Source organism: Ranitomeya imitator, chromosome 3 (genome assembly GCF_032444005.1).
Source record: "Ranitomeya imitator isolate aRanImi1 chromosome 3, aRanImi1.pri, whole genome shotgun sequence".
Taxonomy (NCBI): domain Eukaryota; kingdom Metazoa; phylum Chordata; class Amphibia; order Anura; family Dendrobatidae; genus Ranitomeya; species Ranitomeya imitator.
Window position 1 is genome coordinate 674,081,812 of NC_091284.1, and position 72,089 is coordinate 674,153,900.

Below are 72,089 nucleotides of genomic sequence, written 5' to 3' on the forward strand. Positions count from 1 at the left end.
TTGATGCGTTTTTTGATGCGTTTTTTTGATGCAGTTTTCTAGCCAGAGTCTGTGTGTTTTCTAGGAATTTTTTTAGGGTTAAAATGGCTGAAAATACCCTAACCCTACCCCTAACCCTACCCCTAACCCTAACCCTACCCCTAACCCTACCCCTAACCCTAACCCTACCCCTAACCCTACCCCTAACCCTACCCCTAACCCTACCCCTAACCCTACCCCTAACCCTAACCCTACCCCTACCCCTAACCCTACCCCTAACCCTAACCCTACCCCTAACCCTACCCCTACCCCTACCCCTATTCTAACCTTAGTGAAAAAAAAAAAAAAAATTCTTTATTTTTTTTATTGTCCCTACATATGGGGGTGACAAAGGGGGGGGGGGTGTCATTTACTATTTTTTTATTTTGATCACTGAGATAGGTTATATCTCAGTGATCAAAATGCACTTTGGAACGAATCTGCCGGCCGGCAGATTCGGCGGGCGCACTGCGCATGCGCCCGCCATTTTGCAAGATGGCGGCGCCCAGGGAGAAGACGGCCGGACGGATACCGGGACGCCGGGTGAGTATAAGGGGGGGAGATTAGGGCACGGGGGGGGCATCAGAGCACTGGGGGGGGGCATCGGAGCACTGGGGGGGGCATCGGAGCACGGGGGGGCGGGATCGGAACACGGGGGGAACAGCCACACTCCGCCCACGCACTTCCGCCCGCTCCCCCGCACTTCCTGCTGCAGCGGTTCTGCACATCAAACCGCAGTAAAACCCGCAGATATATTTTTGATCTGCGGGTTTTACTGCGGTTTGGACCTCACAATGGAGGTCTATGGGTGCAGAACCGCTGCGGCTCCGGAAAAAGAATTGACATGCTCCTTCTTTTTTCCGGGAGCTATTCAGCGCGTCTTTTTTTTTACAATTTCCGGACCATGTGCACAGTGTGTCCTGTTTTCCATAGGGTACAGTGTACTGTACCCTGCATGGAAAACAGCTGCGGAACCGCAGCGGCAAAACCGCCGCGGTTCCGCGGTAAAAAACGCACTGTGTGAACATGGCCTAAATGTTGTGGAAGCACCAAAAGCATGTAGATCATGGGAGAAAACCCCAAATCATAATATAATGAGGGAGGATGTTTTATGAGGAGAAATCAGCTAAAATTCTTGCAAGCAGATGTGCAGGACTTATTTAACATTGGAAAAAGTTCAGAATCAGTTATTGCTGCACAAGGGGATCACACCATATACTGAAAGCAAAGGTTCAACTACTTTTGCCACTCACAGACATACTGTATGTTATATTGGATTATTTTCCACAATAAAAAATTACAAAAGTCTAAAAATGTTTATGCTTTTCTTTGATTTGGTTCTCTTCATCCACTTTAAAGAGTTGAAATTGTGTAGGTTTCACAAACTTTCAAGCAACACTTTAATACATACCAGACCATTCTTGTATACCTGCTCATAGGTAGTCAATAGTTTTATTTAGGGGAATATACACTCCTGTTGTCTACATATACCATTGTCTTTGGTGACTTCTTATCTAATATATAATTGCCTAGAATACTACTTCCTGCAATTTGTGCCAACTTCCGTGGCTTTGTCCGGAGCTAATGTCCGGAGCTAATGTCCGGAGCTAATGTCCAGAGATTAATTGCCTAGAATACTACTTCCTGCAATTTGTGCCAACTTCCGTGGCTTTGTCCGGAGCTAATGTCCGGAGCTAATGTGCGGAGCTAATGTCCGGAGCTAATGTCCGGAGCTAATGTCCGGAGCTAATGTCCAGAGATAATGTCCGGAGCTAATGTCCGGAGCTAATGTCCGGAGCTAATGTCTGGAGATAAGTGACGTCAACAGTGTCCAGTGTCTGATTGGTTGCCGCCTGCTGCGAGCGACCAATCAGAAACGTGCCGTACTGTGACACACTCCGCCCGCCATTTTGGTGTGATTTTTGAATTTTTACCTCACAGCAAGTTTCTACTGCGTGGAGGCGGGCCCAGTGACATTGCTCTTCAAGCTCCTGCCGAATTTCGTCAAAAAAATGATAATACCATTTACCAAAACTACGGTATATATATTTAGTTGTGAAGTGGTTCAGTGACATTTTCACACCAATTTTGAACTTTTGTTTGGTGTTTTCTCCATATACTGCCTATTATTCACTGACTGTTATACTGAGAGACTGCCGTTTATTAACCTCTTCTTTGCCACATTGGGTATATTGATCAATTATTTGCCACATAAGGACATTGTCCATTATTGCCCAGCAATTTCTCTGCAATATAAACTGCCTATTTATTAATATCTGCATTCAAACACGCAAAGTTGTCGTCTGATGTCTTTCATCCCTCCCCTCATAAGCATGTTCATGGATCCTGTGTAACTGTACCTTAACCCCTTTACCCCCAAGGGTGGTTTGCACGTTAATGACCAGGCCAATTTTTACAATTCTGACCACTGTCCCTTTATGAGGTTATAACTCCGAAACGCTTCAACGGATCTTAGCGATTCTGAGATTGTTTTCTTGTAACATATTGTACTTCATGATAGTGCTAAAATTTCTTCGATATAACTTGCGTTTATTTGTGAAAAAAACGGAAATTTGGCGAAAATTTTGAAAATTTCACAATTTTCCAACTTTGAATTTTTATTCTGTTAAACCAGAGAGTTATGTGACACAATATAGTTAATAAATAACATTTCCCACATGTCTACTTTACATCAGCACAATTTTTGAAAGAAACTTTTTTTTTCAAGGAAGTTATAAGGGTTAAAATTTGACCAGCATTTTCTCATTTTTACAACCAAATTTACAAAACCATTTTTTTTAGGGACCACCTCACATTTGAAGTCATTTTGAAGGGTCTATATGGCAGAAAATACCCAAAAGCGACACCATTCTAAAAACTGCACCCCTCAAGGTGCTCAAAACCACATTCAAGAAGTTTATTAACCCTTCAGGTGATTCACAGCAGCAGAAGCAACATGGAAGGAAAAAATTAACATTTTACTTTTTAGTCACAAAAATGATCTTTCAGCAATAATCTTTTTAATTTCCCAAGGGTAAAAAGAGAAAATGGACCTCAAAAGTTGTTGTCCAATTTATCCTGAGTACGCTGATACCCCACATGTGAGGGGGAACCACTTTTTGGGCGCATGGCAGGGCTCAGAAGGAAAGGAGCACCGTTTGACTTTTTCAAGCTAAATTTGGCTGGAATTGAGATCGGACGCCATGTCGCGTTTGGCGACCCCCTGATGTGCCTAAACAGTGGAAACCCCCCACAAGTGACCCTATTTTGGAAACTAGACCCCCTAAGGAACTTATCTAGATGTGTCATGAGCACTTTTATCCCCCAAGTGCTTCACGAAAGTTTATAACGCCCGGGCGTGAAAAAAAAAATCCTATTTTTTCCACAAACATGATCGTTTAGTCCCCAATTTTTTATTTTCTCAAGGGTAAAAGGAGAAATTGGACCCCAAAAGTTGTTGTCCAATTTGTCCTGAGTACGCTGATACCCCATATGTGGGGGGGACCACTGTTTGGGCGCATGGCAGGGCTCAGAAGGAAAGGAGCGCCGTTTGACTTTTTCAAGCTAAATTTGGCTGGAATTGAGATCGGACGCCATGTCGCGTTTGGCGACCCCCTGATGTGCCTAAGCAGTGGAAACCTCCCACAAATGACCCCATTTTGGAAACTAGACCCCCTAAGGAACTTATCTAGATGTGTCATGAGCACTTTTATCCCCCAAGTGCTTCACGAAAGTTTATAACGCCCGGGCGTGAAAAAAAAAAATCCTATTTTTTCCACAAACATGATCGTTTAGTCCCCAATTTTTTATTTTCTCAAGGGTAAAAGGAGAAATTGGACCCCAAAAGTTGTTGTCCAATTTGTCCTGAGTACGCTGATACCCCATATGTGGGGGGGACCACTGTTTGTGCGCATGGCAGGGCTCAGAAGGAAAGGAGCGCCGTTTGACTTTTTCAAGCTAAATTTGGCTGGAATTGAGATCGGACGCCATGTCGCGTTTGGCGACCCCCTGATGTGCCTAAACAGTGGAAACCCCCCACAAATGACCCCATTTTGGAATCTAGACCCCCTAAGGAACTTATCTAGATGTGTCATGAGCACTTTTATCCCCCAAGTTATTCACGAAAGTTTATAACGCCCGGGCGTGAAAAAAAAAATTCCTATTTTTTCCACAAACATGATCGTTTAGTCCCCAATTTTTTATTTTCTCAAGGGTAAAAGGAGAAATTGGACCCCAAAAGTTGTTGTCCAATTTGTCCTGAGTACGCTGATACACCATATGTGGGGGGGGACCACTGTTTGGGCGCATGGCAGGGCTCAGAAGGAAAGGAGCGCCGTTTGACTTTTTCAAGCTAAATTTGGCTGGAATTGAGATCGGACGCCATGTCGCGTTTGGCGACCCCCTGATGTGCCTAAACAGTGGAAACCCCCCACAAATGACCCCATTTTGGAAACTAGACCCCCTAAGGAACTTATCTAGATGTGTCATGAGCACTTTTATCCCCCAAGTGCTTCACGAAAGTTTATAACGCCCGGGCGTGAAAAAAAAATTCCTATTTTTTCCACAAACATGATCGCTTAGTCCCCAATTTTTTATTTTCTCAAGGGTAAAAGGAGAAATTGGACCCCAAAAGTTGTTGTCCAATTTGTCCTGAGTACGCTGATACCCCATATTTGGGGGGAACCACTGTTTGGGCGCATGGCAGGGCTCAGAAGGAAAGGAGCGCCGTTTGACTTTTTCAAGCTAACTTTGGCTGGAATTGAGATCGGACGCCATGTCGCGTTTGGAGAGCCCATGATGTGCCTAAACAGTGGAAACCCCCCACAAGTGACCCCATTTTGGAAACTAGACCCTCTAAGGAACTTATCTAGTTGTGTGGTGAGAATTTTGAACCCCCACGTGCTTCACTAAAGTATATAATGCCCAGGCGTGAAAATAAAAAATCCTATTTTTTCCTACAAAAATGATATTTTAGTCCCCAATTTTTAATTTTCCCAAGGGTACCAGGAGAAATTGGACCCCAAAAGTTGTTGTCCAATTTGTCCTGAGTACGCTGATACCCCATATGTGGGGAGGAACTACTGTTTGGGCACACGTTGGGGCTCGAAAGGGAAGTAGTGACGTTTTGGAATGCAGACTTTGATGGAATGTTCTGCTGGCATCATGTTCCATTTGCAGAGCCCCTGATGTGACTAAACAGTAGAAACCCCCCACAAGTGACCCCATTTTGGAAACTGTACCCCCTAAGGAACTTATCTAGTTGTGTGGTGAGAATTTTGAACCCCCACGTGCTTCACTAAAGTTTATAATGCCCAGGCGTGAAAATAAAAAATCCTATTTTTTCCCACAAAAATGATATTTTAGTCCCCAATTTTTAATTTTCCCAAGGGTACCAGGAGAAATTGGACCCCAAAAGTTGTTGTCCAATTTGTCCTGAGTACGCTGATACCCCATATGTGGGGAGGAACTACTGTTTGGGCACACGTTGGGGCTCGAAAGGGAAGTAGTGACGTTTTGGAATGCAGACTTTGATGGAATGTTCTGCTGGCATCATGTTCCATTTGCAGAGCCCCTGATGTGACTAAACAGTAGAAACCCCCCACAAGTGACCCCATTTTGGAAACTGTACCCCCTAAGGAACTTATCTAGTTGTGTGGTGAGAATTTTGAACCCCCACGTGCTTCACTAAAGTTTATAATGCCCAGGCGTGAAAATAAAAAATCCTATTTTTTCCCACAAAAATGATATTTTAGTCCCCAATTTTTAATTTTCCCAAGGGTACCAGGAGAAATTGGACCCCAAAAGTTGTTGTCCAATTTGTCCTGAGTACGCTGATACCCCATATGTGGGGAGGAACTACTGTTTGGGCACACGTTGGGGCTCGAAAGGGAAGTAGTGACGTTTTGGAATGCAGACTTTGATGGAATGTTCTGCTGGCATCATGTTCCATTTGCAGAGCCCCTGATGTGACTAAACAGTAGAAACCCCCCACAAGTGACCCCATTTTGGAAACTGTACCCCCTAAGGAACTTATCTAGGTGTTTGGTGAGAAATTTGAACCCCCACGTGCTTCACTAAAGTTTATAATGCCCAGGCGTGAAAATAAAAAATCCTATTTTTTCCCACAAAAATGATATTTTAGTCCCCAATTTTTAATTTTCCCAAAGGTAACAGGAGAAATTGGACATCAAAAGTTGTTGTCCAAATTGTCCTGATTACGCTGGTACGCCATATGTGGGAAAAAACTGTTTAGGCACACGTTGGGGCTCGAAAGGGAAGTTGTGACGTTTTGGAATGCAGAAATTGTCTGCGGTCGTCATGTTCCGTTTGCAGAGCCCCTGATGTGCCTAAACAGTAAAAAAAAAACACAAGTGACATCATTTTGGAACCTAGACCCCCCCCAAGGAACTTATCTAGATGTGCCCCCTTTTTGGAACTAATGTACGCTTTCTTGTAAAGTAAATTAGTAGTGCATGGAGGTGTGGTACAATCTGAAGCAATCCTTCATACACAGGCCAGGTTTTTCGGGGCAGGTGTCGCATTGATAAATGGTGTCCTTGCGTATTCCCCTTTTGTAACACACTCGGCACCTTTTTTGCGGCTTACCTTTTCTGCCGGTTGGCGGGACCACCCCCGGAAAATGCTGGCCTGGTACGATACGAGCACCTTCAGTTCCGGAAGTACTGGGGCCCTCTCCTTCCGGAGTACCAAATATCAGGGCCTTAACCACTACCTCCTGGAACTGAAGGTACGACGTATCGGTGTGGCGTGCACATCGTAACAGCAGGAAAGCGTTGAGCATTGCCATTTGTACGATGTGGACGGCCAACTTTTTGTACCACACCTTGGCCTTTCTCAAAGCACTGTATGGTTGGAGGAGTTGATCAGAGAGATCAACCCCCCCCATGCTTTTGTTGTAGCCCAGTACACAGTCCGGTTTGCAGACCTGTGTAGAGGTACCCCGTACAGTGCTGAGGGCTCTGCCATCACCATGTATGGTGGTCAAGAGAAGGACATCCCTCTTGTCCTTGTACTTGACCACCAGCAGGTGGTCGCTACATTGGGCCTTGCTCTCACCTTTTCTGAGCATCTGCCGAAGTAGCGTCTTTGGGAGGCCTCTCTGATTTTTGCGCACAGTACCGCAGGCTGCGGTACCTCGCGCAGAGAGGGATTTGTAGAGTGGGATGCTGGTATAAAAGTTATCAGTATAGAGGTGATAAACTTTATCCAGCAGTGGGTGCACCAAATCCCACACGATCTTCCCACTCACTCCCAGGACAGGAGGACACTCAGGGGGTTCAATCCTGCTGTCCTTCCCTTCATACACTCTAAACCTGTGGATGTACCCTGAGGCACTCTCACACAGCTTGTAGAGTTTGATTCCGTACCTGGCCCTTTTGTTGGGCAGGTATTGACGGAATCCGAGCCGCCCCTTAAAATGGACCAAGGACTCATCCACGCAGATGTCCCTTTTGGGCACGTACACTTCAGAAAACTTTTTGTTGAAGTGTTCGATGACCGGCCGAACTTTGAACAGACGGTCAAAGTTGGGGTCATCTCGTGCGGGACACTGTGCATTATCGGAATAATGCAGGAATTTATGGATGGCCTCAAAACGTCTCCGAACCATGGCCATTCGGAATACTGGAGTGTTATATAAAACATCTACACTCCAATATTGCCGCATTTCTGGCTTCTTCACGATCCCCATGTGGAGGACCAGGCCCCAAAACTGCATCATTTCAACTGCGTCTACAGGAGACCAGTTGGAAAATGATGTACCGGGGTTTTGCTCCAAAAATTGACGAGCATACAAATTAGTTTGCTCCACCATGAGGTTAATAAAATCCTCAGAGAAAAAGACTTTGAAAAAGTCTGTTTCTGTGAGGCCCGTGGTGTCAAACTTGATTCCTGATTCTGCCACAAAATCAGGAATCAGTGGCTCGTAATTTTCGGGGGGCGAGGTCCATGTGGGTTCCGCAGTGGGGAGCGCTGGTTCAGGAGTGGTGGGGGCTGCCTCATCTTCTGTCCTGGGGCGTCTGCGTGGTGGTTCCGCAGGACCCGAGGAGGAAGAGGAGGAGGAGGAGGAAGAGGATGAAGAATCAGAAAAGTGAAGAAAAGTGGGATCCTCTCCCTCGCTATCAGTGTCGGAGGCAAGGAAAGCATATGCCTCCTCCAATGAATAGCGCTGTTGGGACGAACGGGACAAGCGGGACATTTTTGAGTGAATATGGTGACTGGGTGCACTTTATTGATAACTGTATGTGTATGTGTGGGGGGATAGTGATTTGTGCAAACTTATCTGAAAAGAAAATGCTAAAAGGAGAAGAAAAACCTGTAAAAAAAAAAAAAAAGGCAGGCACAAACTCTGATAAGAGAACTGCGTCACTTATCAAAGTTTGGCGGCTGCGGGATGTGTGTACGGAGGTTGCGCAAAAAGGCTGAAGGGAAAAAAGCGAGCGCGAGAGTTGATCGGTGAACTGCATCACCAATCAACGCTCGGCGGCTGTTAAATGGGCGCACGGAAGGAGGTGCAAAGGGGGGTAAAAAGAGGGGGAAGGGAGATGGGGGTGGAAGTGGGGATTGGGCAGGGATCAGTGATCAAAACGTACGGTTGTAGTCAGGTGGCGCAAAAGGGGGGTGAAAAAAAAAAAAAGGAAAACGGCAGGCACAAACTCTGATAAGTGAACTGCGTCACTTATCAAACTTTGGCGGCTGCGGAATGTGTGTACGGAGTTGGCGCAACGGGGGTGAGGGAAAAAAAGCGAGCGCGAGCGTTGATCGGTGAACTGCGTCACCAATCAACGTTCGGCGGCTGTTAAATGGGCGCACGGAAGGAGGTGCAAAGGGGGGTAAAAAGAGGGGGAAGGGAGATGGGGGTGGAAGTGGGGATTGGGCAGGGATCAGTGATCAAAACGTACGGTTGTAGTCAGGTGGCGCAAAAGGGGGGTGAAAAAAAAAAAAAGGAAAACGGCAGGCACAAACTCTGATAAGTGAACTGCGTCACTTATCAAACTTTGGCGGCTGCGGAATGTGTGTACGGAGTTGGCGCAACGGGGGTGAGGGAAAAAAAGCGAGCGCGAGCGTTGATCGGTGAACTGCGTCACCAATCAACGTTCGGCGGCTGTTAAATGGGCGCACGGAAGGAGGTGCAAAGGGGGGTAAAAAGAGGGGGAAGGGAGATGGGGGTGGAAGTGGGGATTGGGCAGGGATCAGTGATCAAAACGTACGGTTGTAGTCAGGTGGCGCAAAAGGGGGGTGAAAAAAAAAAAAAGGAAAACGGCAGGCACAAACTCTGATAAGTGAACTGCGTCACTTATCAAACTTTGGCGGCTGCGGAATGTGTGTACGGAGTTGGCGCAACGGGGGTGAGGGAAAAAAAGCGAGCGCGAGCGTTGATCGGTGAACTACGTCACCAATCAACGTTCGGCGGCTGTTAAATGGGCGCACGGAAGGAGGTGCAAAGGGGGGTAAAAAGAGGGGGAAGGGAGATGGGGGTGGAAGTGGGGATTGGGCAGGGATCAGTGATCAAAACGTACGGTTGTAGTCAGGTGGCGCAAAAGGGGGGTGAAAAAAAAAAAAAGGAAAACGGCAGGCACAAACTCTGATAAGTGAACTGCGTCACTTATCAAACTTTGGCAGCTGCGGAATGTGTGTACGGAGTTGGCGCAACGGGGGCGAGGGAAAAAAAGCGAGCGCGAGCGTTGATCGGTGAACTGCGTCACCAATCAACGCTCGGCGGCTACTAAATGTGCGCACGGAGGCGGCACAAATGGGGGTGGAGGGGGTAAAAAGAGGGGGAAGGGGGGATTGGGGTGGATGAACGGGGATTGGGGTGGATGAACGGGGATTGGGGTGGATGAACGGGGATTGGGCAGGGATCAGGGATAAAACTTACGTTTAGTTGTCTTCTTTCTTTAGCAGGGATTGTGGTGCTACAGGCTGCTGTGGCACCACAATACCCAGCACGGCAGGGAGATCCAGGCACAAAATCCAGCAGGGAGATCCAGCAGTATGACCGCTCTGTAGGAATCCTCAGCTAGAATGAGGACCCTGCAGAGCGGTCATACACAGGTCAGGCAGGTGACACAGACAGGTCACAGAGCGGTCATGCTGCTGCTGTGACCTGTCATTGGTGGGATCGACCATAACATCGATCCCACCAATCAGAGCTTTCCTGGTGACCTGGCTGTGACCTGCCTAGGATCGGATCTGTTCGCGCCATCCTAGGCAGGTCACAGCCAGGTCACCTGCAGGGCACAGAGCGGTCACAGCGTGATCGCCGCTGCGCCCTGTGATTGGCGCGATCGACGATGACATCGATCGTGCCAATCGGCTCCTGCAGGCCCTGCTGGGCCTGCACTGTGTCCTATCCTAGGATCGGTGCTATTAGAGCACCGATCCACGCAGGTTCCGGCAGGGCACAGCGCGGTAATACCGCGCGGTGCCCTGCGATTGCCGCGATCGATGCGATCGGCGATCGCGCCAATCCGGGGTGTTCTTGCCGGTGCCTGGCGTTGCCAGGCACCGGACCTAGGATCGAGTACATCGGTACTCGATCCTAGCCTGTGACCTCATTGTTTCAGCCGCTCCGATTGGCTGAAACAATGAGAATGGCTGTGATTGGCTGTTCAGAATTGAACAGCCAATCACAGCGATCGAGAGGGCGGGTGGGCGGCGACAATGCCCTGGATGCCGAGGCCATCTCCCCCCAGGTGAGATGGCATCGGAATTTTAATGCGATCACCGCGACTTAAGTCGCGGTATCGCATTAAAGGGCAGGACGTACAGTGGGGCAAAAAAGTATTTAGTCAGTCAGCAATAGTGCAAGTTCCACCACTTAAAAAGATGAGAGGCGTCTGTAATTTACATCATAGGTAGACCTCAACTATGGGAGACAAACTGAGAAAAAAAAATCCAGAAAATCACATTGTCTGTTTTTTTAACATTTTATTTGCATAATATGGTGGAAAATAAGTATTTGGTCAGAAACAAAATTTCATCTCAATACTTTGTAATATATCCTTTGTTGGCAATGACAGAGGTCAAACGTTTTCTGTAAGTCTTCACAAGGTTGCCACACACTGTTGTTGGTATGTTGGCCCATTCCTCCATGCAGATCTCCTCTAGAGCAGTGATGTTTTTGGCTTTTCACTTGGCAACACGGACTTTCAACTCCCTCCAAAGGTTTTCTATAGGGTTGAGATCTGGAGACTGGCTAGGCCACTCCAGGACCTTGAAATGCTTCTTACAAAGCCACTCCTTCGTTGCCCTGGCAGTGTGCTTTGGATCATTGTCATGTTGAAAGACCCAGCCACGTTTCATCTTCAATGCCCTTGCTGATGGAAGGAGGTTTGCACTCAAAATCTCACGATACATGGCCCCATTCATTCTTTCATGTACCCGGATCAGTCGTCCTGGCCCCTTTGCAGAGAAACAGCCCCAAAGCATGATGTTTCCACCACCATGCTTTACAGTAGGTATGGTGTTTGATGGATGCAACTCAGTATTCTTTTTCCTCCAAACACGACAAGTTGTGTTTCTACCAAACAGTTCCAGTTTGGTTTCATCAGACCATAGGACATTCTCCCAAAACTCCTCTGGATCATCCAAATGCTCTCTAGCAAACTTCAGACGGGCCCGGACATGTACTGGCTTAAGCAATGGGACACATCTGGCACTGCAGGATCTGAGTCCATGGTGGCGTAGTGTGTTACTTATGGTAGGCCTTGTTACATTGGTCCCAGCTCTCTGCAGTTCATTCACTAGGTCCCCCCGCGTGGTTCTGGGATTTTTGCTCACCGTTCTTGTGATCATTCTGACCCCACGGGGTGGGATTTTGCGTGGAGCCCCAGATCGAGGGAGATTATCAGTGGTCTTGTATGTCTTCCATTTTCTAATTATTGCTCCCACTGTTGATTTCTTCACTCCAAGCTGGTTGGCTATTGCAGATTCAGTCTTCCCAGCCTGGTGCAGGGCTACAATTTTGTTTCTGGTGTCCTTTGACAGCTCTTTGGTCTTCACCATAGTGGAGTTTGGAGTCAGACTGTTTGAGGGTGTGCACAGGTGTCTTTTTATACTGATAACAAGTTTAAACAGGTGCCATTACTACAGGTAATGAGTGAAGGAAAGAGGAGACTCTTAAAGAAGAAGTTACAGGTCTGTGAGAGCCAGAAATCTTGATTGTTTGTTTCTGACCAAATACTTATTTTCCACCATAATATGCAAATAAAATGATAAAAAAACAGACAATGTGATTTTCTGGATTTTTTTTTCTCAGTTTGTCTCCCATAGTTGAGGTCTACCTATGATGTAAATTACAGACGCCTCTCATCTTTTTAAGTGGTGGAACTTGCACTATTGCTGACTGAATAAATACTTTTTTGCCCCACTGTACTATCCCGTCAAGGGTCAGATAGGCCCAGGGCACCTCGACGGGATAGTACGTCCAAGGTCACAGAGGGGTTAAATAACAAGAACTGTCAAGAGCTGGTGAGTGCAGCCAGTTTTTGTTCTTTCTTACTATTATTTATTAATTGTATTATTCTTACATTTGAATAAATAAAGTATATATGGATTCTAGACTCCCGATTCTTTAGAATCGGGCTGCCATCTAGTGCTTAATCATAATCACCACAACATTCTCTCCTTCACACTCACATATCCTCACTCACCCCAGCACCCTCCTACATACCATTCTGTCAGAAATCTACAAGCCATTAACCCTCTTACACTTTCAGACTCCCTACGCTCATCATTGTCCCCAATCTCTTCCTTTTCCTGTCCTGATCTGGCTGTACATCACTTCAATGACACTCTTAGAAGCACCCTTGACCAAGTAGCTCCCCTCACCCTCAGAACCTCCAAACACAGAATAAAACAGCCCTGGCTCACATCGCAAACCCGATTTCTCCAGCGATGCTCTAGGTGTGCTGAACGCTTATGGAGGAAAACACGCACACCAGAAGACTTCATACACTTCAAATTTATGTTAAGGACCTATAACTTTGCCCTTCACTTCGCTAAACAGACCTACTTTACCACTCTGATCTCCTCACTATCCAACAACCCCAAGTAACTTTTGACACCTTTCACTCCCTCCTCAGGCCAAAAGCACAAGCCCCTATCACAGATATTTGTGCTGGTGACCTGGCCTCCCACTTTATAGAGAAAATAGACAATATCCGTCAGGAAATCTGCTCCCAACAACTAAGTTCAGTGACTCCCATCCCTCCCCTCATTGCCCCTGGCTCACTCTCCACATTCGATCCCATCACAGAAGAAGAAGTCTCCAAGCTCTTCTCCTCTTCTCGTCCGACTACATGCACTACCGACCCCATTCCCTCACATCTCCTCCAGTCTCTCTCTCCAGTTGTCACAAGTCACCTAACTACAAACTTTAATCTCTCCCTCTCCTCTGGCATTTTCCCCTCCTCCTTCAAACACTCTATCATTACTCCATTACTAAAGAAACCCACCCTCGACCCATCCTGAACAAATAACTACAGACCGGTCTCCAATCTCCCCTTCATCTCTAAACTCTTGGAGCGCCTGATATACTCCCACCTTACCCGTTACCTCTCCACTCACTCCCTCCTAGACCCTTCACAGTCCGGTTTCCGCCCCTACATTCGACAGAAACTGCACTCATCAAAGTGACCAATGACCTTCTGACAGCAAAACGTAATGGTGACCACTCTCTGCTCATTCTTCTCGACCTTTCTGCAGCTTTTGACACTGTTGACCACGTCTCCTTCTCTCTAGGCTCCAGTCACTAGGCATTAAGGACACTGCTCTCTCCTGGTTCTCCTCCTACCTTTCTGACCGCTCCTTCAGTGTTCTGTTCTCTGGCTCCACTTCATCTGCTCTTCCTCTTGCTGTCGGGGTACCTCAGGGCTCAGTCCTTGGCCCCCTTCTGTTCTCTCTCTACACGGTCCCAATTGGACAGACCATCAGCAGATTTGGCTTTCAGTACCATCTTTATGCCGACGACACACAACTATATACGTCATCCCCTGACCTTACCCCCGCTCTACTACAGAACGCCACTGACTGTCTGTCCGCAGTCTCCAACATCATGTCCGCTCTCTATCTTAAACTCAACCTCTCCAAAACTGAACTTTTTCTGCTCCCACCATCTACTAACCTCCCTAAATCTGACATTTCCCTCTCCGTGGGTGGCACCATAATAACACCCCGGCAGCAGGCGCGCTGTCTGGGAGTTATGTTTGACTCCGATCTCTCCTTCACCTCCCATATACAATCTCTTGCCCGCTCGTGCCGCTTACACCTAAAGAATATCTCTAGAATCCGCCCTTTTCTCACCATGGAGACAGCTAAAACCCTCACTGTCGCCCTGATCCACTCCTGCCTGGACTACTGTAACGCTCTATTAATTGGCCTCCCCCTCACTCGACTTTCCCCTCTCCAGTCCATCCTTAATGCAGCAGCCAGGGTCGTCCATCTGGCTAATCATTACTCGGACGTGTCCGCTCTTCGCCAGTCGTTACACTGGCTACCCATTCATTACAGGATACAATTCAAAGTACTTGTTCTCACCCACAAAGCTCTCCACAGTGCGGCACCCCCTTACATCTCCTCCCTCATTTCTGTCTATCAGCCTAACAGACCACTGCGCTCTGCAAATGACTTTCGATTAACCTCTGCACTAATCTGTACCTCCCACTCCCGACTCCAAGACTTGTCCCGTGCTGCACCAATCCTCTGGAATGCTCTACCCCAAGATATTAGGACCATCCATAATTTGCATAGTTTTAGGCGCTCGCTCAAAACACATTTGTTCAGAGCGGCCTATCACGTTCACTAATCAGTCATTTTATGTTTGTGTGTGTGTGTAGCCCATTCACTATCCCCATCTATTCCCCAACCCCTGAAGATGGCTGGACCATGATTGTAACTACATCATTGTAAATACACACCTGTACTTTGCATCTCCCCCACCTCATTGTAGATTGTAAGCTCTCACGAGCAGGGTCGTCTTATTTTGCTTTAATTATTGTATTGTTAACATTGTTACTTATGACTTTTGTGTTTGAAACTGTTAAACTGTAAAGCGCTGCGGAATATGTTGGCGCTATATAAATAAAGATTATTATTATTATTATTATAATCGTAGTGGTGTAACTACTTTTTTTTGTAGGGGTTAGTGTGAGAGATGAGTGTTTCTGTTGAAATTAGAATTCTCTGACTTTCCCCAAAAAGTTGATTAGCGTTGAAAATGTTTTCGCTAATTTCTTGTAGTTGCTTGCAAGATACACTTGTGGGAGAGAGAACCTCTCGACCATAAGAGCTTACACTTTACAGGTAACAGAGAGAGAGTGTCACGCCACCGCCACCAACGCTATCCCTGGTGCCTGCTCATACTTACTTTTCCATGGCGTCCCGGCGCTCCTGTTGTTGCTCCAGCGCCTGCTCCTCTGCTCGCACCCCCGACATCTGCTTCCTGTCGGGTGCGCGAGCGCACTAGGTTCCACTGCGCATGCGCACACAGTACTCTCTGATTCCAGCCGCTCCTTCCGCCTCACTCTATGCCTCTGGAGGACCTTGACCCGGAAGGTACGCTGCCGCTCTGCATATCAGGCTGCCTCTTCTTCCTGGCTGTGCCTGATTATCATTTGTTCTCCGCAAGTGACTCTGGCCTCCACATTTCTCTGCGTGCCCTCTGCGGCTTGTCTTCCGTTCCTTAGCTAGGTTTCTAGTGCCTGACCATTGTTCGTTTCTTTGTTTCTTTCCAGCTCCGGTCTGCCTGTGTCTCCGTCTCCTCGGTGCTCCAGTGCCTCTGCGTAGTCCTCCTGCTGAAGAGAGAGAAGAAACCACTGACCATAAGAGCTTACACCCTACAGGAGAGAGAGAGGAAACTGCCAACCATAAGAGCTTACACTCTACAGGAGAGAGAGAGGAAACCGCTAACCAAAAGAGCTTACACCCTACAAGAGAGAGAGGAAACCGCCGGCTGACCATAAGAGCTTACACTATACAGGAGAGAGAGAAGAAACCACTGACCATAAGAGCTTACACCCTACAGGAGAGAGAGAGGAAACCGCCGACCATAAGAGTTTACACTCTACAGGAGAGAGAGAGGAAACCGCCGACCATAAGAGCTTACACCCTACAGGAGAGAGAGGAAACCGCTGACCATAAGAGCTTACACTCTACAGGAGAGAGAGAGGAAACCGCCGACCATAAGAGCTTACACCCTACAGGATAGAGAGAGGAAACCGCTGACCATAAGAGCTTACACCCTACAGGAGAGAGAGAGAGGAAACCGCCGACCATAAGAGCTTACACTCTACAGGAGTGAGAGAAGAAACCGCTAACCATAAGATCTTATACTCTATAGGAGAGAGAGAAGAAACCGCCAACCATAAGAGCTTACACCCTACAGGAGAGAGGAAACCGCCAACCATAAGAGCTTACACTCTACAGGAGAGAGAGAGGAAACTGCTAACCATAAGAGCTTACACCCAACAGGAGAGAGAGAGGAAACTGCCGACTATAAGAGCTTACACCCTAAAGGAGAGAGAGAGGAAACCGCTGACCATAAGAGATTACACTCTACAGGAGAGAGAGAGGAAACCGCCGACCATAAGAGCTTACACCCAACAGGAGAGAGAGAGGAAACCGCTGACCATAAGAGATTACACTCTACAGGAGAGAGAGAGGAAACCGCTGACCATAAGAGATTACACTCTACAGGAGAGAGAGAGGAAACCGCTGACCATAAGAGATTACACTCTACAGGAGAGAGAGAGGAAACCGCCGACCATAAGAGCTTACACTCTACATGAGAGAGAGAGGAAACTGCTAACCATAAGAGCTTACACCCTACAGGAGAGAGAGGAAATCACTGACCATAAGAGATTACTCTCTACAGTAGAGAGAGACTTACCCACTGACAAACCGCGCTCCACTGTAATCTGCTGACTTCTGATGACCACCACTGTACAAGGTATGACAATCTTTAAGATGTCATAGTTACAGGGCATTATGGGAAGGCCGGTGTAGCAATGTAAAATGATGTTTGCCTGCTCTCTGATGCTTCAGCAGTGTTAGAAACAGTATTGGACAATTTTTTTTTGCAAACCGCTTATCAAATCTCTAAATGTTGAAATTCACGTGAAATTGTGAATTTCAGGAAATTTGGCTCAAACTCGATTCTCCGCGAATCGATCCGCTCATCTCTAGATAGTATTCTTTGGGGTTTTCAGATTTTTGTTTCTGATGTACCAAGTGATACTTTTTTATTGTTTTTTACAGCATCTTTTCTTCTTTTTCTGTTATGTATAGTACCATTTTCAGAAGTCGCCGACTTTTGGCAAAGTCGGGTTTCATGAAACCCGACCCGACCCCTGTGTGGGGTCGGCCATGAGGTCGGCGATCTTCTGAATCTGGTATCGGAATTCCGATACCGAGTTCCGATATGTTTGCAATATCAGAAATCGGTATCGGAATCCATATTTAAGTGTAAAATAAAGAATTGAAATAAAAAATATTGCTATACTCACCCTCTGACGCGCCCTGGTACTAACCGGCAGCCTTCCTTCCTTAGAATCAGCGCGTGAAGGACCTTAGATGACGTCGCGGCTTGTGATTGGTCGCGCGACAGCCCATGTGACCGCTCACGCGACCAATCACAAGCCGCGACGTCACCGAAGGTCCTTCAAGCGCTGATTCTTAGGAAGGAAGGCTGCCGGAAAGAAGCAGGGCGCGTCCGAGGGTGAGTATATACCTAATAGGAATATACTCACCCTCGGACGCGCCCTGCTTCTTTCCGGCAGCCTTCCTTCCTAAGAATCAGCGCTTGAAGGACCTTCGGTGACGTTGCGGCTTGTGATTGGTAAGTATAGCAATATTTTTTATTTTAATTCTTTATTTTACACTTAAATATGGATTCCAGGGCCTGAAGGAGAGTTTCCTCTCCTTCAGACCCTGGGAACCATAGTATCCCATTGCACTGCATTGGGTTTCGTGTTTCGGCCGACCCCGACTTTTCTATAGGATCGGCCGATTTCACTCGACCCGACTGTTGAGAAAGTCGGGTTTCGTGAAACCCGACCCGATCCTATAAAAGTAAAAGTCGCTCAACCCTACTGACTGATTTTCAGCCCTTTCATGTCTGTGACATTGCGTATATTGTAGATGTGTGGCGGAGTGTATTATATTCTGGTGGTGCCAGCCTATCTAAGTTGGTTTTAAAATCATTCAATGTTCACATACTTAAAACTTTCAGTGATAATGTTAATGTAATAATTCCCAGCGTTTTCCTGCTGTATATCATTCTGCAGCTAATGAAGTTCAAACCAAGAACTCTGTATAATTACTTCCCTATTCATTTTTCTTGTTTGTTCTTTCCATTGGAAAGCTAGTCTAGTAACTGTAAGTATGCGTATAGTACAATAACCACATGGGAGAGGGCTATGTAATATCTGGCTCATTCATCACAACTAAGGTTATTGAAGGAACACTAAAGAGCCATGAAATATGCCTTCCTTTCTAGTGTAAGTACAGCTAAGTGGCTACATTTCATTTTATTTTTCACGTGGGAGCTTGTGAAAATTTCGCAGGAAACTAATTACAATTAGGACATAATAATGCAATATTAAACATTACATATTACACATGGGAGCTCGATTTCTAGAAATATAATGTGCTATTCTTAACCTAAAGTCATATACTGTACAACAGAGATAAAGATTCACTCCAGAGTGAAATGGCTAAAAGTGGGGAAAATATATTGATTGATTTATAGGGCAGTATTCTATGAAATAGGAGGAACAGCTATATTTTTTGGTATATGCTTGATTAGTTTTTTATATAAAACTGTGGATGAGGATTTTGTAAAATAAAAAATTCTTTAATAAGGGATTACAGACACAGTATTTACGGCAGAAAAATCTGTTACAAATGCTGGAGTGTCGACAGGAAAAAAGCTGTAAAATAAGCGCATTTTTTACTTATTTTTGCATGTATTTTCTTAAAATCTGCAATGAAGAAAATAAGTAGCATGTGAATGAGTTTTCAGAAATCTCAGTCACTTTGCTGGTAGTGTGAAACACTGTTTTCTTAGCTGCAAAAATACGCAACAAAAATAAAAAGTGTGAATATAACCTTACACTACAATGTAAAATCCTGTATGGAATGGAACAAGTCTATAATACAAAAAGGACAAGATACTGACATAAAACATTATATGAGGAGCTTGTAAAAGAGGGAGCTCCTTCCTAATATTGTCGTGAAGTGTACTATAAAGGAGGACGTTTCTGCAAAAATGTAAATTTAAAAAAAGAGTTTGACAGTGTAGTTCAGAATCCTGAACCAGTCTTTTATTATATTTTAAGAAAGCATTCTACACTGGATAAGGATCATTCATAATGCTGTACTGGCATGCCTTATAGAATAGGGCATGTACTCTTTAAAGACAATCGGTCAGTAGTTTTTGCTGTGCGATCTTGAAGACAGCAGGGAATAGGGGCTAAAACACAGATTTCAGTAATGTGTCACTTATTAGGCTGTGTGGTGTTGCTTCTATACAATGAAGGTTTTGTCACCAGGCAATTATCACTCCCAGGGCTGGTGCTTGAGCAGTTGTCCAACCACGCCCCCTCCTCTGATAATTAGCAGCTCACTGTCAATAGACAATGTACATAGAAAGCAGTGGTGTTGATCAGCTTTCTGATCTCTGCTATATGTCACATCTAAAAACTCTGATTGTGTCACAATTGTTGCGCCCAGTAAACAAAGTTATACATCGATGGAATCAGGGTCTCTTTTCCTACATTTTGCTGCTCTCAGATGAAGTAGCAAAAGCTTGGTAACAGATTGAGGGGGAGTAGTCCCGAATGGACAAGGTATGTACTTAATAATTTGGTGGACTTATATTACACTAGATGGCAGCCCGATTCTAAAGAATCGGGAGTCTAGAATCCATATATACTTTATTTATTCAAATGTAAGAATAATACAATTAATAAATAATAGTAAGAAAGAACAAAAAATGGCTGCACTCACCAGCTCTTGACAATTCTTGTTATTTAAGGTACAGTTACACAGGATCCATGAACATGCTTATGAGGGGAGGGATGAAAGACATCAGACGACAACTTTGCGTGTTGTGGCAAATGCCACAACAATGGTTCTTTGGTTAAGAACAATAATGTAAATAATAAGTAATATGTATCAATAACTATGTATATTGGTATGTTCTATGACATTTTAAAATATTTCATTATTATGTGGAAAGGCTCTTAGTACCCATACTGGCGCATACTTGTGTGCCCATCAGGTATTTTCACAGTAATTTTACATCTGATGGGTTGGTATGAAACGTTTTTAATCATCTCTTGGGCTTAGCTAAGCCTTCATTTTAAATAATTCTAATAGGTACAACAGAAATAAAAGCCTTTTTGTGTACCCAAATTTTTTGTGTTTATTTTTACAGAAGTGTAAAATGTAAGAAATCAACGTTCATAGTACACCGATGGGCTAATATAAGCATGCCCATCAACCACATCACGGTAGCCTTTGAACTGATGGGTCCTAACTAACTGATTCCTATTTCTTAATACTCAGACCTCTTTCACATCTGCATGTTTCTGATATTTGCAGAAGTAATGTTAAAAACAATACAACTTCCACACTTGGCACCAAAGAACTGACCTACAACACACTTTCAGCAAGTGCCATGCAATGTAGATGAAGCTTGGAGTTAACTTGCGGTAAATGCAGCAAACGCGGCTTCGGCAATTGCATTAAATGCAGCCACAACAAAAACACTGGTAAGTGGAGATTTTGTGGCGAAAACAGCAGAAACCACATGTGCCGCACCTGCCGCAAGTGAAGTACAAATTCCGTATACATTGCATGCAACTTACAGCAAGAGTGGCGTGGGTCAGCCCTTAGGCAGGAAGTGCAGAAATAGCCTTTTTTCCACCATAAATTCTCCAAATAGCAGAAAAATGTTGATGTGAAAGCAAAATCTCTATTCTTTCCCTATCTATCTAAAAATGTACCTATCTATATATCTATTTCTATGTACAGAACACACCTGAAGATAGAGATGTGTGTGAACAGCCATCCCACCCGTCTCTTACCTGTTCACAAAAACAAAATGAAATCTCTCAGCAGCTATACTGCTGGAGCTTCAAATACAGGTTCCTATCACCAAATACAGGCATTTGAATGATACACATCTTACATCTTGTACTTAATGTGTGTTCTACTTACCTATAAAAATATGTATTGATATATCATATTTCTAAATTTATGTAGATATGATATAGAGTTATTAACCCTATATGCTAATGAGTACGTATGTTATATACGTATTTCCTACATAAGTACTTAAAATCTATATGTCTATGGCTACACTCATTTTTTTTTATTTTTTATTTTTTTCCTTATCTCTACACATAGAATTTGCCTATTGCTGTCTATGTTATTAGAAAAACTGAATAATGAAAAAAAAGAAAATTAAGTTTAAACTAAAATATTTTTGTACACAATATTACGTGTGAAGACTTTAGTACTATCAGCCAATAATTGTCCTTGAAGTGGTGTATTAACCACTTTAACCCTCACATTGCAACATTGCTTCACCCTGGAAAAAGCAACATACAATTGACCATGGGCAAAAGCAGGTTCTGGTAGATAAATGCCAACTCGATGGAGGGTCTGGCCTTGAGATTTATTTGTGGTCATTGCAAATGCGGGCTTGATGGGAAATTGTCTCCGTCTTAATTTAAAAGGTAATCCAGTCTCTGATGGACACAAATCAATTCGTGGAATGAATACCACATTTCCTGCTGCTGACCCACTAATTACTTTAGCCAGTATGATATTGGCATGTAAGACAGTGACAATGAGCCGCGTACCATTGCAGAGACCTTTGTTCGTGTTCACATTACGTAATAACATGACAATGGTGCCAATTTTAAGTTTCAGCCGATGTGAAGGCATACCAGTTGGTGTTAGTGAATTCAAAAACTCAAGTGGGTATTGATCGAGGTCATCAGCTTCATCAGGATCGATGGAATCATCACTGATATATTCAGTATAGTCACCTATCAATAAATCCATGACTTGGGAATTGACTTTCTCAACGTCCTCATTTTTTGGACATAAAATTGCATGAGATGCAGCTGTATTTATACTTTCGGTGTCATTCACATCAATACAAAGATTATCTCCAAAAATTTCAATTATTAAAGAGCCAGTACATACCATGTCTGGAGGAATTTCAATTACATCATCTCCAAGGTTATGTTCATTAGATAGTTCACCATTTCCCAGGTGAAGCAACCAACTGCTGTAGTGAGGATCAATGGAGCGCATGTTGTTAATAAGTGGCAGGCGAGTAAAATGTTGCCAGTGTTGTGAATATTTTATACAGCTCTCTACAACATCAGTTCTTGTCACATGAGGGATGACAGGAAGACATTGTCTAAAGTCGCCTCCAAAAACAATCACTTTACCTCCAAACGGTGTTTTTTCTTTGTGAGCTACATTTGTTGTCATGACATCACGTAAAACTCTATCAATGACATGCAATGCATATTTGGATAGCATTGTGCACTCATCAATAATAAAAAGTTTAGTGCTGTGCAAATCTTTTGCTGCATCGGTATCATTCTTAATCCTGGAAACAGATGTTTCATTCACAGGAATTGGAATCCCATAAAGAGAATGAATGGTTCGTCCACCTTGTAGCAAGTTGGCGGCAATTCCAGTAGTGGCAGCAGGTGACACAATGTCTCCTTGTCCTCTTAGCTGATGTAGGAGTAGATGATATAGGTACGTTTTTCCGCTGCCACCAGGACCATCAAGGAAAAAACACTTTGCTGTAGAATTAGTGTCTTCTAAAGCTTGAGTGATAGCATCAAAAGCAAAAACTTGGTCCTCATTTAGAGTAGCTTTCATTTCAGCAGCTGCTGATAACTCATAATCTTTATCATACTGTGGGAGGAGGTGTTGTTTCTTGACTGGACGTGGCAAATTAAAATCAATATAAGTTTTGCCATGAGCTTTAAGAACATGTTGGACATCTGTCATAGCATAGCCTTCACAATTGACACACTCCAGAGTGTCGGAGTGGTATGCATGGCAGTAGTCTTCTACAAAGTGTTCCTTAAATTCATCCCATAAGTCCCGAGGTTTAGCTGGAGGACCAAAAATACAAATGTAGGCAAACATGTCACGTAGCTCTGCTGGCATGTTGAGAATACTGGCATCAAGTAATGTATTTCTCCACAGACTATCATCAAATAGTAAGCCAAGAGCTAATGCCGCATCTTTGAAGGTTTCATGTGTGACTCCGTGTACAGTTTTTATGCTGTCAAAACTGGTTGCACCTTTGACATGTAACAATAACAATCTTAAATAGTAGCGTTCTTGGTCTTTCACACTGACAGTATACATTCGTCCAATCACAGATCCACCTGCTCGCTTTCTAACTTCCCAAGAACCTTCTTTCCAAACATAGTTTTCGGGAATTTCACGGTATAAATAAATATGAGCATGATGGTCGTTCTGATTAAGCTTGAAGTAGGCCATAAGTGTAGAATTTTGATGGAGCTTTTGTTTGATGTTTCCAATAGAGTCATCCTCATGAAAATAGAGTGGCTGAGAATGTGGTAGATGTACAGCAAGGCGAATGATGCTATGAGATTGTTTATGCATTGGATATGAGAATATTCGCCAAGCTGCCTCTGGTGCACTGACATATCTTGAATCCATGAATTGGTGTGTTTCATCATGTTGGATGTTAGTCTGGCAGATTTCAAGATTGGCTTTATCATGTCCTTTGTAGACGTATTTAAATAAATATTTCACAGCCTGAATGGAACCACAAACTTCGACATTTATATGGCACTTGTATTTTAATAGCAGGAACGGATTATATGGAACCACCCACGAATTATCAATCATGTTAGAATGGTGTTGAAAAGATGGGCCAAAGTGTCTGCGGTAAGTAGGATAGGCGTCCTTAGCTATGATGGTTCTTGGTTGCAAATCTTTAGGGAAACCTTTTGTACACTTCCCCAGATCCATACAGGGAGAATTTGGGTTGTGTTCTCCACACGGACCATGAATCATATGTTGGAGAACAATTTTATGGAGCTGAGGGTAGTGGGTAGGATTGGGAATTTCAGCCCACACTGTATTGTCTATGTCCTCCTCAGTCCTTAATTTGGAGTTGCTGTCCAGAATAATCAAAATGTGAGCGTGTGGAAGACCACGTTTTTGAAATTCAATTACATGAACCATAGCGCAAACTTTCCCAAATAATCCATTGTTAATGTCTTTTAAGAGTGCTTCCAGTTTTATTTTGAAAACACGTGCCACCAAATCAGGTCTATGTTCCACACGCTGCCAAGGTTCCAAATTCTCAGTAATCTCATTCCATTTCGGATTACAGGTCATGGTGATGAATAGATCAGGACGACCATATTTAGTCACAATAGCCATGGCATCCTGGTACCGCTGCTGCATATTCCTGGGACTGCCTTCAAACGAAGATGGTAAAATGACCGTTTTTCCAATGGGGATGCCCTTCTCAATGGATTTTTTCTGGAGATGTTCCTGGAGTACACAATAATCCTCTACTTTCAAATCCTTTTGGTGTTGACGGATATAATTTAGGCGATTTGCCTCGATTTTCACATAAGCATCCACTAAGTACTGCTGAGTGAGTTTGCCACCATTCAGGAGTGGATTAAACTGATTACGGACAGACAGCACATAGCAGTAATATTGCAGTTGTGTAACTCTGTGTGGACTTTGCCCTTGTTGCTTGAGGCCATCATGCCAGCCCTGGTCTCCGTAAGGGAAAAATAAAGGATAGAGTAAAGCATCTAAATTACTGTGTAGAATGCTGACCTGTTGTGTTCTTGGCGCCAAAGGATTTTTGGGGTCCGGTTGTAAATGTATTAAAATATCACGATTAAATGGTGGCTCTCCTTTGTCATTTTCAAATAAGACAGCAACTTCATTGACAGTTGGATTATTATATCGGCGAGGGTCTTGATTCCGATCTTGTTTAAGGGCCATGATGATATTTGGCATGAGAGTGCCATTAGCTTCAGCTTTAAGATGTTCTTCATGTTCCACATCTCGTAACATTTTGTAGGCAGCAACAAAGGGATTCACATTGTCTAACTGAAGAGCAATTATACTCATCAAAGTGGGATGACATTTTTGATTTTGTTCACAGTTTAAACGTTGTTCATTCGCGGTAGCGGTATCCAAAATATACAGTTGGGCATAAGCTGGAACTTGATCATCACTGGGATGTAGAGTTCCAGTACGATGATATATTTGTCCATGTATACGGAAACAGTAAGGGCCATGTCCAGGTGGAGGGGATATATTGGCACCCATGGAGGCGAAATCAAATGAGCTGTTAATACTACGAATATTTTCCATGAGTTTCTTACTGAACTCACTCTCCCCTGTCAGCAATCGTTTAAAGACCTCGGGATATTGGGGTATAGGTATATGCACTTTACTCTTGTGACAACACAGAGTAAAATTTTTATCTGCTGGTATCTCAGCATTAAAATGTAATGCTTGACAATGTTCACATAAATAGTTCATAGGACCACAGGAGTGTTCTACTATGGTACTGTCATCATTAGTAAAACCTGTAGGATGTTGAGGTACAGGTTGTGATAATGGAGCATTGGAATGTTTCTGTAAGCCAACATATATAAAGCGTGGACCTGGTAGAGGATCTTCACTGTCCACAGATTCAATCACTGAGGAGTTGGAAGGTGTATCGTGGTCAGAGTTTATTAATATGGAGGTGCAAGCGGTTTTTTTGCGCCATTCACGGCGTGCACCAGCTGCATTTGGTAATGGTTTGTTTGTTGCCTTAGAAGAGTCAGGTGTGAAGCATGTCTTATAAGCAGACTTAACAGTGTGCAGGCGACGGCGTTTATCATTTGGAGTGTAAGTAGGACAGTGTTTGCGCTTACGTGCAGATTTACCAACGGTTAAAGGAGCTTCAAGCTGCACACATTCTATGAATGGAGACAAAGAAGCTGTATTGTGGGCAGAATCTATGACTGAGGACGTGGAAATATTATGTTTGCAACGTTGAGAGCGTGCAGCAGCAGCTTTATTACTTAATCGATTAGTTTTGTCCTCAAAAGACTCATTAGTAATGCGTTTATTGCAAGCAGCATTAACAGTGTCCAGGCGCTTATGTCTGTCCTCTGTAGTCTCGTTAGCACGCTGTTTGTGCTTACGTGCGGCATCGGCGGCTTTTCGCTCAGCGTCATTGGTATACTTATTATCAGACCTGATGTTACGTGCACCATCAGCAGCTTTGGGCTCTGTGTCATTAGTATACTTAACAGTGTCCAGGCGCTTGCATCTCTCCTCTGTACTCTTGTTAGCACGCTGTTTGCGCTTACGTGCGGCATCGGCGGCTTTTCGCTCTGCATCATTACCATACTTTATATCAGACCTGATCTTACGTGCGCCATCAGCAGCTTTGGGCTCTGTGTCATTAGTATACTTAACAGTATCCATGCGCTTGCATCTATACTCTGTACTCTTGTTAGCACGCTGTTTGCGCTTACGTGCGGCATCGGCATCTTTTTGCTCTGCATTATTAGTATACTTTCTATCAGACCTAATCTTACGTGCGCCATCAGCAGCTTTGGGCTCTGTGTCATTAGTATCCTTACTATTAGAGCTCATGTTGGCTAAGCTAAACAGCTTTAAGCGTGGTGGTGGCAAACAACAGGTTAATAAGAGGCAGTGTCAGGTAGTAGGAAAATAGCCAGTTAATAATAGGCAATAGTTCTTTGCAGGAATGCAGATATTAATAAATAGGCAGTTTATATTGCAGAGAAATTGCTGGGCAATAATGGACAATGTCCTTATGTGGCAAATAATAGAGCGATATACCCAATGTGGCAAAGAAGAGGTTAATAAACGGCAGTCTCTCAGTATAACAGTCAGTGAATAATAGGCAGTATATGGAGAAAACACCAAACAAAAGTTCAAAATTGGTGTGAAAATGTCACTGAACCACTTCACAACTAAATATATATAGTTTTGGTAAATGGTATTATCATTTTTTTGACGAAATTCGGCAGGAGCTTGAAGAGCAACGTCACTGGGCCCGCCTCCACGCAGTAGAAACTTGCTGTGAGGTAAAAATTCAAAAATCACACCAAAATGGCGGGCGGAGTGTGTCACAGTACGGCACGTTTCTGATTGGTCGCTCGCAGCAGGCGGCAACCAATCAGACACTGGACACTGTTGACGTCACTTATCTCCGGACATTAGCTCCGGACATTAGCTCTGGACATTAGCTCCGGACATTAGCTCCGGACATTATCTCCGCACATTAGCTCCGGACATTAGCTCCGGACATTAGCTCCGGACAAAGCCACGGAAGTTGGCACAAATTGCAGGAAGTAGTATTCTAGGCAATTAATCTCCGGACATTAGCTCCGGACATTAGCTCCGGACATTAGCTCCGGACAAAGCCACGGAAGTTGGCACAAATTGCAGGAAGTAGTATTCTAGGCAATTATATATTAGATTTGTAGTGATGAAGCCTGTAACTATTGAGTTTCCTTCACAATACTGGGTCAAGTATAATATAAGAGAAGTTCCTCCATAATACTGCAGTAATGTACTCTGTAGCAGTGGAAAATTTCTACATAACTTTCTATGGATTCACTTGTATGGTACATTTTGCAAAAATAGCTTTAATTCTAACTCATAAGTATCTGGGATTCTATTATCCAGCCTTTTCCACTCAATGTGATAAACCATCGTTTCATGAGCTCCTTATAACTCCACCCCCACCACCGATTGGCAGCTTTCTGCCTATGCTCAGTGTACACAAAAATCCACCAATCAGTGGTGTGGGCGGGGTTATACAAAGATTAGCATTAAGAGAACTGGTAGATCTGCAGCAGATAAAATAGTGCTTTTGTCAAAACTACAGCAAGTAGCCAAGTAAATCATACACTGCTAGAATAAGTTTCTCGGCCTCTACTTCATGCTGCTCTCAGATGGAGTAGCTAAAACCTATTGATTGAATGCCTTTAAGATACACTATTTTTGGATCATTCTCATTTTATCTTTCCAGGCCTGCTACAAGTCTTGTATGTCTGACAAATGGACCAATGGACAACTTTTTCCAGCCTTGGTCCTAGAGATTTCTTAATTTATTCATAAATAGTACAAGTGTTTCTTGAATGTTTAGAAGTTTACAATGGAGAAAGAGTGGTAATTGAGCATGTACAAATGACTGTGCTCTTGGGTCTAAGTGCACAATCTGTAAAATGGCCCTATAGGTATTACACATTATTTATAGTGCTGTTCTACTCCAATGGGACAGGATGACCTTTTGGGGCCCCTCAGGCTCCGCACACAAGCGTGACCGCCACCTTTGTACCACTGATCATCTCAATACTGCTTAAAATGAATGAGTCACAGAAACAACAATATCCCTTTCATCTTTACGGAATAAGCCCACATTGTCGCCCAATAGTCTTAGAAAACTATTACAAATTGAAAAATCAAAAACCCTACTCACAAGTTTTACTCACCACCTTCAAACCGTAGACTGAAAAGTCAAGAATTCTTGGAGACTGCAGGATTAACTTCTAACATTGGCATAGGCTTCTCAGGATAAAATATCGTCCGTCATGGTCTAAAAAAATAAAGTCTTTTCTATTTCTCTTCCCCCAAGACAAAGCTACCAAGTCACCCTGGACCCCTCTAGTTCACAGGCTTTTTACTCCACGTTATTAATTCACTGAGGCCACTGAGTGAGCACAAAGGGGCCGCTTAGCACACAACATTTCATTCACTGGGGAGACAGGATCCAAGAGGATGAAGGATTTCTACTGTCTCCCAGTTTACCCAAAGAGTGTTCCCATCAATGTTTACTGGGGTCAGGCGAGAAATCCTGGCTCCGCGCTTGTGCTTGGTCCTTCCTGAATTAGCACCGAGTCTTTGTTTTCTGCTTGTGTCCTCAGCATCACTGCAAATAAATCTGCCCAGGGTGTGTATTTGCAGAAGGTTTTAGATGCACCAGAGGTGACGACATTTCCCGGCAACAGACACAATGCTTACTCTTTTCTGTTTTTTCCGTTGTACCCTTATGCACCCATATATCTTACCATTACATTTTAGTGGTGAGCTGTGCCTGTTCATAAGCCTCATTTGCTCCCTTTAAAAACAACCAAAAAAGCAATTATTTTAATTTTGTAGTTTTTACACCGTAAATAATAAGCATTTATTTTGCTCTACAATGACCAGCATTGTAGCTTTGTAACTTAAGGGTATGTGCACACGTTGCAGATTTGCCTGTGAAATTTTCTGCGCAGATACTGCATCTCTTGGCAGAAAACGCAGGTAAAAAAACACGCAGATTTGATGCGTTTTTGAAGCGGATTTTCATGCATTTTTTTATTCTGATTTGTATGTGTTTTGTAGGCTAAATAAAAATCTATTATACTCCATTGAAGAATAATGTTTACACACAGATAGAAAGATTAGATAGATAGATAGATAGATAATAGATAGATCTATAGATAGATAGATAGATAGATAGATAGATAATAGATAGATCTATAGATAGATAGATAGATAGATAGATAGATACATGTAGATATATCTATAGATAAATATACAGAAAAACCTTCCGTGGTTGATGGGCATACATGAATTGACCAATTTGTGCACTAAGAACCTTCATTATTCATTCATAACCGTAAGGTAAAAAAAAAAAATTCTTTCAAAAAAAATGTTTGAGTAGTAAAATCAAAATGGAATGTTTTTAATGTTTTTCTGTGTTTTCACATGGCTTGAATTCATGCATAGTGCTGCTGTGTTCTTTTTTCTCTATATCTATAGATAGATAGATCTATAGATAGATCTATCTATCTATTATTTATCTATCTATAGATCTATCTATATAAACATTCCGAAAGGGATTTAGGCTATGTGCACACGTTAAAATTGGGGTGCAGAATATTCTGCACAAAATCTGCTTCTCCTGGCAGAATACGCAGGTGCAGATTTGCTGCGGATTTTGTGCGTTTTTGTTGCGGAATTGATGCAGATTTTGTGCAGATTTTCTTCGTTTTTTACCCCTGCGGATTTCTATAATGGAAGGGGTCAGAAACGCTGCAGTTCTGCACAAAAGAAGTAGCATGCTACTTCTTTTGATCCGCAGCGGTTTTCATGCTGATTTTTCCGCACCATTAGCACAGCTTTTTTTTTTCTATTGATTTACATTGTACTGTAAATCACTTTGCGGAACTGCAGCGTTTCTGCGCGGAAAAATCAGCTGCGGATCCGCACTAATTCCGCATCGTGTGCACACAGCCTTAAGGTTCAAGATTATTGACCATATTCCCCCTCTGAGAAGAGGTGGGGATAAGATTAAATTGTTAAAAATTTGTGAATTGGAATGGATTGGGACGTTAAACCATATGGTTTAAATGTTGATTATAAACTTGGTCTTACACTAGGATAATTATGACTTGCCCTTTTAGACATTGATAGTATTTTTGCTTGATCCAGAGCTTTGTATATTTGGCAACTTGTTATATATTCATATATAATAAATACATTTTCTTTTATTTTTAGATCATATCATTGCAGAAGTTGTCTTGTGAACATGACACATCTCATTATCAATATATATTTTTTCAAACCGCAAATAATAAAATATGGATGCCACACAAAGAAGAAGACATTGCAATTATATGTTTGTTTTCATTAATGCCAATTAGGGATTAGATTGGTGGAAACTCTGGTATCTGCGACATGTATTTGTCAAGAACGTTTGGACTGATAATTGGAGGGGATGCCCCCATATAGGGGTACTCCAGCCAAAGTGTCTCCATTTTGGCTAACAGGTTATCAACTCCACAAAATGAGGGATGTTCCTGTGCCAATGTTCCATTAGTGCCATTGTTCTGTCATCTTGCCAGTTTGTAATTTCTCCACTATCCCATTAAAGGCATGTAGAAGGGTCTTTTAAGTGGACCTACAACCGTGACATTATATCTGTCAGGTTGGATAAGGCAAACAAGATCTTCTCTAAACAAAGATGGCGCCTTAGACATCGTTTTCTGCTAGTGCGCATGCGCAGTATGTCTGAATGAGGGAGTCCTTATGTCCGGCGCTTGTGAGCATTTTTTACCTTTTCCAAGATAGTGTTTTGTCAACTTCCGGTCGCGATTGCGCGTGACCGGAAGTGCTCATTCATGTGTAGTGGATTTTTTTCATGGACATGCACAGTATTCACTGCAGGACGCCGGTTTTCGGCGCAATGTATCAGGGATTGATGGGGTGAGTCATGTAATATGACTAAATATGGACAACTGGCTGTAATTGATTAATTATGTTTTATACATGTTTATCACTAGTACTGAACATTTTTGCACTATTATTATTGCACTATGTCACTTTATATAATCTTTCTTCATTGTACTATTGTGTACTATGTTAACCCCTTAACGACCGCCGATATGCCTTTTATCGGTGGCACTTAAGGGTACTTAAACCACAGCTCCGTTAATTAACGGCACTGTGGAAAAAGTGAATAGCGCCCCCCAGAGTCGGATTTTCTCTAGGGTCTCGGATGCCAGGGGTAGCTGAGACTCCAGAGAACATGATTCGGGGGTTTTTTACCGACCCCTGGGTTGCGATCACCGGTAATTAACCGTTTACCGGCGGTCGCAAAAACAAAACGCGATTTTCCATTTAATTTCTCTGTCCTCCGATGTGATCGCACATCAGACGACAGAGAAATGGGGTCCCTGATAGCCCCCCGATACTCACCTGTCTCCCCCCGGTGCTCCTCGTGGCTCCCAATGGGCGCCGCCATCTTGTTCCGGACAAAAAATGGGGGGCGCATGCGCAGTGCGCCTGCCGGCCGGCACCCGAGAGATCTTTGGGGTCTCGGCTGCCATGATCGGGCAGCCGAGAACATGATCGGGGTCGGTTTTTACTGACTCCTGTTTTGCGATCGCTGGTAATTGACTGTTTACCGACGGCCATCAAAAAAAAAAAAAAAAAGCTATGTGTCATTCTCTGTCCTCTGATGTGATTGCACATCAGAGGACAGAGAAATAGGGGGATTCGGGGACCCTGCTATACTTACCGGTGTCCCTGGGTCCTCCTGCGTCTCCTCCTGCCCGCCGGCTTCTTCATCCAGTAATAAAATGGCGGGCGCATGCGCAGTGTGCTCGCCATGATCTGCCGGCCGGCAGCTAGAGAGTTGGGGCTAAATTTAGGGTTAGGGTTAGGGTTGGGGCTAAAGTTAGGGTTAAGGTTGGGGCTAAATTTAGGGTTAGGGTTGGTGCTAAATTTAGGGTTAGGGTTGGGGCTAAATTTAGGGTTAGGGTTAGGCTTCTTTCACACTTGCGTCGGTACGGGGCCGTCGCAATGCGTCGGCCCGACGTACCGACGCACGTTTTGAAAATTGTGCACAACGTGGGCAGCGGATGCAGTTTTTCAATGCATCCGCTGCCCAGTCTATGTCCTGCAGAGGAGGGGGCAGAGTTACAGCCACGCATGCGCGGTTGGAAATGGCGGACGCGACGTACAAAAAAAGTTACATCGAACGTTTTTTGTGATGACGGTCCGCCAAAACACAACGGATCCAGTGCACGATGGACGTGACGTGTGGCCATCCATTGCAATCCATTGGCAATACAAGTCTATGGGCAAAAAAATGCATCCTGCGGGCACATTTGTAGGATCCGTTTTTTGTCCAAAACGATGGATTGCGATGGATGCCATACGACGCAAGTGTGAAACTAGCCTTATGGCTAGGGTTAGGGTTGGGGCTAAAGTTATGGCTAGGGTTAGGGTTGGGGCTAAATTTAAGGTTAGGGTTGGGGCTAAATTTAGGGTTAGGGCTAGGGTTGGGGCTAAAGTTAGGGCTAGGGTTGCGGCTAAAGTTTTTTGTCCAAAACGATGGATTGCGATGGATGCCACACGACGCAAGCGTGAAACTAGCCTTATGGCTAGGGTTAGGGTTGGGGCTAAAGTTAGGGCTAGGGTTAGGGTTGGGGCTAAATTTAAGGTTAGGGTTAGGGCTAGGGTTGGGGCTAAATTTTGGGTTAGGGCGAGGGTTAGGGTTGGGGCTAAAGTTAGGGCTAGGATTGCGGCTAAAATTAGGGTTAGAGTTGGGATTAGGGTTAGGGTTTGGATTAGGGTTGGTATTAGGGTTAGGGTTGGCATTAGGGTTACGCTTGGGATTGGGGTTAGATTTGGGATTAGGGTTAAGGTTAGGGTTGGGATTAGGGTTAGGGGTGTATTGGGATTAAGGTTAGGTTTGAGGTAAGGGTTGAGATTAGGATTAGGGATGTGTTGGATTTAGGGTTTTGATTAGGGTTATGGTTAGGGTTGAGATTACGGTTGTTTTGGGGTTAGGGTTGTGATTATCGTTAGGGTTGTGATTAGGATTATGGAACGGGTTCAGATTAGGGTTAGGGGTGTGTTGGGGTTAGGGTTGGAGTTAGAATTGGGAGGTTTCCACTGTTTAGGTACATCAGGGGGTCTCCACACACGACAGCCAATTTTGCGCTCAAAAAGTCAAATGATGCTCCCTCCCTTCTGAGCTCTGCCGTGCGCCCAAACAGTGGTTTACCCCCACATATGGGGCATCAGCGTACTCGGGATAAATTGGACAACTTTTGGGGTCCAATTTCTCCTGTTACCCTTGTGAAAATAAAAACTTAGGGGCTAAAAAATCTTTTTTGTGGAAAAAAAATATATTTTATTTTCACGACTCTCCATTATAAACTTCTGTGAAGCACTTGGGCTTTCAAAGTTCTCACCACACATCTAGATAAGTTCCTTGTGGGTACTAGTTTCCAAAATGGGGTGACTTGTGGGGGGATACTACTGTTTAGGTACATCAGGGGCTCTGCAAACGCAACATAACGCCTGCAGACCATTCTATCAAAGTCTGCATTCCAAAACGGTGCTCCTTCCCTTCCGAGCTCTGCCGTGCGCCCAAACAGTGGTCCCCCCCACACATGGGGTACCAGCATACTCAGGACAAATTGAACAACAACTTTTGGGGTCCAATTTCTCTTGTTACCCTTGTGAAAATAAAAACTTGGGGGCTAAAAAATCTTTTTTGTGGGAAAAAAAATATTTTTATTTTCACGACTCTGCATTATAAACTTCTGTGAAGCACTTGGGCATTCAAACTTCTCACCACACATCTAGATAAGTTCCTTGGGGGGTCTAGTTTCCAAAATGGGGTCACTTGTGGGGGGTTTCTACTATTTAGGTACATGAGGGGCTCTGCAAACGCATTCTATCAAAGTCTGCATTCCAAAACGGCGCTCCTTCCCTTCCGAGCTCCTTCCCATGCGCCCAAAAAGTGGTCCCCCCCACATATGGGGTATCAGCCTACTCAGCATAAATTGCACAATAAATTTTGGGGTCCAATTTCTCCTGTTACCCTTGTGAAAGTAAACATTTGGGGGTGAAAAGATCATTTTTGTGGAAAAAATATGATTTTTTTATTTTCATGGCTCTACATTATAAACTTCTGTGAAGCAGTTGGGGGTTCATAGTGCTCACCACACATCTAGATATGCTATTAGGAGGGTCTAGTTTCCAAAATGGGGTCACTTGTGGGGGGTTTCTACTGTTTAGGTACATCAGGAGCTCTGCAAATGCAACATGACGCCCCCAGACCATCCCATCAAAGTCTGCATTCCAAGCGGAACTCCTTCCCTTCCGAGTCTCGATGGGTGCCCAAACAGTGCCCCCCCCCACATATGGGGTATCAACATACTCAGGAGAAACTGGTCAACAGATTTTGTGGTCCAATGTCTCCTGTTACCCTTGAGAAAATAAAAAATTGCAGGCTAAAAAATCATTTTTGAGGGAAAAAAAAAGGATTTCTTATTTTTACTGCTCTACTTTATAAATTTCTGTGAAGCACTTGGGGGCTTAAAGTGCTCACCACACATCAAGGTAAGTTCCTTAAGGGGTCTAGTTTCCAAAATGGGGTCACTTGTGGGGATTTCTACTGTTTAGGCACATCAGGGGCTCTCCAAACGCGACATGGCGTCCGATCTCAATTCCAGCCAATTCTACATTGAAAAAGTAAAACGGCACTCCTTCTCTTCCAAGCTCTGCGGTGCGCCCAAACAGTGGTTTACCCCCACATATGGGGTATCGACGTACTCAGGAGAAATTGTACTACAACTATTGTGGTCTAATTTATCCTGTTACCCTTTTGAAAATAAGAATTTGTGGGCAAAAATATCATTTTTGTGTAAACAAATGCGATTTTTTTATTTTCACGGCTCTACGTTATAAACTTCTGTGAAGCACTTGGGGGTTCAAAGTGCTCACCACACATCTAGATAAGTTCCTTAAGGGGTCTAGTTTCCAAATTGGTGTTACTTGTGGAGCGTTTCCACTGTTTAGGCACATCAGGGGCTCTCTAAACGTGACATGGCGTCCGATCTCAATTCCAGCCAATTTTGCATTAAAAAAGTCAAACGGCACTCTTTCTCTTCCAAGCTCTGCGGTGTGCCCAAACAGTGGTTTACCCCCACATGTCGGGTGTCGGCGTATTCAGGAGAAGCTGCACAACAAAATGTATGGTTAAATTTTTGTTTTTACACTTGTGAAAATAAAAAAATGGTTCTGAAGTAAAATGTTTGCAGAAAAAGTTAAATGTTCATTTTTTCCTTCCACATTGTTTCAGTTCCTGTGAAGCACATAAAGGGTTAATAAACTTCTTGAATGTGGTTTTGAGCACCTTGAGGAGTGCAGTTTTTAGAATGGTTTACATTTCAAAAACCTGACCTGCACATCCAAACATAGACTCAGTGTGAACAGGTGCTGAACCTAGAGTCGCCAACTCGTATATAGTTAAGTAAATAAGGAAGCACACTGCAGCGCTAGAACATACAAACTTGAAATACGAAATTTGAACTGCATTACTGCACTAGAAATATGAAAAATGAGAGCGTTTAGCACATAAAAATGGCCAATTTTATGTGTACCTGGTAGCCCCTTTACGGCATCTCTCTTATACCAGGTCCTACGCTTGCCTTACCTCGCTGAGAATAAACGTCTCCATCTGAATGGGTACATGTGAAACCTCTTCCTAGACTAAAATTCTCTCTCTCTGTGGAGGGGTACTGGACCTGCTGTAATTAAAACACCTGTGGCTAGGAGGTGGAGTGCACGATCAGAAGGCTAGAGAATACATTTCAAAAACCTGACCTGCACATCCAAACATAGACTCAGTGTGAACAGGTGCTGAACCTACAGTCGCCAACTCGTATATAGTTAAGTAAATAAGGCAGCACACTGCAGCGCTAGAACATACAAACTTGAAATACGAAATTTGAACTGCATTACTGCACTAGAAATATGAAAATTGAGAGCGTTTAGCGCATAAAAATGGCCAATTTTATGTGTACCTGGTAGCCCCTTTACGGCATCTCTCTTATACCAGGTCCTACGCTTGCCTTACCTCGCTGAGAATAAACGTCTCCATCTGAATGGGTACATGTGAAATCTCTTCCTAGACTAAAATTCTCTCTCTCTGTGGAGGGGTACTGGACCTGCTGTAATTAAAACACCTGTGGCTAGGAGGTGGAGTGCATGATCAGAAGGCTAGAGAATACATTTCAAAAACCTGACCTGCACATCCAAACATAGACTCGTATTTCAAGTTTGTATGTTCTAGCGCTGCAGTGTGCTGCCTTATTTACTTAACTATATACGAGTTGGCGACTCTAGGTTCAGCACCTGTTCACACTGAGTCTATGTTATAACCTCATAAAGTGACAGAGGTCAGAATTGTAAAAATTGGCTCGGTCATTAAGTACCAAATTGGCTCTGTCACTAAGGGAAAGAACACCTAATAAATCCCCTAAGGGTCCCCCGGCTACAAACACCAGCTCTCAGCCGCACTTGAGCTTTTGCACACTGGTCCGCTGGGGAAGACGCGCCCCAGAGTTCTGCAGCTGACACAAACTACTCCGTATGAACACCGCCTGACGTTGATCTGGGCGCACGGCGCTCTCCTTAGTCCGAGTCCCGCTATAACGTGCGGGTAATCTCAACGCTGCCTGACTCGGTACTGCTGCGCTGGGTGCGAAGAGCACTGCTCACCCTGCTGACTCTCCCTTTGTGCTCTTATTTCTCTGAGTTTATTGTGTACACACTCCCTCTAGCCGGGTCATAGGGTTTGTCCAGTCCCCTATTCCTTCCCCTGGGAAACATAGGATGAAGCCCCAACAGTTCCGGACCCGACTCAGCGCAGGCACCCGCAGCCCGGTCTTTCTCCTTAAACTCCCCTTCTCCTTTAACTCGCCATTCCACGGGCAAGAGTTCCTTCTTCAGGCATGCACACTCTTCCATTTCACGAACAATACGCTGCCAAATAAACTGGTCTTGATCATATTGAGTGGGAGGTACTCCAGTTGTCGTCCGTTCAGTACGGTATAGTTCAGGTTGAGTGGTGGAGTCAGGTTGAATGGTGGAGTCAGGCTGAGCGGTAGAATACGGGAGTACGTCTGAGTTTACTGGATCAGCTGATTCTGGAGTTTCAGGCCTACGCACTTCCCTTGGAATGGCGGGTGGCGGTCTTTCTTGGAGTGTGCCAAGTGGTTCTTCCTCATCATAATCGAGGAACATGGGGTGAACGTTTCGATAGCGTCTGGCACTCTCTTTAGTAGCTCCAGCAGGGGATTAGCGATACGGGTGAAATTTGTCACAAACCTCTGGTAGTACCCAGTCAGTCCCAAAAAGACCTGAACATCTTTCACTGTCTTCGGGTTAGGCCAGTCCTGTACCAACTCTATCTTTCCATGCACCGGTCTCACTCCTTCAGCGGATACAACGTGTTCCAGGTACTCGATCTGCTTATGGAAGAAGTGACATTTTTGGGGGCGTCACCTTCAGGCCATGCTTCTATAAATGACTCAATACTTGTTCCAGCCACCAGAGGTGTTCTTCAAAGGTGGCTGCATAGACGATGATGTCGTCCAGGAAGATCAGGGTGGCTTCAAAGTTCAGATCCTCCAGACACCTTTCCATCAATCGCTGGAACGTCCCAGGAGCATTAGTCAGGCCGAAGGGCATCCGGTTGAATTCAAACAATCCCATGGGCAATATGAACGCTGTCTTTGGCCAGTCACGATTGGCCATGGGCACCTGCCAGTATCCACTGGCCAGATCCAGAGATAAGAAATACTTTGCCTTTCCCAGGGCAGAAAGCGACTCTTCAATTTGGGGTAAAGGATAAGAGTCCCGCACAGTACAAGCATTTAGTCACCTATAGTCCACACAAAAACGCAGAGTCCCGTCTTTCTTCCGGACAGGGACAATGAGAGCTGCCCACGGGCTCTGGCTCTCTCGTATGACCCCACTCTGCAGCATGTGTGCCAACATTTCTTTCACCTCTCTGTACATTTGAGGCGGTATCTGCTGGTACCGCTCCCGGATTGGTGCGGCATTTCCCATGGGTATCTCATGAGTTATAGTTGTTTTGCACCCAAAGTCATCCTCATGACGGTCGAACACATATTGATAGCATTCCAGTACAGCCTCCACCTATTGCACCTACTGCAGTGAAAGTCCTGTTAATTCAGCCTGCATTCGCTTCAGGATTTGGCACCCCTACTTGTTGCTTCCAGTTGGGTGCTCTGGGGTCAGGGTGGTAGCTACAGTCCATGGGTCCAATTGCTTCACTGCCAGCTGGACAGCCTCCGGTGGTAGCAATTCCTCAGGCATGCCCATCACCTGCGCCATTTCATTCTTGGAAGGGAGCGTAAGATTTTCCTCTCCTAGGTTCATGCACCGCACCACAACGTTTCCATCATGGACAATGGCTAGTGTCCAGGCAATAAGGAGCCCAAGAATATTTGGTTCATTAGGGCTAGTTCAATCTGGACTTCCACCCCATCGAGGGGCATACAAGCTCGTTTGGGAAAGGTGAGCACAATCTGGACAGGCGGGAGGACGACTTTAGCACCTGCAGGGACCAGCACTTTTCCTAGCATTTTTCCTCCAGTCGACATTTCCTGGGCCTGCGCGGCCCGTAATGGCTGTTAAAACACCGTCCTCTGGGGGTTCGTGGACTCCATAATTCAGAAAAGCATCCGGTGACTCGCTGATAGGGAGGGTTCCAAGTTCTTTTAGCACGTTCATTCCCAGAGTCACTGGATGTGCCATTACTGTTCTCTCCCACGGTCAGCACGACTCCTTTCCAGCCCACATCTCTGCCACACACTGTAATCTGCATCCAGATCACCCCTGTGACCAGGAGGGGCAACTGATTGGTCAACTTGATCACTGGGCCCCACTCTGGCCGAGTCACCTCAGGAAAATGACGCCTAAAATATGTTTCTGGCATTGTTGTCACCTGTGGACTGGTATCAACTAGGCAGCGGATGGCTCTACCATTAATTTCAGCCCATACAAGGGGACTCCCAGAAATTAAATGCTCGGGACTGGCTTCTCTCTTCTCTGGCCTTTCAGGCTCCGGGCGTCGTCCCCTAGCCACAGAGCCTGCTAGTTTAACAGCTGCCCGAATAAGAGGCCGCCCCCATCTCGCGCAGCCTCGGGTATAGTGTCCATAGTCTCCTCACTTGAAACAAGTTGGGTGCCTTTTGGCTCAGGATTGTTCTCTTTCCTGGTGAGGTACAATGAGCAAGTGGGAATCGGGGTGACTTCTGTCTCAGGACTTATTCGAAGCCACTGCAGGGTTTCTTCTGAGGCCAGACCACTCATCCCACATTCCTGTATTTCTTCCTGGATCTCTCGGGCCCATCCTGGCTCAGCTGCGAACCATTCCTGTCGAGGCTGCTGTCCCCCGCTTTTTTTCTCGCACGCAATCTCCAAGAACGTCATGCGCGGGCTGGCACGCAGGCACTCCCGCAGAGCTTGTTTAAGCGACTTGTCCCTGAGGCCCGCTTCAAGTTGATCCCTCAGAATCACATCAGAGGGTCCCACACCCACATTATCCCGCTTAGCGATAGCCGAGTGCACCTCTTGAAGCGCATTCATATATTGCCTGACTGATTCATCCTCTTTCTGAATACGGATAAATAATCGCATCCGCAGTTCTCCAATATCAATGGGATCTCCATGCATCTCTACCAAAATCTGCAACACGTTAGTAAAGGTGTCCCGTTCATTAGGGGGCCGAAATATCACTGAACATCTAGCCTCCCCATTTAGGGCCATCACGGCAATCTCTGCCTGCATAGCAGGGGTCATTGGGTGCAGTCTCAACATGCCTTTAACCTGCTAAGTCCAGTCCCAAAGCAGTGATTTACTCCTTGTAAATGTTGGGACATGACCCCTAGGGAGAAGCTGGTCAGGGTGACCGACGCTGCTTTAAGGGGTCCGCTGGGGTGATGTTATGGCAGCTAGATGGTGTACCGTCCCTCATGTGAAGTATATCCCCAGGGCTTCCCGGTGTGTAGATGGTAGGTTCGTGAGAGGTGCAGAGAAGAACGAGGACACAAGGTTGCAGTCTCTTTACCTTTACTGAAGAATTCAGCATCGACAGTCCAGGGCACCAGATCACAGGGCAGGCAGAGAAGTCCGGGCAGTCCAGAGACAAACAAGTCACCTGGGTATGTCAGGTGGGAGCCTACCACTCTGTGCTTTCTGTCTCTAAGTCCCTGCTGCCACTAAGTGTCTCAACAAAGTCTTTAATCATTCTGCTGTCCTAGGACAGGTACCTGTATGGCAGGCAGCTTGAGCCATGTGAACTGGGGTCTGTTCTCGGTGACTCCAGGCTCCTAGGTGCTGCTGTGCCACAGGTAATTATGGGCAAAGTCCTTGTAGAACAATACCCTCTGGTTCTGCTCTGTGTTTTGTTATCCACAAAAGCCTCGGGCTCCCGGTACCTGGATTCTTGCGCTGTATCTCTTCAGAGGCCTGCTCATGGCCTCCTGGAGCTTTCACTTCCCTCTGTGCTCCACTCCTGTCTGTCCTCGCACAGACTCCTACTACAAACTGAACTCACTCCGCCTCCAAACCAAGATCTTTATTCAGGGAAGCTGCCCTAAAACAGGGTTTGGAGCTCCCCCTCCTGGCCTGGAAGTGGAAGGTGTTGTGTGTGTGTAAACCTACCAAAGGAAATCTCACGTGTCTCCAGACATAGCACTATCCTCCCCGGAAGGAGGAAGACAGCACTACTGTGGTACCCGAACTCCTGGGGTGCCACAGGGGTACAGGGGTAGTAGTGCTGGCAACGGCCGGTGTAGAGTCCTCCGATGGGGTCCGAGAATAGTGATCTGTCTTCTGGAGGCAGTGGGCGGACTCTGGTTTTACCCACTGAGCCCCCAGTCCATGATCCCGATCAGTGAGGGCCAAAGAAGTAGCAGAAGTCTTAGTAGCGCACGTGAGCTGATGCACACTAGTCCACTGGGGAAGACAAGCCCCAGAGTCCTGCAGCTAACACACACTCCTTATGAACACCACCTGACGCTGATCCAGGTGCATTCCTTAGTCCCAGTCCCGCTTTACCGTGCAGGTAAGTCTCAACACAGCTCGGCTCGGTACCGCTGCACTGGGTGCAAAGCACGCTGCTCACCCTGGTGTGCTCTCTCTGGAGGCTGACTCTCCCTTTGCGCGCTTTTTTCTGTGAATTTATCATGTACATGCTCCCTCTCGCCGGGTCATGGGGTTTGTCCAGTCCCCTATTCCTTCCCCCAGGAAACATAGAATGCAGCCCCGACAGTTCCGGACCTGGCTCAGCGCAGGTACCCAAAGCCCGGTCTTCCTCCTTACAAAACAAAGAGTGAAAAATTTAAAGCTTTATGAATACTTTCCATACCCACTGTATGGTACTTTAATGTTTTTAATACTGTTTCCATTTTTATTTTCACCTCATTGTGTTGAAAAGCAATATGGCAGCGTATAATCAATAAGCTATAAGGTTACACTTTGTACATTGCAGTGAATAGACATAATACCTCAATGTGGGTCAATGCAGATGGATGTTTTTTTACACAATATTATTGATTGAAGGTGAAGCAGAAGTTTAGAGTGGGTGATATCCATAAAAAATCATGACCACAATGATTAAGGCGGCACGACCTTTGATACGCGTATGATTTTAAATACACTTTAAGCCTGTGACTGTCATTGGTAAGAATTACTGTATTTTTCGGACTATAAGACGCACCATACCATAAGACGCACCCCAAATTTGGGATGAAAATTGCAAAAAAAAAAGATTTTTTATAAGATGGGGGTCCGTTTTATTGTCCGATTTTAAGATCTCTTACCTGAGGGCAGGCAGTGGCAGAGCAGGGTCACAGGAGGCATGGTGGTGGCAGAGGTGAGGTGATGCTGAGGTGCGGTGGGCAGAAAAGCGTGCACCTGAGCAGGGTCCCATCCTGCTTAGGTGGGCGACGCCATGGCCTGGTGTTCATGGGGAGGTTGCGGCAGTGCTGTGGCGGCGGCAGATGTGCGGTGACATCCTCAGGTGGCGGCAGGCAGGGTCCCTTCCACATTTGAGGTGACGCCACGGCAGTATTAAAGGAGAGCAGCAGAGCTGGGTGAGTCACGGTTTTCCTGGTGATCTCAATCTGTTAACTCGGCTTCAGGAAAATGGCCGCCGCGATCTCCATCTGCGCACATGCGGCCTCCCGCAGCCATTTTCCTGAAGCCCCAGGAAGCAGAAAACTCAATCTGCGCACGCGCGGCCTCAGGAAGATGGCCGCCGTCACCTGGAAAACCGTAACTCACCCAGCTCTGCTGCTCTCCCTCAATACCAGGCCACGGATTCACCTCAAATGTGGACAGGACCCTGCTCACGCCATACCGGTCACCGCACCACATCATCCCTGCACCTCTGTCGCCGCCACAATGTCGGTAAGCCTACGTTCCAACTATAAGACGCACTCCCAATTTTCCTCACAATTTTGGGGGGGAAAAGGTGCGTCTTATAGTCAGAAAAATACGGTACCTGTTTTTGTGTCTCTGGATATAAAGATGGGTTTTGGACTTATGTGCTTTTAATGAAAACGGAATAAAAGTTATTTTTTATGGATATCACCCAAGCTGAACTTCTGCTTCACCTTCATACTACTTGCAGCAGTGCATGATCCGCCTGGTGGGACTGGAGAGGAGGTGAGCTGATCTTTGTTGCTTCTTTTTTAATATTATTGATTCTCCAAGGGGAAAAATATAATTTGGGAAATGTTTGTTTTGCGATGCCTTCTACAAAAGTAACCAAAGTGCCTGTTATATAATATCTTTATGTTGTACGCCCAGATTTAGGGCATACAAAAATGAGACAAAGACCAGGGTCTGTGCTGTGGCTCTGGCAGAGCAGTCGGGGGTCCCACAGAGACTAACAATAAAATGTAACTAGTGTGTCTGGCACATGCATTCCTGGCCCCCTGCGTAGCCCTATTATCCACTATAATCCTATCAACAATAATGAAGGATGTATGAATTAATGACTTAAGGTACTGTCACACTAGACGATATCGCTAGCGATCCGTGACGTTGCAGCGTCCTCGCTAGCGATATCGTCCAGTGTGACAGGCAGCAGCGATCAGGCCCCTGCTGGGAGATCGCTGGTCGGGGAAGAAAGTCCAGAACTTTATTTCGTCGCTGGACTCCCCGTAGACATCGCTGAATCGGCGTGTGTGACACCGATTCAGCGATGTCTTTGCTGGTAACCAGGGTAAACATCGGGTAACTAAGCGCAGGGCCGCGCTTAGTAACCTGATGTTTACCCTGGTTACCATCCTAAAAGTAAAAAAACAAACACTACATACTTACCTACAGCCGTCTGTCCTCCAGCGCTGTGCTCTGCTCTCCTCCTGCTCTGGCTGTGAGCGTCGGTCAGCCGGAAAGCAGAGCGGTGACGTCACCGCTCTGCTTTCTGGCTGCCCGGCGCTCACAGCCAGACCAGAGAAGCAGAGCGCCGAGGACAGACAGCAGAAGGTAAGTATGTAGTGTTTGTTTTTTTACTTTTTAGGATGGTAACCAGGGTAAACATCGGGTTACTAAGCGCGGCCCTGCGCTTAGTTACCCGATGTTTACCCTGGTTACCGGGGACCTCGGGATCGTTGGTCGCTGGAGAGCTGTCTGTGTGACAGCTCTCCAGCGACCAAACAGCGACGCTGCAGCGATCCGGATCGTTGTCGGTATCGCTGCAGCGTCGCTATGTGTGACGGTACCTTTATACTTTGAACAGATATACAGTTTAATTTCTTTACTGGCAAACGAATAGCACACCAACAACGTTCTATTTGTGTTGCTCAGACCTGACTGTCTGATGTATTTTGTCCATAAATAGATAAGGCGAACTCATATTGGCCCAGTTTTGGCAGTATGCCCGGGTGTTGCCAATGCAGATACATATAAAGGCTGAGAATGATTCTGCATCCTGAAAATCTACCCATAATCCTTCAGAAGTGCTTTCTGCAAATCACCTTTGCTCTTATGAGAAAATTGCTCTGCATTGCGGTTATATGACGAATGTACAGCAGGAAGCCAAGACCTCACAATGATCAGCACCTTAATATTTATACATTTACTTTAAATTTCAAAAAAATATAATACTTATATCAAGTGCCCTTAGTCAAGGTAATGTAATTTGGAAATGTAGACAGTCATGGCTAACCCTTTCTCGCACACGAAAAAAATTTTTTGTTAGGAAGTTATAGGGGTTAAAAGTTGACCAGCGATTTCTCATTTTTACAACAAAATTTACAAAACCATTTTTTTAGGGACCATCTCACATTTAAAGTCACTTTGAGGGATGTATATGACAGAAAATACCTAAACTTGACACCATTCTAAAAACTACACCCCTCAAGGTGCTCAACATCACATTCAAGAAGTTTATTAACCCTTGACGTGCTTCACAGCAACTGAAACAATGTGGAAAGAAAAATGAACATTTAACTTTTTTTTGCAAACATTTTACTTCAGAACCAATTTTTTTTATTTTCACAAGTGTAAAAAGAGAAAATGAACCATAAAATTTGTTGTGCAATTTCTCCTGAATACGCCGATACCCCATATGTGGGGGTAAACCACTGTTTGGGCGCATGGCAGAGCTTGGAAGCGAAGGAGTTCCGTTTGACTTTTTCAATGCAGAATTGGCTGGAATTCAGATAGGACGCCATGTCACGTTTGGAGAGCCCCTGATGTGCCTAAACAATGAAACCCCCCACAAATGACCCCATTTTGGAAACTAAACCCATTAAGGAACTTATCTAGATGTGTGGTGAGCACTTTGAACCCCCAAGTGCTTCACAGAAATTTATAATGTAGAGCAGTGAAAATAAAAAAATCCATTTTTTCCCTCAAAAATGATTTTTCAGCTCACATTTTTTTATTTTCTCAAGGGTAACAGGAGAAATTGGACCACAAAATTTGTTGTCCAGTTTGTCTGGAGTACGCTGCTACCCCATATGTGGGGGGGACCACTGTTTGGGCACACATCGGGGCTCGGAAGGGAAGTAGTGACGTTTTAAAATGCAGACTTTGATGGAATGGTCTGCGGACGTCATGTTGCATTAGCAGAGCTCCTGATGTACCTAAACAGTAGAAACCCCACATGTGACCCCATTTTGGAAACTAGACCCCCCAAAGAGCTTATCTAGATGTGTGGTGAGCACTATGAACCCCCAACTGCTTCACAGAAGTTTATGATGTAGAGCCATGAAAATAAAAAAATCATATTTTTCCACAAAAATGATTTGTGGAATTTGATTTTTTTACCCCCAGATTTTTACTTTCATAAGGGTAACAGGAGAAATTAGACCCCAAAATTTATTGTGCAATTTATGCAGAGTATTCAGATACCCCATATGTGGAGGGGACCACTGTTTGGGTGCATGGCAGAGCTCGGAAGGGAAGGCGCGCCTTTTGGAATGCAGACTTTGATAGAATGGTCTGCGGGTGTTATGTTGCGTTTGCAGAGCCCCTGATGTACCTACACAGTAGAAACTCCCTACAAGTGACCCCATTTTGGAAACTAGACCCCCCAAGGAACTTATCTAGATGTGTGGTGAGCACTTTGAATGCCCAAGTGCTTCACAAGTTTATAATGTAGAGTCGTGAAAATAATTTTTTTTCTCCATAAAAATGTTTTTTTTAGCCCCCAATTTTTTATTTTCCCAAGGGTGACAGAAGAAATTGGACCCCAAAATTTGTTGTCCAATTTGTTCTGAGTACGCTGATACCCCATATGTGGGGGACCATTGTTTGGGCACACATCAGGGCTCGGAAGGGAAGTAGTGACATTTTAAAATGCAGACTTTGATGGAATGGTCTGCGGGTGTCATGTTGCATTTTTAGAGCATCAGATTTTGGTAAAACCTTTCATGGTCTTGCATCGCAACCTTCAACAAACAATCTAATGGTCAAGCTTGGTCATCAGATTGGCTCATGAAGGTCATAAGACCAAAAAATTTTATGTAAAATCTGTGCATTTATAAATAAAAGAAAACAGAGTGTGCATAGCGTTGCATGGCATTTATCACTCTGCTCTACATAACAGGAAAGTATTGCTGCCCCAGCCCACATTTGTGATAGCGATTCTGATCACCACTAACGTTTGGAAAAACTATTAAAACCTATTCATTTTCAGGGAAGAAAGCAATAGGTGCTGAAGCAATAGGTGCTGAATATTTAATGGAAGTGCGGAAAGTGTCAGCAACATAGACGTGGTATACCTTCCAGTAACAGCGCTCCTGTGTTCAGTGTTCTGATAAATACTAGTTAGCCAATTAAGGCAGAAATAGGTCTGCGGCAATATAACATCAATGAGCAACCTCAGCAAATATGCAAGAAATTTTAATACATTGCTCTACATTATTCAATAAAATAAAGATTAAAAAGGACCAAGGTAACATTACACATGGCTGTAAATATGGAGATGTCCTAATAAAACTGTGGGAGGTGAAAATTTAGACTTTCTCTATGTCTCAGCTGGTAAACACTGCTGTCTGGTAGTTATTTTACTAGTTATTATCCCTAGTGTATCTAGACTTCTTATTTCTGGTACAGAGATTGTGTGCAGTAGTGGTAAAGAGAAAGGGGTTGCCCACTATTAGACAGTCCCTTCTTTGCAGCTAAATTGCATATCATAAAATTATATTAGATAGATAGATAGATAGATAGATAGATAGATAGATAGATAGATGGATAGATAGATAGATAGATAGATAGATAGATAGATAAAAAAGAACACAGCAGCACATGTGCATGAATCTAGGCCATGTGAAAACACAGAGGAATATTCAATATAGATTATACTTCTCAAAAATATTTTTTCTCAAAAAAATTTTTTTTCATAAAACTTACAGTAATAGATGAAATGACATGTTTTGCCCATAGTTGTAGGCTGGTGGCCCAAAAGTGGCATGTACGGTAGAGTAGGACCCATCAGAGGGAGATCACCTTGTCGTGGTTAATGGGCACACATGAATTGGACAATTTATGCGCTAAGAACCTTCATTTCATCTATTACTGTAAGTTTTAAGAAAAAAAAATTTTAAAAAAAAATTTGAGAAATTTTTTTTTTGAGAAGTATAATCTATATTGAATAAATATTCAATATAGATTATACTTCTCAAAAAATGTGTTCTTTTTTATCTATATGATGCAGTCTGCAGTGTGCACGTGTTCACATTAGGAGTGCTGGTTGGTTTTATATATATATATATATATATATATATATATATATATATATATATATTTACTGTATATGCAAAAAAAGCCAAAAATGGGTGCAACAAGCCTTCTCGGCAATGCATCCAATGCTTGCCAAGTCCATGATATGGAAAAAAGGCAGCACTCCAAAATTTCCAAATAAGAGGTGGATTTATTTGAAAACAACATGGGTTGGCAACGTTTCAGCTGACAATGAGCCTTTCTCAATATATATACTTAAAGGGGTATCCCCACCTCCAAGATCCTATCCCAATACGTAGTAGGTGTCATAATAATAATATTGGAAAATATCTCCAATTAGAAATGTAGTATAGTTCTTCTGATTCACTATGTCGCTTAGGTATCCATGGTTACAACCACTCATATAGTGACAGTTCATTAGTTGTTAGTGGTCATAACCACGGATATCTAAGCTACTCCATTGCCCTGCACATGGGGTAAGCTACACAGCGAATCAGAAGAATTATACTACATTTCTAATTGGAGGTATTTGCTAATATTATAATTACTACATTAATAATTAGGATAGGTTCTTGGATACGGGAATACCCAGTTAAATCCCATACTAGCGCTGTTCCTGCAGTGTTGGTACAATCTCCAGACGGTCACATGACATCGACTTTCGTGAGGCACAGCACCGACATTGCCTTTGCTGCCCATAATAACCATTCATAGAGCAGCTTTCATATTATGTTCTTCACTGATAAAATGAAAGCAACCCTTTGATTGGTTGCTTACTATGTTAGTTTCATAAATCTATTTTACTATCTCTGCTTTGTATAACAGCAGCTGTATAGTAGGTGAGTCAGACTGAAGCTGCATCACATAGGATACAATAAGATAACTGTATGCATTGAATAGGATACACTGAGACTGCTCTATACATCACATAGGATACACTGAGACTGCTGTATTAATCACATAGGGTAGACTGAGATTGCTGTAATCATCACATTAAATACACTGAGACTGATGTATACATCACACAGGATACACTGAGGCTACTGTATACATCACATAGATTACACTGCGACTGCTGAATTCACACACAGGATACACCACACAGGATACACTGAGACTGTTGTATACATCTCATCGGATACACTGCTGTATACATCATATAGGATACACATAATCTGCTGTATACATCACATAAGATACACTGATATTCTGTAAATATCAGAGGACAGCAATTCTACATCAATGATCTATCACCTGCTACCATTAGATAGTTTTAAGTATATTATAATGAGACTTTAGCATTAAGAGAAATGCCGTATGCATTAGGTGAAACATATCAGAGGGGAAGTGGGAATCAAGATGGCTGACAACCTTGACTTGTCACATCAAGGAAGACTTGTATACACAAGGCATACACAGGAGCCTCTACACTATTCATTAATGATTGTCTACACTAGACTATATCATCAAAAAAATTGCTGTAGTGCTTAAGGGGAATCTGTCACCAGGTTTTCACCACCTATTCTGAGAGTAGCATAATGTGGGTACAAATATCCTGATTTCAGCAGACAGCTGGGGTCTGATATTAATAGGCTGGGAAGGGCCATGGATATTGGCTCCTTCCCAGCCTAATAAGACCAGTCCTCAGCCGACCCAGAAATTCTGGAGGTTAGCCTGGGCTCTTCCTGATTGCTCTGGTGTGGTAGCAATTGTGGTAGTGGTTTTGGGGTTGATGTCAGCTGTGTAATGTCCACTGACATGAAGCCCATGGGTTAGTAATGGAGAAGCATCTATCAGACACCCCCATTACTAACCAAGTAGTCAAAAGAAAAAAAACAAATACAGAAAAGTATTTTTTTTGTAAAAATCACTCCCCTGCAAGTTCCCTCTTTTACCCATTTGTTACCCCCAAAAAATGATCCACAGGTGTCTGTCGCAATCAAAATAGAGGTCCCACAATAATACTGGTCTTCTTTGTCCAGTCTACGGAGCCTCGTTCAGAGAACCCAGCTTCATAGACTGATGCAGCAGCCACTGCTGGGTCTGATGCTGTACTCTTCAAGACCAGGCCCCTGTGAACTGAAGTGACGTCAGTAAGATTACCTCAGTTCACGGCGGTCGTTTCTCAAGAGGGCAGCATGAGTGGCGGACTGATGAGCAGACTGAATTGGCTGCTGTGAACTGAGGTAGTCTTATTGACATCACCTCAGTTCCCACCTTTAGGTTACCTGAGTTCACAGCCACCGGGTCTCCCAGCAGTTGTGAGGCCTGGAAACTTTAAAAAGACTTTAAGATTTCTTGAGTCCCCAGCTGCTGGAACACTATTTTTGGGGTTTCGTGTGAAATTATGTTCAATTTGCCTTTTTTCCTCTGTTTTTTGTGTTGTTCCAATACACACAAAGGAAATAAACATGTATATAACAAATAATAATAAAGTTGTGACACACATATTACACACATATAACAGAAAATAGCACAAGAGTACTGATATTGATATAAATATATCATGTGTGCATGTTTGGACCAAAGAATAGGGACAACAGTCAACTGTCGGGGTATATAACAAAACCTGTGATTGCAATAATTTTCTGGGAGAAATACTTCATTTTTTGGAACAATTTCAAGGCTGCCAACACTTTTGGCCATGACTGTAGTAAAACATTATGCAATATCTGATGCATTAACCTTTTCAACCCCAAAATAACACACCGATTTCCCTACACTTTTTTTATTTAATTCAATTTAGTTCTAGGCAGAATTAAGATTCAGACATCACAGAAGACATTACTGGTGACACTGACCTCTTTCATCCTTTTCCTTTCACTAAGTAACAAGCACAGCTGTGGCAGCCCCCGGCTCTTCCCCTTTTTTGGGTTTGGGATTCTGATCAATAAACACGTAGCAGGGTGACAGATGTGCTCTATACCATTAGTAAACTCCCAGGAGGCATCTTTAAGTAAAAAAATCAGTTATGTGATGGCCAAAATGTCATTGAAGAAAACAAGTCAGGTTAATTTTAAAATAGAGTTTCCATGTTACAAAGAATACTACAATTTGATTATATTAAAACTTTCGGCTAATGAAATGTCAGTGTTGGACGTGATATGAAATTCGAATGAAATGGGATGTTGATGTAAGGCTTCAACCCACTGAGAACCACAGCCCTACAGTACACAGCAGGCACTTCATGCGCCAATGTCTGGTGTCTCTGTGCAACAGCATATTACCAAGCTCTACTCCTACAAACGCAGCGTTTCAGTAATATGGCATTTCTTTATTAAAGCATACCACCAGAAATATAGAAAAAAATGCTTCCATTAAAAGTGATGCATAGTATATAGTGGTACAGTAAGGCACACTGAGCGTTATAGGAGCCATATTATAGAACATTTCTGGGCACAAGAACTCTAAGTTGAGCTTCACATCATTCTGGAATGGATCATGGAATTAATTAACAAATATGTGAAATTTAAGCTAGATCAAACACTTATCTCTATATTTATGCTAGAATAATAAGGATACATTCACTGGTATAAATAGAGTACTATGGACCCAAGGGCAAAATATGGCCTCCCTCACCAGCATGTTCATCAGATGCATGGACCCCAGTGGCATTGCCAGAGCCTATAAAAATATATTTGCTTGTCCCCTTTCCTTCGATCCCACCCGTAAAAAAACCTCCACTAACTATAAACAGAAAAACCAGTACACAGGCAAAGGTGCTTACCAAGGTGCGGTGGACCCAGGTTAAGATGGCAGCTACACAGGTGCAGTAACACCGATGAGGCAGCCAGTCTACAATCAGGGATTGGCCGCTTGGTACACCAGTGCAAACAAATGATCTGTATGTGGCGTGTTTTTTTCCTCTTATGGTGTTTTTGTTAGAGTAGGACTGGCAAAATGTAAGGACCTTTGACGTGGGTTGCCAGCTTAAGTATTGTGTCCATAATATGAACCAATACCTTGTATACATTGTAATGTCTTTGTAAGAGGGTGGTGCTGTTATGGACAATAAGAAACACACTGTCACTTTAAGAGGCTGCATCCCCTTGCCTCGTGTGATGGTATGTTCTGCTTTTCTCCCCTGCTCTTATGTTTGTTATGAACTGGTCGGTGCTGTGTGGAGGGGTGGAGCTGAAGCAGCGGGTGAGGGAAAGTTTCAGAGAGAACTGTGAGAACTTTGTGCTGTTCTGGCTGCAAGGAAGAGTTGTTGGCTGCAAGAAAGATTACACAGCTTGAGACGAACTGCGTTTGTTAAATAGACTTTCCCGGTTACAGCAAAGGGTGGCTGTTCTGTGCTAGTTTGTGAAGCCACAAAGATATTGAGAAGGGGACTTACAGTTTCCAGGAGCATCCCTAGGATTCAAAAGCAAGGAAAAGACCACGCTTCGCAGAGCTGACAGGAATCCGTGCGCACCGCCGTGTTGGACTTCTGGGGGCCCGCTGGGACTGGACCTGTGTCCCCAAAATCACCGTGAGTTTGTTCCTGTTTGGTGCACCTGTTAGGGCCTAGTGCAGACTTCAGTAGTTAGAACACGGTAGCTGTGTGGCCTGCATAGTAAAGGCCAGGGAGGTTATATGCAGCGTAGCATCGATATGTTTTATTGTGTAAAGTTGCTTGTGAGACAGATTCTGAGTTTGTAATTGTTGAAGCACTGTGCTATTTTACAGACAAGATAACTCATGTGCATTATCTTTTGCTATTGTAAACCCGTGTGCACATTCCTTGTCCCTTCCATTCCCTGTCTCCCAATAAATCTATACTTTGTTGTTTGCACCTCATCTTGTATACAGTAGTCTTCCTGCACCGTGGTGGTCCCCCGGCCATCGCTTCATCTTTGTGCATTTTATATTTTTCGGGGTGCGGTTGGACCCTAGATGGCTCTGTACACTGTGGCCTCTGTTCACACAGGATGCATTAGTTAGCCCGCCATATGGCGTCACTAAGAAGCTCTGAGCCAGATGCTCTGCATTTTCTGTGTGAACACGCTACATACAGATCATTTGTTTGCACCGGTGTATCAAGCGGCCAATCCCTGATTGTAGGCTGGCTGCCTCATCGGTATTACTGCACCTGTGTAGCTGATATCTTAACCTGGGTCCGCTGCACCTTGATAGTGCAATTGTTTGGAGGCCGCAACAGGTAAGCACCTTTGCCTGTATACGGGTATACCAAATACCCTTGTTTTCAATGTCTGTGGGACAGTCGAGACTGACAAAATCACTGGCCAAAAAGAGTTGGCATCCAAGGATGCTCACAGTCAGTGGAAAAAAATGTCCTCAGAGAAACTTTGGTACCTCCCTATAAAGTTCTTCTACCACCTCTCCACATAAAATTGGGCTTGATGAAGTAATTCGTAAAATCACTTCCAAGAGATGGGGAATGCTTCACCAAGTTTCCAAGTCTCTCGGAGGCAAAATTGAAGGAGGGTGTGTTTATCGGACCAGACATTAGAATGCTTATAGTTGGTAAAAAGTTTGTCAATACCATGATGGATCCTCTTAAAGATTGATGGATTGCATTTAAAGAGGTCGCAGAGAAATTTTTAGGCAATAAAAAAGATCCTGACTACAAAATGATCGTCAGATGAATGCTGAAAGCATTTCAATATTTATGTTGTCTGATGAGTTTGAAAATGCATTTCCTCCATTCCCTCCTTAACTTCTTTCCTGAAAATTTGAAAGCTGTGAATGAAGAGCAAGGTGAACGATTCCACCAGGACATTAACCCCTTTCTGACATCCGACGTACTATCCCGTCCATGTGGGCTGGGCCCGTCTGACCATGGACGGGATATTAAGTCATAGCCGATGAGCTGCGCACATGGGTGGTGTGCGGCCGATCGGGGCCGGGTGTCAGCTGATTGTCACAGCTGACGCCCGGCACTAAGTGCCAGGAGCGTCACAGACCGCTCCCATCACTTTAACCCCCGGAGCACTGCAATCAAACATGATCGTAGCATTACGGAGCCGGCACAGCGGCTGACAGCCCCTTTGCCTTTGGATCGGCGACTCCGCTGCATGACGCGGGGTCCCGATCGCTGCCATGGAGACCCGATGTCGTCATCACGACATCCGGGTTTCCAGAGCTGAGATACTTTGTGTCATACTCAGTGCATGTCAGGAAGAGCCTATGGTTAGTATATAGAAGCTGCAGCTCTGACAGCTTCTATAGCATGCAGATCTGCATACTATAGAAGCGATCAGCCTGCACAAAATGAGTGTCCCATAGTGGGACGCAGTGTAAAAGTAAGAAAGAAATTACATTTTTTTTAAATAATTGTAAAAATATTTTAAAAAATAAAAAAATCAATATTTATTCAATCAATAAATATTTGAATAAAAAAAAATCTAAACAATAAAAGTACACATATTTGGTATCACCGCATCCGTAACGACCCGTCCTATAAAACTGTCCCACTAGTTAACCCCTTTAGTGAACACCATTAAAAAAAACTTCTAAAAAAATGCTTTATCATCTTACCGCCAAACAAAAAGTGGAATAACATGCGATCAAAAAGACGGATATAAATAATCGTGGTACCGCTGAAAACGTCATCATGTCCCGCAAAAACCAAGCTGCCAAATAGCTCCATCACCAGAAAAATAAAAAAGTTATAGCTCTTAGAATAAAGGGATGCAAAATAATTATTTTTTATGTAAAATTGTTTATTGTACTGTTATATGAAAAAGTTTGGGCACCCCTATTAATCTTAAGCTTAATGCTTTATAAAAATTGTTTTTTTTGCAACAGCTATTTCAGTTTCATATATCTAATAACTGTTGGACACAGTAATGTTTCTGCCTTGAAATGAGGTTTATTGAACTAACAGAAAATGTGCAATCTGCATTCAAACAAAATTTGACAGGTGCATAAGTATGGGCATCCTTATCATTTTCTTGTTTTAAATACTCCTACCTACTTTTTACTGACTTACTACAGCACTTTTTTGGTTTTCTAGCCTCATTGAGCTTTGAACTTCATAGCCAGGTGCATGCAATCATGAGAAAAGCTACTTAAAGTGGCCACTTGAAAGTTGTTCTCCTGTTTGAATCTCCTCTGAAGAGTGGCATCATGGGCTCCTCAAAACAACTGTCTAATGATCTGAAAACAAAGATTATTCAACATAGTTGTTCAGGAGAAGGATACAAAAAGCTGTCTCAGAGATTTAACCTGTCATTTTCCACTGTGAGGAACATAGTAAGGAAATGGAAGAACACAGGTACAGTTCTTGTTAAGGCCAGAAGTGGCAGGCCAAGAAAAACATCAGAAAGGCAGAGAAGAAGAATGGTGAGATCAGTCAAGGACAATCCTCAGACCACCTCCAGAGAGCTGCAGCATCAACTTGCTGCAGATGGTGTCACTGTGCATCGGTCAACTATACAACGCACTTTGCACAAGGAGAAGCTGTATGGGAGAGTGATGCGAAAGAAGCCGTTTCTGCAAGCACGCCACAAACAGAGTCGGCTGAGGTATGCAAAAGCACATTTGGAGAAGCCAATTTATTTTTGGAAGAAGGTCCTGTGGACTGATGAAACCAAGATTGAGTTGTTTGGTCATACAAAAAGGCGTTATACATGGGGGCCAAAAAACACAGCATTCCAAGAAAAACACTTGCTACCCACAGTAAAATTTGGTGGAGGTTCCATCATGCTTTGGGGCTGTGTGGCCAATGCCGGCACCGGGAATCTTGTTAAAGTTGAGGGACACATGGATTCCTCTCAGTATCAACAGATTCTTGACAATAATGTTCATAAATCAGTGACAAAGTTGAAATTACGCAGAGGATGGATCTTTCAGGAAGACAATGATCCAAAACACAGCTCCAAATCTACTCAGACATTCATGCAGAGGAGCAATTACACTGTTCTGGAATGGCCATCCCAGTCCCCAGACCTGAATATCATTGAACATCTGTGGGATCATTTGAAGAGGGCTAAACAAGGAAGAAAAAAGAACCACTCTGAAGAACTGCACACCACTATGTATATTCGAGCATGTAAAAAGGCAAACTTTTATTGATTCACCAATAATAAAAACATTTAAAACAAATGTAATACCAAAATCCCCAGAATGATCCGCCAAGATAACAGTGGTTAACAAGGACACATATCCTTTCCAATACACAGAGATAATATATCACATGATTTATTGATTAGTCAATATAGTTATAAAGAAACAGGATACAGTGCAGATATAACCCTGTGTCATATAGCCTCTTAGATGCAAACAACCCCCCAGGGTAAGGGATATAAAAAATACCTGTAGAAATCAGGGTAAAGAAAAAAAATTTAAGGGACAAAACAGACTTTGATGATAAGACAGCGTTTTCCTGGACACACCAGGGAAACAGACACCGGTGCTTCAACCACAGATAAAGATACCGAGATACAATTACCACCCACGGAGGGACACACCTCGAGCGATTTTTTTGTCCTCGGCAGAAAGCGACATCGACCCAGGACCAGGCGGGGACGTAGGAGGCGGATCTGTTCGGATCACCAGGAGCCACAGTTACAGACCACCACGTCGCAATCCACAGAGACAATTTCTCAAGTGATCTCACTAAACCCGGAGAATATCCAAAAATCGTTCTACAGGTTCTTCATAATAAACCACAAGCCATCCCTTTATTGGACCAGACTGAGCAGAGAGTATTTCAGGAACTCATGGATCTGCTACGTGAAGGTCAAGATGACACAGGAATTTTTATCTCCGAGTCTCCGGCGCGGCAATGGGGGCCTGTTGTGCCTCAGCCCTGGCAAACCTCTTTCTGGGGTGGTGGGAGTCTACCATCGTTTATAACTCCATGTGGTTTAAATCCAAGTGAGCTTTCTGGACCTTAATGCTGTATGTCGGGATGGCACCTTGTCTACTTGCTTATATCATAAGCCTACAGCCACAAACAATTTATTGGAGTTTCGCAGTTTCCACCCGTTCCATATTAAGAAGGGGGTCCCCATTGGGCAATTCCTGAGAACCAGGAGGAATTGCACGCTCGATGAAGACTTTCAAAAAGAAGCACAGGATCTGACCAGGAGATTCAAAAAGAGGACCTATCCGAACAAATGCATCTCTCAAGCATACCAGAGAGCCAATCTTCAGTCACAAGTTTCCCTCTTGGAGCCAAAAAAGAAACCACCTGATAAATTTGTTCGTTTCATCACTGGATGCAACACTCATTGGTCCAAGGTTGTTTTCAGCACTGGTTCTGTTATTATACATCTTTGTTGGCCCCTGGACAGTATGAATATTTCTGATACATGGATTAACCCCTTAGTGACCGCCAATACGCCTATTAACTGACCTGAGATATAAGAGACTTATATCCACATACAGGTGACAATCCAGTAGCTGTCGGATGTACACTATAGCTGACAACTTGCTGCATCAGCCATGATCAGTGTTTGCACCATCCAAATCTATTTAACCCCTTAGATGCTGCTGTCAATAGTGACTACATCATTATAAACGGTTAACAGACTGTGGGGGCTTCCTCTTTATCCCAATTGGTGGTCTCAGATCATGATTGCATGGTCCTGATGTTTGTCATGGAAATTCATGACCAAATAGTGGCCTTAGAGTCTGTCAGCTCTAGTAACCTGTTCAGAAGTTAGTGACATTTAGGTGATAAAAATACACATTTTCATTTTTCACATGCCACTTTGCATTAATTCCTGAAAATCACCCGAAGGGTTAACAAACGACCTGACTGGAGTTTTCAATATGTCAGGGGGTGCTGTTTTTAAAATGGTATCACTTGTGGGGATTTCCCTATATATAGGACCCCCAAATTCACTTCAAACATGGATAGGTCCCTAAAAAAATACATATTGTAAATTTCCTTGAAAAAAATTTAAATTGTTGCTACATTTTTAATCCTCCTAAAATGCTAACAAAATAAAATAACATTTTGCAAATGGTGCTGTTGTAAAGCAGACATGTGGGAAATGTTATTTATTAATGTTTTGCTGTGGTATGACTATCGGGATTAAAGGGATAATCATTCAAAGTTTGAAAATTGCTAATTTTTTAACATTTTTTTTCAAATTTCTGATATTTTTTATAAATAAACATAAAGCATATCAACCTAAATTTACCATTATCATAAAGTATAATGTGTCACGAAAAAACAATCTCAAAATCACTGGGCTTTGTTGAAGCATTCCAGAGTTATTACCACATAAAGTGACACTGGTCAGATTTCAAAAATTTGGCTCCGTCACTAAGGGGTTAAAGCATGATCAAGCTTCTACATATGCTCTTCAACACCTACTTATGCAAGTTTGGATAGAAGATTATTTGAGAGGAAGAAATAAGGAGAGATGAATAAAGACGTCATACGTTTATGTGGATGGTGGGACTCCAGCCGGATAATATGTGTATGCTTTATGTTGAGACAAACTAGCAATGAGATATATATTATACACACTCGCAATCATGTGGAGTTTGTGAGTGTTGGTCGGTCATACGTACGGATGATACGCACTCCACCCGGTTCATTGTGGGTCATATCACCACTCTTCTGCACCCCTCTAGATTTTGTCTTTACAATTACTAGTGCGCTGGTATTCCTGTTCTGGTACATTTGAAGAGGGCTGTCCATGCTCGGCGGCCATCAAACTTAACTGAACTGGAATTGTTTTGTAAAGAGGAATGGTCAAAAATACCTTCATCCAGGATCCAGGAACTCATTAAAAGCTACAGGAAGCAACTAGAGTCTGTTATTTTTGCAAAAGGAGGATCTACTAAATATTAATGTCACTTTTCTGGTGGGGTGCCCATACTTATGCACCTGTCAAATTTTGTTTGAATGCAGATTGCACATTTTCTGTTAGTACAATAAACCTCATTTCAAGGCAGAAACATTACTGTGTCCAACAGTTATTAGATATATGAAACTGAAATAGCTGTTGCAAAAAAAACAATTTTTATAAAGCATTAAGCTTAAGATTAATAGGGGTGCCCAAACTTTTTCATATAACTGTATAAAAGCGCCAAAACATAAAAAAAATATAAATGAGGTATTGCTCTCATTGTGCTGACCCGAATAAAGAAACTGCTTTATCAATTTTACCACACACGGAAAGGTGTAAACGACCCCCAAAAGAAATTCATGAACTGCTGGTTTTTGCTCATTCTGCCTCACAAAAATCGGAATAAAAAGTGATCAAAAAATGTCATGTGCCCGAAAATGGTACCAATAAAATCGACAAGTCGTCCCGCAAAAAACAAGATCTCACATGACTCTGTGGGCCAAAATATGGAAAAATTATAGCTCTGAAAATGTGGTGATGCAAAAACTATTTTTTGCTATAAAAAGCGTCTTTTAATGTGTGACAGCCGTCAAACATAAAAACCCACTATAAAAACCTGCTATAGATAGTAAATCAAACCCCACTTTATCACCACTTTAGTTAGGGAAAAATATTAAAGTAAAAAAATGTATTTATTTCCATTTTCCCATTAGGGTTAGGGTTGGGGTTGGGGTTAGGGTTAGGTTCGGGCTTAGGGTTGGAGCTAAAGTTAGGGTTACAATTGGGATTAGGGTTGGGATTAGGGCTGGGATTAGGGTTAGGGGTGTGATAGGGTTAGGGTTGGAGTTAGAATTGGGGGGTTTCCACTGTTTAGGCACATCAGTTGCTCTCCAAATGTGACATGGCGTCTGATCTCAATTCCAGACAATTTTGCATTGAAAAGTCAAATGGTGCTCCTTCCCTTCCGAGCTCTGCCATGCGCCCAAACAGTGGTTTACCCCCACATATGGGGTATCAGCATACTCAGGACAAATTGTACAACAACTTTTGGGGTTCAATTTCTCCTGTTACTGTCACGCCGTGTACGGCGATAAAGGGGCAGGACGGCGTACTGGGACCCGCACCTGTCCCTGCCACTATAATGGGGCCCTGGCTTTCCCTTATCTCAGGGGTACCTATGATGGTTAGGAGGCCTGAGCCGCCAGCGTATCCCTATCTCCTGTGCAAACCCTATCAGTGGCCCCCTGTCCCCCCAAGGGAGGTGGACTGCTCCAGTGTATCAATACAACAAATAACAGGGTATACAGACAAGGTAACTAAAAGTCTCAAACTCACCAAATGCTCACACAACCACAGAGATAACACAGAGAAGGAAAAAACTAGGAAGGAAAACAGGTTTAACATGCAACCAAAACAGCAGACACCAATCTCTGTAAATAAAACTCCAAGCTCCTAATATCACGCTCCTTCACTCTCCAAGCCAGGCAGCAGAGCTGATCACTGACAATAGCTGTAGTCAAGGCTGGGTCTATATAGAGGAGGAGATTACAAAATCCACTTCAGCTGAGAGACCCAGCTCACAGTAACTCAGCAACAAGGTTAACTCCTGCACTGCTGGCACAAAGCAGCCAGGTCAGAATACAGGAGAAGAGCTTCTGTTCACTGTGTGTGAATGAGGTCCAGAGCGCTGCGGTTCTCTGGAACCTCTCTGTCGCGGTAGCCCCATGACAGTACCTCCCCTTCTACGAGGGACCTCCGGAACCTCAGGACCAGGTTTCTCAGGATGAGCTGTATGAAATGCCTGAAGCAACCTAACCGCATGGACATCGGCAGCAGGTACCCACGTCCTCTCCTCAGGACTGTACCCTCTCCAGTGTACCAGATATTGTAGGGACCGACAAACTAAATGAGAATCCATAACCCTGGAAATCTGGAACTCAAGATTTCCATCAACAAGGACCGGAGATGGAGGTGAAGAGCACGGATTGGATGATGCCACAACCTTCTTGAGTAAGAAGCGATGAAAAACATTATGGATCTTAAATGACTGAGGCAAAGCCAGCCGAAAATCAACTGAACTCACAACGGCCACAATCCTATAAGGGCCAATGAACCTAGGGCCCAATGTCCACGAGGGAACTCTCAGCTTAATATTTTTCGAGGACAACCAAACCCAATCACCCACACACAGGTTTGGACCTTCCACATGTCTCCGATCAGCCGCATTCTTATACCTGGAACCCATCCTCTTTAATTTATCAAGAACCCCTTGCCATACGGACGTGATGAATGAAGAAAACCTCTCCTCTTCAGGAACACCTGAAGAATCCCTCCTATTAAATGAACTAAATTGAGGATGAAAACCATATGCCCCGAAAAACGAGGACTTACCAGTAGACTCATGAGTACGATTGTTTATAGCAAATTCTGCTAACGGTAAGTACTTAACCCAGTCCTCCTGATTCTCTGAGATGAAACACCTGAGATAAGTCTCAAGATTTTGATTTACGCGTTCAGTATGACCATTAGATTGAGGATGAAAAGCTGAAGAAAACGACAAATGAGTCCCCGGCCGGCTGCAGAAAGCCCTCCAAAACTTAGAAATAAACTGCACCCCCCAGTCTGAGACAATATCTGAAGGAATACCATGCAGTCTCACAACCTCCTTGATAAAGACCTGTGCAAGAGTCTTAGCATTTGGTAACGCGGGGAGCGCAATGAAGTGAGACATCTTGCTAAATCTATCAACTACAACTAGAATAACTGTATTACCCTCCGAAACCGGTAAATCAGTGATGAAATCTATTGACAAATGGGTCCAAGATCTACTGGGAATCTCCAGAGGTTGGAGAGACCCAGACGGGCGAGAACAAGAGGACTTGGAACGCGCGCACACACACTGCAGGCAGCGACATATTCCTGTACATCTTGTCTTACCCCAGACCACCAAAAACGCTGAGAGAGTAGGTCTGCGGTAACCTTACTTCCAGGGTGTCTGGCCAAAACCGAGTCATGATGCTCATTTATGACCCTGAGATGGAGATTAGCTGGAACAAAAAGTTTACCTAACGGACAGGCTACTGGGGCGTCCCCCTGTGCCTCTACCACCTCTTTCTCAAGATCAGAATTAATTATGGCGACTACTACACCCTTCTGCAGTATAGGACCTGGTTCACAATTATCCCCACCCCCCGGGAAACAACGGGATAACGCGTCAGCCTTGACATTCTTCCTGGCCTGTACGTAATGTAGAAATTGAACCTGGCGAAGAACAGAGACCACCTTGCTTGCCTAGGAGTGAGACGCTTTGCCGATTCTAAATACAACAGATTTTTGTGATCTGTGATCACCATGACTGGATGAAGTGCTCCCTCCAAAAATTGACGCCATTCCTCAAATGCCCATTTTATTGCCAACAGCTCCCTGTTACCAATATCATAATTCTTCTCCATAGGAGACAATTTTTTCGAGAAAAATGCATACGGACGCCACTTAGTCGGAAGAAATCCCCTGTGATAATACAGCTCCCACCCCTACCTCAGATGCATCCACCTCTACCACAAATGGCTGAGTGATGTCAGGCTGTATTAATATGGGTGCAGTGGCAAAACACTTTTTCAAAGTTTCAAAAGCCTTACAGGCCGCACTGGACCATACAGAGAAGTCCGTGCCTCTCTTGGTCATGTCTGTCAATGGTTTGGCTACCACTGAGAAGTCTTTAATAAATTTGCGATAGAAATTTGCAAAACCTAAAAACCTCTGTAAAGCCTTATGGTCCTCAGGATGATCCCACTCCAAGACCGCCCTGACCTTAGCCGGATCCATACGAAAACCTGTGGAGGACAAAAAATAACCCAAAAATGGAATCTCTTTAACTGCGAACATGCATTTCTCAATTTTGGCAAATAATTTATTGTCCCTGAGTACCTGGAGAACCTGCCTAACATGAACATGATGAGACTCGAGGTCAGGAGAATAAATTAAGATGTCATCGAGATATACCACCATAAACCTACCAATCAGGTGACTAAGTATGACAAAGTGACAAAGTGTTGAAACACAGCAGGGGCCTTACATAATCCAAAGGGCATAACCAGGTTCTCATAGTTCCCCCTCTGGAATATTAAATGCCGTCTTCCATTCATCCCCCTCCCTCATGCGAATGAGATTATATGCCCCCCTGAAATCCAATTTGGAGAACCACCTAGCCCCCACAATTTGATTAAAGAGATCCGGAATAAGAGGGAGCGGAAAAGAATCCCGGACCGTAATTTGGTTCAATTCACGGAAATCCAAGCATGGGCGTAAATCCCCGTCCTTCTTCACAAAAGAGAACCCAGCCGCAATGGGAGATGAGGAGGGCCTGATATGACCTTTGGCCAGACTCTCCGTGATATAATCCTTCATGGCTTGTCTCTCAGGGGCAGAGATGTTGTAAAGCCTACTTTTAGACAGTTTAGCACCAGGAATGAGATGTATGGCGCAATCATAAGGGCGGTGTGGAGGTAGCTCCTGACTTCCCTCTTCAGAGAATGCATCCTCAAAATCTGAGATGAATTCTGGCAGAACCTGAGAAGCCACCCCAGCCAGCTGAGTGCCCAAGCAATGTTCCTGGCAAAACTCACTCCATTTCGTAACCTCTCGAGTCTGCCAGTCTAGCACCGGATTGTGTAGCGTGAGCCAGGGTAATCTGAGAACTATAGGCGATGGTAATCCCCCCAACACATAATCTATTGATTTGGAGTGCAATGTCCCTATTTGCAGGCTCACCCCTCAGACAATCTGGGTGAAAGTCCTTTGGCTCAAAGGTGCAGAGTCAATTGCAATTATGGGTATGGATCTAGGCAACTCCTGAGTTTTAAACCCCTGGGTCAGCACGAACCCAGCATCGATTAAATTAAACCCTGCGCCAGAGTCTAAGAAGGTAGAAATTATGAGTTTATTTTCACCAAGACGAATGTCGGCTGGTAAGAAAAATTGTGGCTTACCTATGGAGGACACAAGTACACCCGAGTTGCCAACCTCCCCACAACCCGGGCTCACTAGTTTTCCGGCGGTTGTCTTCTAGATGGACACACATATGTATAATGACCCTTTCTGCCACAGAAAAAACATGCACCTCCCTTACGCTGTATTACTGCTGCCCCTTTAGAACGAATTGCGCCACCTAACTGCATAGGTTCCCCTAGAGACTCAGGTTCTGGTAACTCCAAATTCGAGTCACCCTTAAAAAGTGGCGTCTCCTTAAATCTCTAACAATACCAGAACAGGAATACCAGCGCACTACTAATTGTAAAGACAAAATCTAGAGGGGTGCAGAAGAGTGGTGATATGACATAGCAAAACAAGGAAGAAAAAAGAACCACTCTGAAGAACTGCACACCACTATGTATATTCGAGCATGTAAAAAGGCAAACTTTTATTGATACACCAATAATAAAAACATTTAAAACAAATGTAATACCAAAATCCCCAGAATGATCCGCCAAGATAACAGTGGTTAACAAGGGTACATATCCTTTCCAATACACAGAGATAATATATCACATGACTTATTGATTAGTCAATATAGTTATAAAGAAACAGGATACAGATATAACCCTGTGTCATATAGCCTCTTAGATGCAAACAACTCCCCAGGGTAAGGGATATAAAAAATACCTGTAGAAATCAGGGTAAAGAAAAAACTCTGTCCAAAAGGCTAAATAGCCAATACTATTAGGTGCAACTATAATCAGTACCTGTATGCCAGCGAACTATCGGACCACCTATATGGAGCAGCGGCATAGAGCCAAAGCCTAAGCCAAACCATGTGCAGATGTGCTTGGTGCCCTAATATGAGACTGCAATTACCATGCATCAAGGGTGTGTACCAAGGTCCCAGGTCCAGCCATATAAAGCATCCAAGGCAAATAAAGCAATGCCGCCAGGGGGACAGAGTATCAAGAGGCAGAGATCAGTATGGGGAAAAGACCCAACGCGTGTCGCCGTTACAAGGACGGCTTCGTCAGGGGAAGAGTGCTGAACGAGCAATCAATGTAAGTTTAAATACCTTTTAGTATGATCAGGTAATGAGCGAGATACGCCAGGAGCCGGAACCGGAAGTGACACAAGCAGGGCGGAAGAGTATGCACCGGCAGACGTCTCTGCCAGTACTACACAATGCGCATGTGCCAGAAATCTCCAGCGCAGCACATTGTGCACTTGATGTAAAGCCGGAACATACGCACGGATGATACGCACTCCACCCGGTTCATTGTGGGTTTATATATGCCACAGGTATTATTTTTCTCCAATAGGAACAACAACCTTATGACTGTGCGCCCCCCAGAGAACCTGTCAGGTAATGCAATCTTAGGCTCCAGTGAAGCTTGTGGAGGTGTAGCAACCCCTGCAGTGACCACAGGAGTGCGCTGTACAACCGCCGAGCGGAGGTCAGCCACCTCTAGACTGAGTTGCTGCAATTGTCCAGCTAACGCAGCAATGGGGTCCACATTGGACCAAAAAAATTCTTTATGGTCAGTGATACTGTCACCCCGTGCATGGCAATAAAGGGGCAGGATGGCGTACTGGGACCCGCACCTGTCCCTGCCACTTTAATGGTATTTCTCGCAATGCACACGCATGGTCCGTGTATAATCCGATTTTTTCTCGCACCCATAGACTTGCATTGGCGATTCTCAGCTGAGATACGCTGACAATGGCAGCATGCTGCGATTTCACTCGGATCCTGAATACGGCTGAGAAAATATCAGATAATAGGAGCTGCCCCATAGATTAACATTGAGCCGAGTGCAATGCGATTTTTTATCGCATTGCACTCGGCCGTATTACGGTCTAGTGTGACTCCAGCCTTAGTCTCATACACTTACAATGTCCCATATTCTCGTCCCCATATGCTTATAACGTCACCCATTCACTTCTAATGTAATTCTGACATAATAATGTCCCCCATAGTGATTCTCTTCATAGAGAAAGTTAAAAAAAAGCCTCAAGCATCAAACACATAATTCTCAGCTCCCTCGAGGATCAACTCCTTCTACCTCCTCAGTCATCCAGAGTAGATGGTGCAATGTAGTGACATCATGCACAGCTTGCGAAGGCCTGATGTCATCTGTGCTTCTGACCGCTAATAGGCCAGTCGTACCATTTTTCAGTTATGACATTTTGTGCATGTAATTTTTCCTGGTGTTTTACAAAAATCATTTATGGGGAGAAAATGCCTGAAAAAAATAAATGCAGAGCAGAGCATGGTGCATCCTTTTAATGGGGTGCATTTGATAGACATAGACCCCTATTTATCAAGGCTGGTGTTTTTCATGCTGGTATTAATGAGGGGATGTGCTGGAATCATACGCTCTTCATTCAAGGTTGGGACAAGGAGTAGACAGGCTAGGCACCTGCCTCAAGCGCTACTTTCTGCCTCCCTGAAGGGGGCACACTTTGGTAGCAAAAGAAAAAAAAGATACCATAGAATGCTGTGGCAACGGCGGTATAGTAGCAGGGTCACAGGAGACAGGAGCCGGCTGCTGCTGCTAACACTTTTGTCTGCTATTAAAGAAAATAAATATTCGCTACTTCCCATGCCCATAACGCTGCCTATGGCTTCCTCCAGAGGCTGCGGCTAACAGTGTCCAGCTATTAAAGAAAATTAATATTCACTGCTCTCCACGCCTATAATCCCAGGCATGGCGAGCAGTGAATATTCCAGCAGATGACCTTAGCGTGTGGAGGTGCATGGCAGTAACGTCACGTGCTTCTTACACATTGAAATCAGCTGCCGACATCACAACAGGATGCTGCGCTGCAAGGGAGAGGAGGAAATGTAAGTAGAATCATTTTTTTATGTGTGCCACGTGATGGGGTCTATATATATACCAGGATGGAGGGGCCATATATACCAGGATGGGGGGCTATATATAACAGGATGATAAGGACATATATATACCAGGATAGGGGGGCCATATATATCAGGATGAACTCCATATATACAAGGATGATTGGGCTATATATATCAGGATGATGGGGCTATATATACCAGAATGATGAGGACATATACACTAGGATGATGGGGACATATATACTAGGAAGGGGGGCCATACATACCAGGATGATGGTGCTATATATACCAGGATGGGGACATTACCCCGATAACAGTGTCAGAAGCAGATCCCTCCCCCCTGGTATAGTTCATGGTTCATAAGGGTGGATGGTGTAGCGATTATAGCTGATAGCAGACAGTGTGGCAGGTGTAGATCATTAAAGAGGACAATGTGGAGGCCATATGCTATAGGAGGCTTATTTAGGTCATAATATGGACATATACTTATGTACGTATTTAGAATTGTTAAGGACATACTGGGAGTTGTAGGTTCATGAGATACAAATGTATATGAGCATGACTTAGAAGGATTCAGCTCGTCAGTTATTAATCACGTGATGTCATAGACCTAATGGAAAAGGGAAGAATTAGCTGGGTAGAAAGGCATAATGAGCAATTGTGAGTACACAGTGCCATGTAATATGATAATTGCAATATATTAAAAGGTGTTTCTGAAAAATAAAAAATGTACTTAAGCACTAACAGGCAGGTAGTTGCTACTTACATGCCTGTTGTGCACGATGCCATTCTTCTCGGCACAGTGTGGTCACAGACCACAAGTCACGTCAGCAAAGCGATGGAATCTTTTCCGTTCCACTCTGTTAATAGTGCAGGACTCCGAAGATGTCATTCTGATTGACAGCTGGATTCCTGCTGCCTAACTGTCCCGCCCTGTTAACAGAGTGGAGCGGAAATAAATCCATCACTCTGTCGACGTGACGTCATCAGAGGCAGTTGAATCCCCAGCAGCAGTGGTCTGCGACTGCTCTGTGCCAAAGAAGAAAGGCACCGGGCACAACAGGCAGGTAAGTAGCTTAGGCACTAGGCCTTAAGGCCCTTTAGGACACATTCATACATTCAGTTTTTGGTCAGTATTTTACATCAGTATTTGTAAGCCAAAACCAGGAATGGAATAATCAGAGGAAAAGTATAATGGAAACACATCACCATTTTTTAACCACTCCTGGTTTGGGCTTACAAATACTCATATAAAATACTGAACGTTCATGTTACCGCCGCTTCACAGGGGGAATCTCAAACCATGTCCTCTGCGGCCTCCCATTCTTCCCCAGCCGCAGAGGAGTCTGCTCAGCAGAGACGTTGGTCCCAGCATCTTGCTCAAGCTGATGCTGTGAATCTGATTACTGCTGCTGTCCCAGGTCCAGTTATTGTAACCAGCATTAGTCAGCAGCGAGCAGACATTCCTGCTTTTGCTTTTTGCCTACTGAGCATGCCCGTGGGATGACCTCTCATTGGAGGTTGGGGGTCACATGCCCAGATACTCAAGCGGCTCCCATTGGACCACTGGCAAGGTCCGGAAGGCTGCAGCTATAAAAGGTCTGCATGCGCTAGTATAAACTGAAATCATGTGGGTGTGGATGTGAGCGGGGCCTGCGTCAGCACCTGGCGCACCCGGGCAAGTGCCGGGGCCCTGTCGAGACGGGGGGCCACTCATGCTGTCTGGTACACAGGCGACCCACCACCAGCGCTGACTCACCCCAAAACCAGCGCCGATTCACCCACCAGTGCCGCCGCATTCAACTATACCTCTCCCATCATTCCCCTCTGCCTCTGACACTGCGGGTGCGTGATGACATCATATCATCGCGTCCCTACTGTGTGCCAGGCAGACTGCAGCCACTGAGACTGGAGCCGAGCCTGGAACACCGGGAGCAGTGTGGGGCACAAGGAGAGGTGAGGATTGTGGTTTTTTTTTAAATCTATCAATGAGTGATAACTTGATTGTGGGGCCATTCTCGGGGGGGGGGTGTCTATTTTATATTCTATGGGGGGCTGTATTACATTACATTCTATGGGGGCTGTATTACATTACATTCTAAAGGGGGGCTGTATTACATTCTGTGGGGGGCTGTATTATATTCTATGGTGGGCTGTATCACATTACTTTCTATGGGATTGTATTACATTAAATTCTATGGGGGGCTGGATTACATTCTGTGGGAGGCTGTATTATATTCTATGGTGGGCTGTATCACATTACATTCTATGGGATTGTATTACATTAAATTCTATGGGGGGCTGGATTACATTCTGTGGGGGGCTGTATTATATTCTGTGGGGGGCTGTATTATATTCTATGGGAGCTGTATTATATTCTATGGGGGGCTGCATTACATAACATTCTATGGGGGCTGTATTACATTACATTATACGGGGGGCTGTATTACATTCTATGGGGTGCTGTGCTGTATTATATTCTATGGGGGGGCTGTATTACATTCTGTGGGAGGCTGTATTGTATTCTCTGGGGGTGCTGTATTACATTCTATGGGGTGCTGTATTACATTCTATGGGGGGCTGTATTGCATTCTATGGGGGGCTGTATTGCATTCTATGGTATGGCTATATTATATTCTATGGGGGCTGTATTATATTCTATGGGGTGCTGTATTATATTCTATGGGGGCTGTATTACATTCTATGGGGTGCTGTATTATATTCTAAGGGAGGCTGTATTATATTATATGGGGGGCTGTATTACATTCTATGGGGTGCTGTGCTGTATTATATTCCATGGGGGGCTGTATTACATTCTTTGGGGGGGCTGTATTACAATCTATGGGGTGCTGTATTATATTCTATGGGGGGCAGTATTATATTCTATGGGGGGCTGTATTATATTCTCTGGGGGGGCTACATTATATTCTATGGGGGATGTATTATATTCTATGAGGGAGGATTGCATCATACTCTTTTATGGGGCTATGCTATATTCTATGGGGAGGTAGGCTGTATTATATTCTATGTATTCTATGCATTAAGTTTATTATATTCTATGAGGGGTGATTGCATTATACTCTATGAGGGTGCTACATTATATTATATGGGTGGCTGCATTATACTATATGAGGAGGGCTGCATTGTATTCTATGGAGGGGCTACATTATATTATATGTGGGCCTACATTATACTCTGAGGTGGCTACCATGTAATATATATGCAGGGGCTGCATTATACTATATGAGGGGGCTGCATTATATTCTCTGAGGGTTATATTATACTCGGGGCTACAATATATTCTGTGGGGTGGCAGCATTATACTATATGTGGGCTGCATTATACTGTATCGAAGACTATGGGGAATACATTATACTATATGAATAACTATGGGGTGCATTATACTATGGGAAGTGAACTGTACTACATGGATGACTATGACGGTGCATTATTGCTACCTCTCCGCGTTCCTCACGCTCCCTGCTCGCCGACATCGGTCTGCTGCCCATGCCGCTGCTTCCTCGGTTTTCAGCCCGTGCTCCAAGCCGGGAGTCTGCACGGGCGCTTTGGCGTGCTCTTCGTCTGTCGTCGTCCGCGCGCTCCTGTGCTTTGTGCAGGCGCCCTAGGATCCGGCCACGCGCGCCCTCTCCTCTCTTGTGCTCCTGAGAAATCTTACCCGGCAGTGTTTCCTGTCCAATAGTGAACAGGTGCCGGGTATTTCAGGCCACCTTCCCTTAGTGGAGGCGCCTGATTATCGCGTTCCTTATGCTATATTTAGGCTACCTTGCTGCCGCTCGCCCTTGCCCACTCAGCTAGCTATTTAACTTTTGTTTACCCTCTTTTCTTGCAGACTCTTCTCCTGTCCCATGTATCCCTTGTTCCTGCCTTCCTGCTCAGCCCAGCTACCTTCTCCACATCCTCTCTCCTCAGTCAGCTAAATCTTCCCTTCCACCGTCCCATAATTCCTCCATCTGGTGCTCCTCAGCCTCCGTACCTACTTACTCTTTCATGCTCTGTTCTTCGTCTCTCCTACCCACGCAGCCTTTCCTACGTTCCTTCTGTTTGTTTTCCCCTGAGCCGACCCCTGTTCCTGGCGTCCGTGGTTCTAGAGGTCCCTGAGGGTCAGTATCACGGTCCAGTGGGTCCACTCTTGGTACTCGCCACCATCGGCGTAACAATTATACTATATGGAGCACTATGAGGAGTGCATTATATTATATGGAGTACTGAGTAGTGTAGTACTGAGTAGTGTATTTTAATATATGGAGGAATATGAGGAGTGTATTATACTACACCATGTTCCAAATTATGCAAATTATATTTTTCTCGGATTTTCCTAAATGGTCAGTGCAAATGACAGTCTAATAAAAGTCATCACCCGTTAGAGTATACATCGAATTTTATTGAAGAAACCTCCCAATGATAACAGTTTAATCTCCAAAATAAATAAAAACTCAAAATGCACTGTTCAAAATTATTAGGCACAGTAGAATTTCTAAACATCTGATATGTTTTAAAGAACTGAAAATGCTCATTTGTTGAATTTGCAGCATTAGAAGGTCACATTCACTGAACAAAAAAGCTACTCCAAAACATCCTAAAAGGCCAAGTTACATGTTAACATAGGAACCCTTCTTTGATATCACCTACACAATTCTTGCATCCATTGAACTTGTGAGTTTTTGGAGAGTTTCTGCTTGTACTTCTTTGCATGAAGTCAGAAATAGCCTCCCAGAGCTGCTGTTTTGATGTGAACTGCCTCCCACCCTCATAGATCTTTTGCTTTATGATACTCCAAAGGTTCTGTATAGGGATGAAGTCAGGGGAAGATGGTGACCACACCATGAGTTTATCTCCTTTTATGCCCATAGCAGACAATGACTCAGAGGTATTCTTTGCAGCATGAGATGGTGCATTGTCATGCACGAAGATGATTTTGCTCCTGAAGGCACGTTTCTGCTTTTTATACCATGGAAGAAAGTTGTCAGTCAGAAACTCTATATACTTTGCAGAGGTGATTTTCACACCTTCAGGAACCTTAAAGGGCCCTATCAGCTGTTTCCCCATGATTCTGGCCCAAAACATTACTCCTCCACCTCCTTGATGATGTCGCAGCCTTGTTGGGACATGGTGGCCATCCACTACTCCATCCATCTAGACCATCCAGGGTTGCTCGACACTCATCAGTAAACAAGACTGGTTGAAAATTAGTCTTTATGTATGCCTAGTCCCACTGCAACCATTTCTGCTTGTGAACACTGTTTAGGGGTGGCCGAATAGTAGGTTTATGAACCAAAGCAAGCCTTTGAAGGATCCTACACCTTGAGGTTCAAGGGACTCCAGAAGCACCAGCAGCATCAAATATCATACACAAATATCAAATATCATACACATGATGAGAGCATTATACTGCCTCTGTACAAATCCCTAGTTAGACCGCACATGGAGTACTGTGTCCAGTTTTGGGCACCGGTGCTCAGGAAGGATATAATGGAACTAGACAGAGTACAAAGGAGGGCAACAAAATTAATAAAGGGGATGGGAGAACTACAATACCCAGATAGATTAGCGAAATTAGGATTATTTCGTCTAGAAAAAAGACGACTGAGGGGCGATCTAATAACCATGTATAAGTATATAAGAGGACAATACAAATATCTCGCTGAGGATCTGTTTATACCAAGGAAGGTGACGGGTACAAGGGGGCATTCTTTGCGTCTGGAGGAGAGAAGGTTTTTCCACCAACATAGAAGAGGATTCTTTACTGTTAGGGCTTGTTTTCACTTGCGAGGAAC